General features: G+C 36.9%; 1 protein-coding gene across 1 annotated transcript; it reads left to right on the top strand.

Annotated features, from left to right (window-relative positions):
• Window positions 1-45,586: 45,586 nt before the first annotated feature.
• On the top strand, window positions 45,587-46,819 carry LOC149225092 (uncharacterized). Its single transcript, XM_089388353.1, has one exon. It carries the CDS (start codon window positions 45,587-45,589, stop codon window positions 46,817-46,819), a length of 1,233 nt encoding a protein of 410 aa, XP_089244479.1.
• Window positions 46,820-72,089: the final 25,270 nt, after the last annotated feature.

The raw sequence follows: 72,089 nt of genomic DNA, 5'->3' as shown, positions 1-72,089 counted from the left end.
GTGAAAAAATTGTGATTTCACTTTTTCTATTGAACTAAAATATTTCTCGGCCAAGATAATTAATATTTCTCAGCCAAACTATTTTTTTTTTTTTCAGCCGAACAATTCAATTTAAATTTCTCAGCCAAACTATTTTTTTTTTTTTCAGCCGAACAATTCAATTTAAATTTCGGCTAAAAGTTTGGTAGTTTAAATTAAGGGCAACCTAGTAATGGATTGTTTTCTAGTGGGGAAAAATCTGGCCACTACTTTTCTCGGCCAAACAATTTTTAACCCAAAATAAACTTTTGGCCGAAAAGTGGGTTGTGAGACTGTTGCAAATTTTTCATTTCATCTGTGTGTTTTGGTAGTGTTGTGTTCGGTCACGTGTTTTGGCACTGTTGTGTTTGTCCACGTCTTTTGGCACTTTTGTGTCAACCTGCATGCTTTTTCACTATGGTGCAGGTTTGAGATCAGGGGTTCTTTCTATTTTTCTCATTCTAGTATCCTGGTGCCTAAAATTGTGTAAATGGTGTTTTCCATACAGATACGTTGTCATAAATCCACGATGAAATATAATTTGACATGTGTTTAAAAATCGTTTGGGATATATTTTGTTAAAATTATTGAAAAGCATACAAGATCAAATTTTAACGCATTTCTTCAATTCTGTTGAGAATAAGGTAGCATATCAATAAATAGATACAGCATAAATCTCATTAGGGTATAACTCATAGGTTTCAAAATACTATGTTCCAATGCACAAGCATGAACATAAAGCATTGCAACAGCCTCTAGATTCTATTAATAAAATGTTTCATAACTTGTTACAGGGATCAAAATCATATTCTATATCTACCATAAAATATCATCCATGATTATAATGTTTCGAAAATCATCAATATAAACCAAATATAGATCAGAAATATATGTTTATATGAGAGACAAATTACAGAAATTTTGTGGTTTGAATTTATTTACTTGAGCTCTTATTTGGATACTTATTTCTTGATTTTATTCATAATATTCTTCTTCAATGAAATCTTCTTAAGCAAATAACTGCATATTTTCTTCAAAAGTATAGATTTTAAGATACAAGGATCCTAAATATTTTCATCTATTTCTCGTTTATATTTTCTTCAATCTGCTTGAATGTATCTTCATGGACATTTTCTTCTAGTATAAAAAAGAAAGTGGATTTGGAAATTAAGGTGCTCTTAGTTTATGTTCTTTGGGCCTTTCACTCTTGTCAACCCTTTCACTTAAGCTTGATTTTATTGATATTTCATTAATGGGTTGTTTTTGAGAAATATGATCATGATTTCTTTTGAGACAAGTAATTCCACTTTTCATTGATGTTTGGTATGGTTTAGTTGTGCGATGTTCATATTTTATCATAATTTGGAAGCATATTTTGCAATGTATCGTACATTCCACAATGTTTATCCCAATTGTTCCTATAATAGTATGTGAGAACTTATTTTTTTGACCCTCGTCCTCCTATCAATCAGACCCTCGCGACATTTGTTTTGATTGGAAAGTGGAAATACCTAGGTTTATTTTGCTTTTAATTGTAGTATCTTGCACTGCATTCAGCCATAAGGTTAGAAGGGCTTGCATTTTTTAAATTGTTAAATTTCTTTAAAGAGTTTTCAAATAGAACCTAAATTGTACTAGTAGTTAATTGGATCTATACCAATAACAATGTTCTTAAATTAATGGTATAGAACTCCCATGTATGGTGTATGGTAGGATTGGTGTACTAATATTAGTAATATCATCCAACCCCTCAAACATGTTTGATGTCGATCGATTGTTATTCATTCATGGGTACATAAGTAAAAATAAGAACTGGATATGCAAAGTGTTAAAATTCATGTGGGATCTAAATTAAATCCTGCTACTATTTTGATTTACTACTCTACCGCCACAATTAATGATTGATGTCTCATATTTATATTTTAACATTGTTTCTATTTCTTTTTATAAAGTCTTTTCCTAGCTATGTATATAGTAATTACATTTTTATTTGTCTTGTAACAAATATCAATATACCACTAGGTGACAACTTTTTGTGTTGATTTCTTCCTCAAAGATAAAATTGTTGCATTTCACTGTTTTAATTCATATTACAATTGACACTAGGTACATTCTTATCAGGTTTGACCTTGATTCTAGGTAATATCATTAATAAAGTAGTAAGAAAATAGAGAAGGTTTTTAGTAGCAATAGAACGTGGGGAGACTTAGTTTACATAGTCATCTCAAAATATAGTTGGCCAAAGACTCATTCCTAGAAGTATTATATGTAGTTGTAATGACATCCAATTGAGGAAAACCCAAATAACCACATATGTTTCATGCCATTAGTACTTGGACGAATTGAATTTATTTGATTGATAGTTATTGTTGGTTGCTCATATTTCTCAAGTTGTTTTGAACAAGTTCTAATGAAATAATACTTTCTTTATGTTTCAAGTAAGCAATTTGATTGATGCAACAATCAACTTCTTGTGTTGATTTCTCCCTCAGAGATAAAACTATTGCATTTCACAATCTTAATTGTTATTACAATTGACACTAGGTACATTCTTATTAGGTTTGACCTTGGTTCTAGGTAATATCATTAATAAAGCAGTAGGAAAACAAAGAAGGTTTTCAGTAGCAAGAAAACATGGGGAGAATTAGTTTACATAATCCTCTCACAAGGCAACTGGCCAAAGACTCATTCATGGCAGTATTATCTATAGTTGTAATGACATTCAATTGAGGAAATACTAGTTCCAAAGCTTTAGGTCATTCTAGCTAAAAAACACCACAGGTGTTTCATACCATTAGTACCTAGATGAATTGAATTTATTGGATTGAAAATTATTGTTGCTTTCTCATATTGCTCGAGTTGTTTTGAACAAGTTTTAATGAAATAACACTTTCTTTCAGTTTCAAGTAAGAAATTAGATTGATGCAACAATGTTCGAAGTTCAAGGGTGATGACAATGTACCAACTAATATGCAATTCGAAAATAAACATTCACTCATTAGGAAGGAGAAAAAGAAGTGTACAAATTGACATCTCTAATAAGGAATCACATTACATACAACACATAACAATTAAATAGGCAATTTAATCCCTGTCACTGGAATGAAGGTTTCCAAAGAATTAATTTATTGTAAATTGAAGCCGTATGAAGAACTTCCCTAGCTTATGTTCATTCAAAAAACATGTCTATTCTTGAACGATAAGAATCCACTTGTCAACCTCTGTGTTGTGCATAATAAATATTTCAATTTTAAATTAACAAACTAGAGTTATTTAGAGTCATTATCTCTAAAATTCTTCTTACTTACGACCACTACTACATGCTACTCTTCCTAATATGGTAGGATTGCAATACTCTTACATGCTAGTATAGGTTGTTCTCAACTAAATGTTGTATAAGCATTTTTCACCCTTTTCCTCCAAATTTTATATTCTACAAACATTTTCTTATTCTTTAGCTTCATATTTACTATGGTCTTCTTCTTCAATAATGTCCTTGTCTTCTTTATCTTATTTCTTTTCTACATCTGCTTGTACCCCAATTGTTGCTAATTGAACTTTTATATTGACTCATGTAAGATAAAAAAAAATATGTTCACGTGATTTCATCTTCTCTTCCATTGTTCCAAAAGATTCAACAATTTTGATGGTTGTCTTTATAATTTTTATTCCTCCTATTATTGATGATTGTATCTATATTTTTTATTCCTCCTATTATTGTAGTTGTAACGACTTTTTCATACTTGGGATTTGCAAGTTTCTCTTCATGAAATGCTAATTTAGTTTCATAATCAAATTTAACATTTACTGTTAGGTTCTTCTCACTTGATCAAATTTTTATGGTCAAGGCATTTGTAAAAAGGAAATATATTATTCATTTTATTGATTTTTTTTACAGGGATCAAAAAACCCATTAAACATGGTTGAAAAATGAACATTATACATTGAAGTTTCTTGTTATCCCAATCTAGGACAAGCAATGATACATATGTGCTATACAATATTCGATGAACAAAGTCCTCCAAAGGAAAACGGATGTACCTAGAATGACAACAAATAATGAAACATATTATATTTCACTTATAGAAGGATTAGGAACAACTAGGGACTCTGGATCTAATTGAATTGTAGTCTTCACCAATTCTAAACTTGTGTGCAACTAGATGAAAGGTGTGTAGCAAGTCAAAAAAGAGAACTTAAAATAATTGCATAGAAAAGTAAAAATTATTGCAATGTCAATTCAGGATTTATGAGTGAAAGATGAATTGGTATCAAGAACCCCTCCATCAAAATTTATTGATGGATATTGCAAGATATCTTTGATATGTGTGTGTTTATTAGTTATAAATGTGTTGTCTTTAATAACCATGTGATTCTTTCAATACTATAGTAAGTGTATCCCAGCTGTGTAGTCACTACTTGGTGAATTATCAAGGTGACAAGGTTAATGAAAATTTGTATTTAATTCTCAAGATCTGCACTTTAGCATTTGTCTTTTTAGTCTTGAGTATATTTGAATTGAACATTTAAATATTGAATATTTACTTGTAACTGGTTTATACTTAGTATCTTACCCTGAAAAGAACTATACACCAAATAATTTTGAAGAAATCCTTAAATAGTTACATTTATTTGTCTTATTAATTTTTTAATTCTTGACCTTTTTAAATTAATAATTTTAATGATTTTTATATACATTACGTAATTTAGGTGTTTTAAAATATAATTATGTACTTAAATTGAAACTAAGATATATATATATATATATATAAATTTGAATTTATAATTATTATTAAAATTAAATTAAATAATCTTTTTTATATTAAAATATACTAATTAATATAAATATTTAAGTAGTCATACTGTCATAGCATGAAAGAATACCTGTGATAGCAATCCACTCATGACAAGACGACATCAGTCCGATCAACTCCTATTCTAACATGCTTCATGAAATCATTTGTTGGGGCTGGAACTAGTGACTGGTCAAGCGATTGACTTAGGGATTGCGTAGTTCCATAGGTCAATGTCTGAGATTGAGGCTTGAGACTACACAATGTGTAATTCTGGCGGCCTGAACAGAGGTAATACATAGTTGAGGCACTCAAGAGCTCAAGCTGGAGGCTTGAGGCTTGAGATTTTGCACTGCACAATTATGAAGGCCTAGGCTGAGTGATTGTCAAGTTGATGGACTTAGGAGGTCAAGCTTGAGGATTGAGGCTTAAATTTTCCCAATGCATAGTTCAAGAGGGATAAAGGCCAAGTGATTTTGCAGTTGTGCAATTCAAGAGATCAAGGCTAAGGCTTGATGCTTGAGACTATGCAGTGCGAAGAGAAGGCTAGTTGGAGGCAAGGAATGCACAATTATGGAGCTCAAGGGTTGCGATTAAGCACTAGCATTGTGTAGTGCACAGTTCTGGAAGCATAAATTGTAGATTGCATAGTGCCAATAGACAAGGTTGCTACTTGAGGATTGAGACTGTGCAATATGTAGTTTAGGCTGGCTAAAGGAGGCTGAGTGGTCCGATTAGAGACTTTCCCCAATTTGACTAAGTGTCGGATCAGTGAAAGGAACATAAGAAAAATCATGACTTGAACATGATCACACACTTGGTTCACTTGACAACACAAGATGGAACACTCAGAACACATGAACAACATTATGTCCTCAATGTGACAACATTGCGACAACTCACTCCAAGTACGACACTAAAGATAAACAATGCAATGATAGTGACGACACTTGTGTGACAATGGTCAAAACTCTGGAAATGAGTGTGATGCATGTTTACATGATAAAAAAAACTCATTAACGCAAATATTACCCACTAAAACAAACCAAAACACCACTTTACACGATAAGCGACCCTTCCCATGCCAAAAGACGACATTTGATATATGAAAATAAAACTGTGAACAACACTTGTGATATGAAAACGACGATGAAAGAGACATATGTAAAAGTGAAGATAACATAAAAATGAAACTCATTAAAATGAAATCAAGAAAAAAAGACAATAAAAAAAATGAAAATGACTCTCGTGAAAATGACATTGCATAAAAGCAATAGTTTGAAAAACTCATCGAAATAGAAGTACAAATGCAACCAGAAGTGAGAGACTATCAATGAAAATGCATACTGACTGTCGAAATGAATTTAACATTGCACATTCACTATCTTTATGGATTGTGCCAGGAATTTTCAAGCTTGCGTGAAGAAATGCGCTCATGAATTCATTACGAACTGAGCATGTGTACTTGACTTCGACACTTACAATCCAAGAAGGGATCTCTGGGACATAACAAAGTATCTACCCACGAAGAAGTGACTACAGAATGACCAATCACAAGATCCACAGTAGGCTCCAAAATTCAAGTATAGGAAAAATTTTGGAGGGTGTTTGTCACAATGACAACACTTGGCGACACACTGGTAGAACTCGAGCTTCTTTGCCTTGGTAAATTATTGGTGCAAGCTCTAGTTCATTCGGGAGTATTGATTTATCATTTGGATTACTCAAGACTCCCCACTTAGTCTGTATGTACACATAGTCCCCTTCATTCCTTCTCAATTGTACACAAACATATGACGAGTAATATCAAAATGTTTTGAAACAAGAAAGGGTAATGTAGCTCTCGAGATTTAGATTTTCAGAGTATAGTCTTTCATCTCTGGTGTTGCTTTGCTGATAGCAGGCCGAGTCGGTACCTCAATGGAGTCACTTCAAGAATAGAAACACTGCTCTATTGTCAGCGATCCTGAACAATACCTCGACAAAGTTTCTTGCTTCACCTCCCTGTGCAGGAAGCCTTTCTCTTCTTTCACCCTTATTTATTTATTTATAGGACTATGCATCGACACATTCATTTCATGGGTGGAAGAAGGCTCTTGAATTATTGAGAGCAGAGCATATGTAAGAACTCTAATATTTTTGTTCTCATGTTGATTTTCCCCTTGTCCTCCTCTACTTGGATGGATAAGCATGGAAAAAACAAAAACATAAAGAACCAAGTGTAGGCATGAGGTTTCTGGACTAGACATAGATATCATGGTTTATCATAGAGATTTCCTCATGCAAGGATCGTAGCTTCTGTTAGAATATCATCGACCAAAGGATATCCAAGACGGGGAAGAAGGACTGATGGTTATACAAATGTTACAATGTCACAAATCCCTCTCTTATTTTTCCACATTGTCTTTCGAGCCCAAATAGGAAACCCTTCATGAAAAGAACATAAAAGAAAAACATGATGTAACCAGAAAGAAAAACCAAAGCACAAGAAAAAGGAGGCTAAACCAAACATGATGGAAGAAAAAAGTAGGAAAACACAAGAAATACTAAGCAGAACAAGTGCAAGAGAGGGGAAACTAGAATATAACTAATCCCACTCCTAACCTAAACAACTAGAAGGTCAGGGTCAAGTGTAATGGATTTCTAGTGAAGCCATCGTAGTTGATCCTGACTTGCATACACACATATGTAAGTAGCTAAAACAAATATAAAACAATGTGCAATGGAAAAGATAAGAGCTTGAATAACTTCCACAAAATTTTGAAGGTCTTTCCTGTCAGCAAAAAGATATGTCATAGCCACTACCCAACTTGCGATCTTACCTTTTCGATGAATATTAAAAAAATACAAACCTCGAAAGATTCTTCTGAGTGCTCCTTCATTTATAACATCCTTCTTAGTAAGCATGAGAAAAAATTGAAGCTTGTTATTAGCAAATGGGATTTCTAAGTAAGATGTTTCCAAACGATCATAGATTGGATCATAAGATTCGAAATAATCCTCTTGAGAATCTTGAAATATTTATGATTTTCTTCAACATATGAATCATCTTTGTAATACTCTCCTCCCACGTATACCCAAGCAACTAGCTAGCTGGGGTAAACATGTGACGAGAGGCTACTATGATATTATTTGACCTCCCAAGTCATGTTAAGGAAGTGGAATCAATGGAAAAACACCATACATACATTATTTATCAGCTACAGGACCCTTAGGTATCAACCGAATACTTTAGACAGCTTGCCTTGGGGTCCCACTAAGATTTTGGACAATTTGAGGCTCAGTCACTCCCATGTTATAGGCATGAGTTCGACCAACAACTCAAAGTCACTCTCACAGGCTTGCCTTCCAGCGACCAGAGATCAAAACAGTTAGTGTTATGTTAGTGATGTCAGGATTTGAGCCACTTTTTTAGGCCCAAAGCCCAGGTCACTGCCTAGAATTGAACCATCTCTTTAGATCAGTAAATTAACATGGAAATGAGAGTACTAAAGAAAATACTTGTTCAAGACCTTGACTGGACCCCTACTAGACATGACAGGCATTTTTTCAAACATATTGCAAATGTATAATCTACAGGTGTAATGAATAGTTTTGAGCATAGGGGTCTCATACTTATCTGAGAATCGCTAAGAGTGATTGATGCCTCAATAGATCAACCGTAATTCCATCCATTACATCATAGATACATTTATAATTCAATTACAAGTAAAATGATGAAGGAATCCATACATGGTTGTTGTCATAAAACATGTACATAACCCGCATAATCGGGACATAAATACTCATGAAAGTACAACCATATAGACCATGTACAATCCATCAAAATTCTCATCGTGTTGGCTTATTGGGGCTTGACCCAGGTTCAAAGGTGATTTAGCCAAACAAATCCCAGTGCTACTGGCCCTTTCGGCAACGGTCTGCGGGGCGTGGACTGAGGTCTCACACGAAGTAGTATGGGAGGGTGCTAGAACCAGGTTTCTGCACCCTAGAGATGTTTGATGGGTTCAAGTGGTCCACGGTTTTACCCTGTGTGCACATTGTTATGCACACTTTCCTATACCTTGCAGCCTGAGATGATGCCTTTGTGCAGCCCTACTCAGGGGCTGAATGCTTTTATTACCCAAGTCCTTACTAGTAATCCACTGTTAGTTGATTAACTTAGCTTATTTGTATGCTTTCAGTTATACTTAACAATATAAACCATTTATACAGGTGCGCGCAGTAAAGAAACAATATATTCACAAATTATATCAAACATGTACTAACCCAAGAAAAAACGCAAAATTAAGATAAAAATTATCTTTATTGATATCTTCCTTGGTTACAAACTCCACTCCGCCCTGCGCACTCATTTGCAAGGGTCCGTGCACTCAGCTGCGGACTTACTAGGCCTCTACACACTCAGCTACAGAGCCTTCTCCTACTCTATGACCCAAGACACACTTCGCACTTCGATTTAATCACTGAGACCTTTCATGCCCTTCTTCTATTCTCTGCTATCTCTTATCTACTTAAAGCTAGGCTGACATTACATTACAAGACTAGCGCGAACAACCCTGTGACTCTATCATCCATTTCTCACTTCGCACCCACAATTCGCGAAGTCTTTACAACAATATCAAATCAAAGCTTGGGCTTTGAGCCCCAAAACATGCCTTGGGGTGGATTCCATGCCCAACAAATAGAAATACAAGGAGAAATGACCTTTCATTGATGATGTAAAATCCAAACCTGGGATGGGACTTCCATGTTCCACCCAACCATAGAATGGCTGAGCCAAGTATCTCTTCAACCATTCTCCCCTGTGCCATATTCCAAGCGTGAATGTGGGATCTCATATAACACATCAATCAAAACTCATCCAGGGGTCCCAGAGGCCATCCACCTCAACCCATCAAATAATGTTTCCACCTTAGGGTCAGACATCACCAAAACCATCATCAAATCATTCTCTATCCTAGCCATCCAGGGCTCTAGAGTGTTCTTTCAACCCGACTACGGGACTAGTAACTCAACCCACAACTTTTAGCGGGCTCCAGAGAGTTTGTCCAACCAAGGCTACTGGACTAGTAACTCAACCCACCAAGGGCTCTAGGGTGTTTGTCCAACCTAGGCTACAGGATGAGTAACTCAACCCAAGTTGTTACACACTCTAGAGAATTTTTCCAACCAAGGCTATGAGACTAGTAACTCAACCCAAGATAAGGAAACATGAGAACCAAAAAAAAACACAACAAGGAAATAAACCACAGTCACCATGGCTATCTAGGAATTGGCAAGACTAGGCAATCCATTGTCAATCCTGGTTTTCCTCCATGCCAACCAGAGGGAGAGAATAATGAGAGATTTACAATACTGAAATGGCAAAAGGTTAACAATTGATCCTCAAAATCCTTTTTATGATTGAGGCATCTATTTTCTTCATTTTCCATTATTTTCCTTCATTTTCCTCCTCACGCAACCTGTGACCTTTTACCTCCCTTTTCTCCCAATTTCCATTAGTTCCATAAATAAATGTGCCAAAAATTCCATTTTTCCTTTCCAAAGCCTTAGCCATTTCCTTTTCCAATTTCCTTAGACATAAACAACCAAATGAACACCCCCTAGGATGTCTTTCCCAACATTCATCTTGGAATAAGTGTCCCATTCACTGTGGTTATTGTTTTTAACTTTTATTACATGGAATTTTCACCAGGGCTATTATAGAACCCTCCCCCTTGGGGGACACCGTCCTCGGTGTTCAATCACACATATGCCTTAGCAACCTGCTTAAAGAAGGCATACTACTCATGGAGCTTTATAAAACAACTCGATGCATTATTTCCAATGAAACATCTGCTCAAGGGAAAAACATCATGACAACATGACAACATATCACATAGTGGAGCTTTATATCACAACTCATTACAGTATTTACAATGATCATCCTGTTGAGTGCCAATCCACATGACATCATATCATCATGATAACATAACCACATGATAGCATAATAACATGACACTCATACTGCATAGTGGAGCTTTATAACATAGCTCATTACGATATTTACATCCATACATAGGTGTACATATAACAAACCACCATCAAGCAAATCCCAAACCACCATAAAGAAAATACCAAACCACCATATCATGTTGATTTGCCTCAACTGGAAAACAAGGAAGGATACATGGCCCACATCTGATCCGCCATCTCCCATGTAGCTTCATCAGGCCCAAAATGCTTCCATTGCACTTTAACTTGCTTAATTGCCTGGTTCTAGAACATGAGCACCTTTTTCTACAATATACATTGAGGCTTTAGCTGGAATTGTCTATCTAGTTCCACCTACAACACGAATGAGTCAATTACATGATCAACATCTTTAACATACTTCTTAAGAAATGATACATGGAAAACATCATGGATTATCATTGTCGGAGGCAGTGCAAGTCGATAGGCTACTCGTCCAATCATCCCAATGATATTGAAGGGTCCAAAAAACTCGGGTGCCATCTTGGCACATGATCCAATCCGCAAGGATCTCTTCTTAGGTTTGATGTGCTATTACACCTATTCCCCAACCTAAAAATCCTTGAAGAACATGTTCCTATCAGCATAGCTATTCTGCCTATCCTATGATGCCTTAAGATTTTTCTTGATCACCTGCATTTCTTGTTCCATGTCCGCTAACATATCTAGTCCAATCAATATCCCACTAGATGGATCACTCCAACTGATGCGAGTTTTTCGACTCCACCCATACAATGCCTCAAAAGGACTCATCCTCAGTGACTCCTGATAACCGTTGTTGTATGTGAACTATATCGAAGGGAGATACTCTTCTCACTTCTACTGTTGATGTATCGCATACATCCTCAACATGTACTCTAATATCTTGGTGTTCCTCTCTACCTATCCATCTGTCTGTGGATGATAAGCTATGTTGAAGACCAACTCCATGCCCAAACCTGCAAATAAATCATTCCGAAACTTGGAAGTGAACTTCGCATCCCTGTCTGACACAATATTCTTCAGAACATCATGTAGTATAGCCCCATCCCTGATGAATACCTGTGCCACATCACTAGCTGAGAACGTAGACTTCACCGAAATGTAGTGTGAAACCATTGTTAACCTGTTCACAATGACCATGATGGAATCATGCTACTTTAATCTCTTCGACAACTCTATGATGAAGTCCATGGAAATGACCTCCCATTTCCATTTTGGAATCACAATTGGTTGTAGTAGTCCACATGGATGTTTACATTCTTCTTTCACTCATTGACAATGAAAGCATCTAGCCACAAACTATGTTATATCCCTCTTCAAATTCGGCCATTGATAATATCTCTTCACTGTTGTTAGTGTCTTCTAATAACCCAAGTGACCTGAATATAGTTTCACATGAAACTCCCTCAATATCACCTTCTTGAGCTCACTACTATCTGATACATATATCTTGTCTCAGAATATAACAAATCCATCTGTTGTAAGATGATAGTCGATTCCCTGTGCACCTACACCTGTACCTATACTTGTACTTGTACCTGTACTTACACCTATACCTATACCACTACATGTACATGTACCTACACCTGTACCTATACCTGTACCATGACCTGTATGTGTACTTGTACTATCACCCTACTACAACCTGTGCACAATCTCCATATACCTCACATACTATTGTCTTGCTTGCAATATCCTATACTATAAATCTGTCCCTTAGGAGCTCATAGCTGCTAAGTGATGTAACTGTATTTGTCTATTGAGAACATTTTCCACCCTGTTCTCTTTACCTTTGATGTACCTGATCTCTAAATCAAACTAGCTGAGGGTAGTCGACCATCTAGCCTGTTTGGTATTCAGATTCGGCTGGTCAAACAAATATCTCAATGCAATGTGATCACTCATAAGCACAAACCACCTGGCTAGAAGATAGTTCCTCCACATAGTCAATGCATTTATAATTGATGCTAACTCATGATCATGTGTCAGGTTGTTCTACTCATGCTCATTTAGTTTTTGGGACTCATAACATACCACCTGTCCATCTTGCGTAAGGACTCCACCAAGCCCTCTCTCAGAAGCATCTATGCATACCACAAACTCTTTGTTCAGATCTGCAATCTATAGTATTGGTGCATGCGTCAACAAATGCTTAAGCTGCTCAAATCTAGCCTCACACTCCTCAGTCCATTTGAAGTTCTTACCTTTCCTATGCAAATGATGTAATTGGATAAGAAATATGCGAGAAGTTCTTGATGAACCTCTTATAGTAGCCTGCCAAACCCATGAAAGATCTTACCTCATCCACACTCTTAGGAGCTACCTACTCCATGATGGCCCTTATCTTCTTTGGATCTACTGTAATGCCTTTCTTGGAGACAACATGTCCCAAGTAGTGCACCTAAGTCTGAAAGAAACTACACTTGTTGAGCTTAGCATACAACTAATTCTCCCTCAACAACCTCAACACTATTGTTAAATGCTCAGCATGTTATTCCTCATTTTTAGAATATACCAATATATCATCAAAGAACACAATAAAAAACTTATCCAAATATGGACGCAACACACTATTCATCAAACACATGAATGTAGCTAGAGCACTAGTTAAGCCAAATGGAACAAAAACAAACTCATAATTCCCATACCTGGTCCTGAATGCAGTCTTGTAATGTCTCCTTCTTTGATACATACCTGATGGTATCAGGATCTCAAATCAATATTCAAGAACATCGTTTCTCCCTTCATCTGATTGAACAAGTCATAAATCCTCAGCAAAGGGTACTCGTTCTTGATAGTCACTTTGTTCAACTGCATGTAATCAATGCATAATCTGAGAGTACCATCTTTCTTATTCACAAAGAAGACCAGTACGCCCCAAGGTGATACACTTGGCCTAATGTATCCCTTGTCCAACATTTCTTTCAGCTGCAATTTTAACTCAACCAACTTAGGTGTGCTCATCTTGTAAGGTTCTTTTGATGCTAGAGTTACCCCTATCACTAACTCAATAGAACATTCTACCTCCCTATGATGTGGCGACTTTGTAATGTCCTCAGTAAATACATCCTAAAACTGCTCCAAAAATGGATACCTGTTCAATGCATATGCATCCTCAGCCTCCTTACCCTTATCCTTAGAAATGTGTACTGCAAATAGCTTGCACCCCTTCCTGTAGCTACGCTTTTCTTGCATAGCTGTCACCATCCTAATTGACGTAGATTTCTTCTTACCTTGTAATACTCTTAGTTATCCATTGTCATCAACACACTAAATAGATTTATCATAGCACTCTACCTTAATTCTATGTGGATACAACCAATCCATGCCCAATAACATACTGTATGAACCCAATGGTAATACATTCAAATGTGTTGCGGTAGGAATACAATTCAAATCAAATGCACAAGCTCTTACCCAATGATGAACTCACTTCTTTGTACCTGTAACCAACTGCACTAACCAAGACTCTTCATGTAATTCACTACCCAAACCACACTTATCCACCAAGTCAAGACTAACATAGCTATAATTAGATTTAGGGTCAATCAAAATAGAAATAAATTGATCACAAACCTTATCGTCCATCTCGATGATGTATGCCCGATGCTCAGCCTATTTTTTATCCAAGGTTGCATAGATACGTGGAATACTCTGACCAACGTCTCCAACAGTCTGTGCATCCTGTGCACTGTATATCTTAGGCCTACCACTCTTGTACTGTGGGCAATCCCTCGTGCAATGATCTCCTCCACAAGTCCAACATTGCACAGGCTCCTTATTCTGCTCCTCAGGTCTGTATCCTTGTCCTCTATCTGATGCATTGAACCTCTTAAGTGGTGCAACATTCTCCTGATTACCCAAATCTTGTGGTCTTACTCGCTTCTTGTCCCATTTACCTTTTTTCTTTGTGCTACCTCTATAATTTGGCTTCGTCTCAGTTTGACACTTCAATTGTTCATAGCAATGCTTTAGTTTTCGGATAGCCTCCTCCAACGATCTAGGCTCATCGAACTCAATCCTATATTTGAATGCAACCGATAACCCACTAACAGATCTTTGAATCTTAACTTTCTCCTCCTTGAGGTAAGGCACATACCTCAATAGCTCCAAGAACTTACTGGTGTACCCATCATCTATCATGGATCCCATATTTAGTTCATAGAATTCTTTTACCCTATCATCAAAGTATCTCTCCGAGAAATATTTTTGCTTGAATAGCCGCTCAAATTCACTCCAAGTCATATCTTCCTCATTTATGTCCCTGACATTCTTCACATCTTCCCACCATATGTTTTCTTTACCTTTAAGACTGAAAGTAACCACTCTAACTTCCATGTTCTCTGAGCTGTCATGAAACCTGAAGAACTTCTTCATACTGAGTAACCAAGCCTCTTCATCCTATGATCTCTTTACCTCCCCATAAAAAGTAGGTGGCTTTTATTTCTTAAACTCATCCGACAAGTATACCCTATCACTCCTCTTGTAAGGATGATAATGGTGACGATCATAGTGCTTATCTAAATCAAAACTAGAGTCATAACTATGTCTATTCCTTCTCCTCTCTGGAGTGTCCAACAATCTGCCATCTCAGATTGTGTCATCTCTATCTGATTAGTGACCACCATGCGATCTACTTCCATATTCCCCATTTTTTTTGTACTTCTTCTCATGACTGATCCAAAGCGGTCCCTGTCACTCTAAATCCTGACAAGCTCCGAATTATGACTACATTTATCTCTACTAAATTTTCCTATGATTGTATGATTTTGTCATTATCTCCCTTACAACTCATTATCTCTTCCTTTAAGCTTCTCAGTGTCATTGCCAAGTCAGAAGAGTTCTAAACACCATACTGCTCATTGGATTCATAAGGAGTGTCTTTGTAGTCAACCATCTTGCTAGCCATTTGATATTTATTCTTGCAAGGTATATCATCTCAGCTAAACCAAATCACAATAAACAAACGTACCTTAGCATAGCTCGAGGAGCATACCTTGTCTGCAAGATCAACAAATCAACGCGATAGATGTATAACATAATCATGACAGCATATAGAAACATAAAACATAAGCATACGAGCATGCAACCATCATTCTAGCTAGGGTCCAGTCATTAATGCATGACCTCAACAAAACCACACACCACAACCTCATGCATATCAACAACCATCATTACGTCACTATACACTTGACCACATACAAGCATGAACATTCATCAATGATGCATAACCATCCATACATATTCATAAACACGTATGATCAAGCCTGAATGAAAAATTTGAAATCAAGCCTACAAGAATGATACATGCAACTAAGCATACAAGAATGTAACCAAGCATACTACAACAACACCTGTAAGTGACATAAATCGACATGTAACCAGTCATACACTAACAACGATGCATTCCACAATAACACCTCAAATATCACATGACAACATCACTGCAATCATGAACAACATCATGCAAATAGCACAAGAATATAGAACACGAGGGTGAGAGACACACATGCAATTGACATGCATGCATGACCAACACATAGCCCATCCAGTCCAAGGGGTGAACCATGCTCTGAAACCACTCTGTAACACCCTCCTCCCATGTCTACCCAAGCAACCGGCCAGCCAGGGTAAACATGCGATGAGAGGCCACTATGATATGATTTGACCTCCCAAGTCACATTAAGGAAGTGGAATCAACTGAAACACACCATACAAACATTAATTAGTAGCTACAAGACCCTCAGGAACCAATCTAATACTTTAGACAACTTGCCTTGTGGTCTCACTGAGCTTTTGGACAATTTGAGGCTCAGTCGCTCCCTTGCTATAGGCATGAGTGCAACCAACAACTCGAAGTTACTCTCATAGGCTTGTCTGCCAGTGAACAAAGACCAAAACAGTCAGTGCTATGCCAACAACTCTGGGATTTGAGACACTTTTTCAGCCCTAAAGCCCTGGTCAATGCCCATAATTGAATCATCTCTTTAGATCAGTAAATTAACATGGAAATGACAATACTAAAGAAAATACTTGTTCAATACCTTGACTGGACCCATACTAGCCATGACAGGCATTTTGTCAAACATATTGCAAATGTGTAATCTATAGGTGTAATTAATAGTTCTGAGCATAGGGGTCTCATACTAAGATGAGAATTGCTAAGAAAGATTGATGCCTCAACACATCAACTACCATTCCATCCATTAGGTCGCAGATACATTGATCGTTCAATTACAAGTAAAAACATGAGGAAAGCCATACATGGTTGCTGTCATAAAACACATACATAACCTGCATAATACGGACATAAATACTCATGAAAGTACAACTATATAGACCACGTACAATCCATCAAAATGATCATAGAAATACAAGGAGAAATAAGCTTTCATTGATGATAAAAAATCCAAACCCGAGATGGGACTTCCACATTCCACTCAACTATAGAATGGCTGAACCAAATATCTCTTCAATCATTCACCCCCGTGCCATATTCCAAGCATGAATGTGGTATGTCATAGAACACATCAATCAAAACTCATCCACGGACTCTAGAGGTCATCCAACTCAACCCATCAAACAATGATTCCATCTCACAGTCGAACATCACCAAAACCATTATCAAATCAGTCTTTATCCCAACCATCCAGCACTCCAGATCATTTTTTGACCCAGATACAGAACTAGTAAATCAACCCACATATTTTACTAGGTTCCAAAGCATTTGTCCGACCAAGGCTACGAGACTAGTAACTCAACCCACCAAGGGATCCAGAGTGTTTGTCCAACCGAGGCTACGAGACTAGTAACTCAACCCAAGTTGTTCCAGGGCTCAAGAGTGTTTTTCCAACCAAGGCTATGGGATTAGTAACACAACCAAGCTAAGGAAACATGAGAACCAATAAAAAACACAACAAAGAAATAAACCCACAATCACCATGGCTATCCAGGAATTGGAAAGGCTAGGAAATCCACTATCAATCCTGACCATCCTCCATGCCAATTATAGATCACAACCAACAAACCACATGGATATGCCATGCATGCCAAAACTATTGAAGGAAACATACATGCAACTCGGTACCTGCAAACAAATCTGATGTAGTTGTTGATCCTGATGCCTTCTTGTGCTTTCCTACCCTTCCTTTTCTTTCTTTCTCTAAGAATCCAAGTATGCCATACCCTCCAAGAGTGCTCCAAGAAAATTTGAAGTCTCCAAGGATATGAGAGCGAGAGATAAATATGAGAGAGTTCCAACACTGAACTGACAAATAGTTACCAGCCAATCCTCAGAAGCCTTTTTATGAATGAGGCCTCTATTTTCTTGATTTTCCATTATTTTCCTTCATTTTTCTCCTCACATGCAACCTGTGACCTTTCACCTCCATTTTATCCTAATTTCCATTATTTTCATAAATAAATGTGCCAAAAATGTCATTTTGTCTTTCCAAAGCCTTAGCCATTGCCTTTGCCAATTTCCTTAGCCATAAACAACCAAATGAACACCCTCTAGGATGTCTTGCCCAAAATTCATATTGGAATAAGTCTCCCATCGACAATGGTTATTGTTTTTAACTTTTATTGCATGGAATTTTCACCACGGTCATTACATTATTCCTCACATGTTAAATGTAACAAAAAATTCCCTTGTGATTGGTCACATGCTGTACTAGCATGGTAATCATTGAAAGGAGTGAAAATGAATGCTAGTACAACAAACACATGAGACCAGTCAAGATACAGTGAATGAAGAAGAGTTTTATTCACACAATAAGTCAAGCATTCATTAACACTCAAGAGGATTTTAGGCATCATGAAGAATAAGATTTGTGGTGTAACATTTAAAAGAAAACCGGGAGCTGACTATTCTGAAATGAATTTGATAGACATGATTTCTTCGGCCAAAGACGATTTTTGAAATGATTAATTTCATAGTTCCATTATTATATGAGAGATACCCATTCCAAAACCAAGTTTGATACAAGAGATTTTAATGAAGATGAATCAACTGAAGAAGATTCATGAATCGAATAAGAAATAAAATCTTGAAAGCTCAAAAGACTACATCCGCATTACCAAACATCTTTCAAGAAGAAATTTACATCCAGTGAAACCATTCTAACAGAAATATTTCACGAGAGAAACCATATCTGACATAGTTTTATGACCTTACCAGAGTCACAAGATCCTGGCATAACCATCAACGGAAGTGGTAGTTCCTTGACTCCCTGAAAAGTCCCAAAACTTTTAAGGATTGTAAAATCACATTTTGAAGATTGAACCAAATTGTGCACGATGTGAGGATAGCGAATACCATTAATTTCAATAAGACCACTACTAACCGGATGGGAGCCATCTCTATCACTGATTTTATTATATTTTACGACTTCAACAACCAGATTACTCAAGTCAAAAGATTCTTCTTATCACAAATCTGAAGATGAATGAATTGGGGAAATTCCCTAAGAACGTTGATTTGAAGAATTGTCTTTAGGAAAAAAAAGAAATAATGAGGGATGGAAAGGATACTCGATGATTTTATTTCTTTCTCTTTAATCATGGATATCCCCACCACCTTATACCAAATGATAAGTTAACTCATCGGATGAAGAACTTGAAGAGCATCGAGTGTCTCCATCGCAAGTAGATGCATCACAAATAGTAGGGCACAAAGGATAGTGAGATGAAGAGGTGGTTTTGGTAAGAACATCTCCTTTGACCAAATCAAATTATAAAACAAAATCTTCCAAATTAAAATATTCTTGAGCAACCAGAAGATCAGTTGGTGCACTTGGGCATCCATCATCATATATATCGACGAAGTCATCCTCAGAAGAGTGATTGTTTCCCAAGACTTGAGATTAATTATGCAAACTGATCGCATTTGATTGACTACTAAGATTACCAGATTCAATATCAACCAAGAATGATGAAACACCACCTTCACATGGATTATTTTGAAAACAGAAGAAAGATTGAAAGAATCTTCACCTTCCTACTCCTCTACTTATGTAATGTGATTACCTTGAACCTGATTGCAATTTGGACCAACAACTTGAAAATCAAGAGAGTCTGAAAAACTAGTTGGTGTAGTCGATTGATCAAGTAGATCATGGTACAAAGATTCAAGGCACGTAGATGATCGAGGATAAGAGAAATCCAAATCAAATTCAAGACTAGAGTTATAAGTGTTAATACCCTCTTAAGGAATAGGAAAATTTGTTTTCACCATAGGCTTCATGAGCCATTTCGAGATTTCCTCTATTGAATTTGAATCATGAAAAGCAGAAGAAGGATGAGAAGATGGATTAGGAATTTGATATGAAAATTTCCAAAATTTATTATCATTGCATGGAAGCACCCTCATCTGAATTGGAAAAGGAGGAGAACAAATAAAAAATGGAGTAGTAAATTCCTCCTCTGAAATTGGAGGTGTTTCATGATTTACAAGAGTAGAAACATCAGGGGGTTTAGGTTCATTATGCAAAGAGTTATGAACCAAACACCGAAACTTTGTTTCAGGAATCCCAATCCTTACCTTCTTTAGGAAATTCACAACAAAGGTGAAGGAATTGATCACAAAAATCCTCAATTGATTCATTAGGCTTAATTCTTAACTGATTAATTCTTTTAAGAACATCTCGATAATCATATCTATCGAAGGTTTGATAAAGCTCCTAGAGGAAATGATGAAAAGAATTGATGGAAGCATATGGTAAGGTATGACACCATCAATTAAAATTACCTTCAAGGGCCAGGAAGAAAGTCACACATGAAAAATATTCATCATCAATTTTGTAATAATCTCAAAATCTAAGAAAATCATAAATGTTATCGGTTATGGATGATCCATCTTCACCATCAAACTTCAATTGGGACAAGCGATAAAGAGGCTCACCAAGGATTGAAATTTTACCATTGGATATGCTAAAAAAATACCCCAAGAGTATAATTTTAGGATGAACCATTTAAGATAAGAGATTCAAAACAGACTCAATGGGCATGGCTTGTCATTTAGCCTTCCTTCTAGCGACATTTGTTGATGGTACTAGAGATATGTAAACCAAGGGGGTCTCCCCATTGTGAAGACCCAATTAGACCTCACACCATTTGGAATAGGAGTCCCATCTGGAGTATCAACCCCGTTGCCATATATTCTTAAAGTTTTGCCTTAGATTTAGCTGTCAGCAAGAGAGAGAAGTGTGTATGTGCCTTTGTGAAAAATAAGTAAGTGTGTCTGGTGAATGTATGGTTGTAGGTGTATCAAGGTTTTTCTACTGCAGAGGGAGGAAAAGTAAGTCTCTAAGAGATACGTAATAGTACCACCCTAGTGGAGGTACACACAAGCGAAAGAGAATCACCCAACATCAAGCAGAATAGTCCACATAGATGCGACACTCGTTACAACCATTACAACACATTTTCAATTAGATAAGCACTAAAATAATTGAAATAGTTCAACTACTTTAGTATAGGTGAAAGCAAACATGAATCATAAACATTCACAAAACAATATTAAAAATATTCACAATCTATGCATGAAAACGTATTGGCCATCAAGCAAGTCCCAAGATATATGAATACAATGAACATAACTAGCTCCAATAGTGGAGCGTTGGAGCCATGACTTTCTCCCCAAAGGTACTGATTCTATCTCTATGATGCCTTATGGGAGAAACCAAGGTGAAAATTCCTTTTCTTGTACAATTAGGGTGTAGATATAACAAGTGGAGTGATCCTTCACCTCCCTTGTGACTCTTGGACTACCCTCATGATTTTTCGACTTCTCCATGACCTTTTGACTTCCTGTATGACATTTCACATTACATAAATGACCCTTGGACTTCCAGTTTACATTATATTTCTCGATTAAATAATTTACATAATCCAAAAAATGATGTGCCACATGATGACTCATGACATGAAATTGGTGTCATGGACTACATGATGATATGATAGTGTCATGTCACTCTTTGCTGCTAGTTTCTTTGTCTCTCCTCGACAAATAGAACATGGTCTTTTCTTCTCCTCGTGACTTGAATATAAGGAGTCTTCAATGTGGTCTTGATATTTTGTCTTCTGTTGTAATATTGTGTTCCATCGTCTTCACACCTAATGATAATCCAATTTCTTTATCTCCATATGAGTCTCTTAGTATGGTCTCCTTCTCCATCTCCTTCATTATCATATTGTCATACCATGAAAGAATAGCTACAACTGCAATCCACTCATGAAAAGACAACATAAAACTAAGAAACCCCTAATATAACATGCTTCATGAAATCCCTTGTTGGGACTGGAATTGGTTATTGATCGAGTGACTAACTCGAGCATTGCGCAGTTGTAGAGGTCAAGGTTTGGGACTAAGACCTGAGACTATGCAATGCATAGTTTAAGAGGCCCGGGTAGAGGGATTGTGGATATGAGGGACTCAAGAGATAAATATGGAGGATTGAGGCTTGAGACTATGTAGTGTGAATATCTTAAGGCCTAGGTTGACTGACAGTGTAGTTGAGGGACTCAGGGGGTCAATTTTGAGGCTTGAATTTTCCCAATGCACAGTTCAGATAGGAGAACATACTGGGAGGTTGCGTAGTTGAGGGGTTCAAGGGCTCAATATTGAGGCTTAAAGTTTCCCAATGCACAGTTCAAGAGAGACAGAGGCCAAGTGATTATGTAGTTGCACAGTTAAAGAGCTCAAGGTTGAGGCTTGATGCTTGAGACTCTGCAGTGCAAAGAGAAGGATGGATGGAGGCAAGGATTGCACAGTTCTGGATCTCAAGGGTTGGGATTGAGCACTGAAATTGTGTAGTGTGAAATTCTAGAAGGAAGAAATTGTGCATTTCATAGTGCCAAGAGACAAGGCTACTCCTTAAGGGTTGAGACTGTGTAATGCGCAAATCAAACTGGATAAATGAGGATGAGTGGTTTGGTCAGAGAGTTTTCCCAGTTTGACTAAGTGTGGGATCAGTGAGAGGAAGATAAGAAAAAGAAAGACTTGAAAATGATAACACACTTAGTTCACTTGAAAACACAAAATATAACACTCAGAACACATGAAAAACATTATTTCCTCAATGCAAAAACATTACGACAACTCACTCCAAGTGCGACACTAAATATACACAATGCAACAACAATGCAGACACTTGTGCAAAAATGCTCAAAATTTTGGAAATGAGTGCAATGCATGTTTACCTGATAAGAACAACTCATTAAAGTAAAGATTACCCCCTGAAACAAAGCAAAACTCCACTTTACATGATAAGCGACACTTCTCATGCCAAAAGATGACATTTGTTATATGAAAAAAAAAGTGTGAATGAAACTTGCGATATGTGAAAAATGCCAGAGCAAAGATAACATGAAAATTACCCTAATTAAATTGAAAGTGAGAAAAAGAGACGACAAAAAACATGAAAATTACACTCATGAAAATGACGGTGCACAAAAATGACAATTTGAAAAACTCACCGAAACAGAAGTACAAGCACAACCATAAATGAGAGATTGTCAATGACAATGTGCATTGACTCTCAACATGAATTGAACATTGTACATGCATTCTCTTGATGGACTGTGCTAGGCCTGTTGAAGGTTGCGTGAATAAATGTGCTCATGAATTCATTATGGATTGAGCCTGAGTGAGTAGGTGACTTCCACACTTACAATCCCAGAAGGGAGCTCAGGGACTTAACAGAGTATCAACTAATCAAAAAGAGAATACAGAACAATCGATCGCAAGATCCACAGTGGGCTCCAAAATTCAAGTATAAGAAAAATTTTGGAGGGTGTTTTTTGTAGGAACAACACATTACTAGGGAATATAGTGGTCAATTCAATGGGTTTTTTTTCTTTAGAGAGGATTGATGTTTGGGTATATATCATATAGTTGTTAGAACTTGATAACGGACATGTCATAGTCATGGGTATGAGTTGCAAGTTTGACATTTCATGATACCATGATTAAATTGACTCTAGTGGGGTTGGAGTTTTTCCTAACAACATCAAGTGGTAGGTGGTTCATAGTGATTTGAGGGAACAATTATGAATTAAAATAGGTTGTTGAGGTGGTGTTAGCGTAGGTTGCGCTTGATGGGGACCTCAAATTCATTTTAGTTGGGGCATAAGTCGGCACTCATTAGTAGGACGATTGGCAATACAAAATACACAAGCATGGTTGTTGTGTCATCAATAATTTTTTAGATGATTCCCTTGGTTTTGATTTTGATTACCGTTTTTGTTTTTGATTTGATGGCTTATGCCATTTATTTTGTCAATGATGGGGTTGGAATTCACAGCAGCACAACCCGAGCTACTATGAATCCTTGACTAACAATATATGAACCAAACGCTTGTAGCAATTATGCAATGCGATAGTTACCATTTAATATCAAAATCAAAATCACTTTGATGTCTAAGATCAATTCGACAAGGATGGTAAGAAATAATGGATTGGATTAATGTACACTATCACAACCACATTTAATAAATGTGGTTGATATATGTTGATAGGTGCATATCAATCACATGCACAACCACATTATTAAATGCAGTTGGTATATGCTGATAAGAGTCACTGGATATGAATTTAATATTAATATTAATATGGATCTTGATAAATATATACATATAATAATAATACAATAGTAGAAATTATATTATAAAATATTAATATCATTATAAACCCAATGGAATAAATATATAAATATAATAAAACAATAAATATACAAATACAATAAATAATAATAATAATAATAATAATTATTATTATTATTATTATTATTATTATTATTATTGTTATTATATTATTATTAAATATTTTTATCATTATAACTCCAAGGGAATAAATATATAAATATAATAATAACACAATAATAATTATTATATTATTATAAAATATTATTATCATTATAAACCCAGGAAAAAATATTATACACCTAGGGGAAAAAATATTTAACCTAAGGGAATAACATTAAAACCTAGGAATATGAACCCATGAATTAATAAATGCAAGGGATTGATACTATAGAGTCAAGTGAATGATAAATATAAGGGAATAATATTAAACCATAGGGATATCAACCCTTAGATTAATAAGCCCAAGGGATTGATATTATAAGCCAAGGGAATAATAAACCCAAGGGATGATGAACCCAAGGGAACAATATTAAACCTAAGGGATTAATGTTATAAGTCGAAGGTATACAAACCCTAATAAACATGGTTTTGCATGTTTGACCATTCTTTATTTTCATATTGAGGATACATTTGTCACAATGCGACATAAGACCATGGTTGACCATGCTTAATCATGATTGATTTTCATATCGAGACAATCTTTGTCACAATGCGACATTGGACCATGGTTGACCATGATTGTTTTTCATATTGAGACAATATTTGTCAGAATGCGACATTGGATAATGGTTGAACATGATCAACCATGGTTAACCATGATTGATATTATAAGCCCAAGGGAATAATAAACCAAAGGGATCAATGCTAAAAACCCAAGGGAATAATGAATAATATAAACCCAAGGTATATTAACCCCAATAAAAATATTATAAACCCTTAAATAAACGTAGTTAACCATGGCTAGTTTTCATATTGAGACAAGCTTTGTTAGAATGAGATGTTAGACCATGATTGACCATAGTTGAACCTTTAGATTAATAAACTAAATGGATTGATCTTATAACCCAATGGATAAATACTAAAAACCCAAGGGATTATGGAACCAAGGGAAAAATAGTAAATCCAAGGGATTAATATTATAAACTGAAGGTATACAAAACCTAAGATAAAAATTATAAACCCTAAAATAAACATGGTTTTCCGTGCTTGATTTTCATATTGAGACAATGTTTGTCACAATGCGACATGCGAACATGGTTGAGCATGATCGACTTTCATATCGAGACAACCTTTGTCATAATGAGACGTAGCACCATGGTCAACCATGGTTGATTTTCATATTTAGACAATATTTGTCACAATGTGATGTTTCACCATGGTCAAACATGATCGACCATGGTTGACCATGATTGTTGAGGTGGTGTCACAACATAGATTGAAACTGATAGGGACCTTACATTCATCTTAGTTGGAGCATAAGTGGGCACCCATGAGTAAGATGGTTGGAAATACACAATACACAAGAGAGTTTTTGTGTCATTAATAATTTTTTAGATGATTCCCTTGGTTTTGGTTTTGATTTCCATTTTGGTTTTTGATTTGATGGCTTCCACCATTTTTTTTTTGTTGGGGTTGGACTTCACAGTAGCACAACCCAAGCTACTATGAACCCCTTACTCACAATGCATGAACCAAATACCTGTAGCAATTATGCAATGCAATAATTACCATGTAATATCAAAATCAAAATCACTTTGATGTCTAAGATCGATTCGACAAGCATGGTAAGAAAGAATGGATTGGATTAATGAAAATAACATTCCGTGAATTATCCAATCGTTGGAATCGAAGAGGCAAGGTGTTTCTCCGGGGAGGATCCACCAGATTATTTCTTTTAAGGGATGTGTTCACTTTCGATAATTCCATTTCAAATTGTGTCTGTCTTTGAACAAAATTCAAATTTCAAGCCACCTTTTTATCAAGTTCAAATATCATGTCGTATGTATTAATGGATTTCATGGGGGCATGACATGGCACATGGATGTTAACTATGACATTTCCATGACATGGAAAATGGATGGTTAACTACCGTCACATTGGGTGTGGGGAAGTGTTGATGTGGTATTTATAGAAACATACAATTTGGGTAACTTAGAGGGTATTGTAATTTTCGTAAGACAGATGGTCTGTTACACACTCCAATGGTGATTGTTCAATTCATATGAAATAAAAATTTTAATGTAAAGTGACGATGTCATAAAAATTTATTGATGATGAAATAAAAAATTTCAATGTAAAGTGACAATAGAATATAGTAAATTAAAAATAGTCTTTCATTTTGAATAATCTCAAACTACTTTCTTCTACTATTCTTATTGTCACCCTTGTTACTTTTTTCTTCTTTTCATATTGATTATACGAAAAGGACAAGTTAAATTGTAAACCGTTTAAATCTTTAGCTCGAGATATTGTAGTAAACATCATACCTTGTCTCTCTTTCTCTCCAATATTAATAGGTTGAATTACTATAACAAAACACTCAATCTAGATTGTCAATATTATTTTATGCTTACACTGAAATCAATGCACAATATTAATCCAATCACTTTAAAATTAATGTACCATCATACATCCAATTACATCAAATGAGAAATCAACATCTACATTGATATCAATGCATCTAATGCAAGAAATCGAATAAGATTAGAAAACAAAATTTACACTGAAATCAATGCATCTAATGCAAGCAATCAAATATGATTAGAAATGAACATTTACACACAGATCAATACATCTCCTGTAAGTAAGAAAATTGGTTTATAAACCAACATCTACACTGAAATAAATGCATATAAAATGAAATCAATTCATCTAGTGTAATAATAAAAAAAATATTTCATTGTCAATAAAAATTCTTGGTGCACTTGGTATGGTGTCTATAAATTGTCATTGTGAACGTAAAGTCCTCAAATCGACATGAGCCATGAAATATATTATTAAATGACTTAAAATATAGTCCTTTTGTCCAACGTGTTTTGTCGACAGAGAGAGAGGAGAATCGAATCATAATTAGTACAGTAAAAAAATGATAGCTACCGAGTGATGTGCAATGTGCAAAAACCATATATGATCATAATCATATTAAGAAAGGTGTTCGACATAAATCCAGCAAATGTAAAACTATATTAGTAGACATGTTAATTAATCATATTAATAAATATATTAGTATACATGTTAATTAATCACATTAATAACTAGCAATTGTACTAGGTGTTGCGAAGGAAAAGTCGTAAGGCATAAATTCGATAAGAATCGTGCTAAATAGAAGATCACTAAATATAAAAAAACAATAAACAAAATGCCATTCAAAGCTAGAAGGTAAAGAGAAATCACTTACATTATGCCAAATTTAGAGATTCTATAACCATTCCAACATAGATTGCCTTAATCTTCAAATATTCTCTTTCAAGTTCCAGTAGAAAATATCTAATAAAAAAAGATGTTCTTTTCCAGCATTGAACTGTCTCACTTGATCAAAAGCTTACAATATTTTACTACTTTCTCTTAAGGTGATTGGATTTTCCTTTGCTTAACTTATTTTGCGCATTTGGACTGATTTGTGACATGGGAGGTTTATTCAAAGTTTTTGTCCAAAATGACAAATTCAAAATTTACCATTGGATGAACTAGTTTAAAGCAAAGCTACAAAATAGATATATCAATAAAGCTAGTTACTGACATAGAAACTTTACCTTGTTTTATAGGAGAGAAGTGCATCTTTTGTTGAGCATTCATTAAATAATTATTTTAGTAGACATAGAAACTTTAATTCACTATTCAGAGATACCATGGTGAACTCTTATGGTAGCAGCCACGCGCTTTCCTTTATTCAGCATGATATTATGTGAGACTTGGCTATGTACTTGACTAGGTAGGGGCCTATAAATAAATGCAAAGGGATTTTTATGCCTCAGAAAGCAAACTCTATTCCTAAAAAGTGGAAAATGGTTGCGAAGTGTACATTTGATGCTAGGATTGTTTCCTTCCACACAGGTTTGGTGCATATTTGTTTCTCCTCTCCTAGTAATTGATGACCATTTCTCAATATTGAATTGTCTCACTTGATCAAAATTTTGCAGTCTTATGAAAAATATTATTTGAAATTTTATTATATGTAGGTTCTAATGCTTGGCAATGCCGACACCAGAGTGGGTATATCTACCATGAACAAAAAATGGTCAAACAAAGAAATATAGATTGACTTGCGCAAATCCATATGAAAGTCCATTTTGATATTTAAGGACACCAAACTTGGATTACCAATATGAATAACACAGCCAACTTCAATTGCAATACAATAGAAATCTAGAAGTTTGATTGAAAAATCATAAAAAGTCTCCTAACATGAATTTCAATAAAATAAAGATATAAATCTTTTGAATGTTACTCATGAAAATTCGATTAACAGTTTCAAACTTAGCTAATTGTTTGATTGGTTGTTAATCAATTTTAGGATATATTTACTATTATGGAAAAAATCTCATAGGTATCCATGTGATGATTCACCAAGGATTAGTTTGTCACACCTTGCCTCTCTGTTTTTTGCATGCAATTTACAATCAATTTTAGTTCAATATGTTTTATTTTACATGTTTCTTTATGAAACTCTTACACATATTCATAGGATAGGAATGTAGATCTAGTTACAACATGCCTACTAGTCAGCAAAGAGTCTTGACTTTGTAGTATATCATGATATTGAGTAGGTTGAATGCCTAGGTCCAATCTATTCACATCAGAGTGGTAGCAATACAATCTTAGGAATGGATGAATCATGAGAAATATTAATCTTACATAAAGGAAACTATGGCTCTACCATACCCCCTTAATGTTTTTACAATAAGTTGGGTTCAATTTTGTTGCTTAAAAAACTTGATGTAATTTCATAATACATGGTTGATTTGAGCCTATCAAACTATTAGAATACAATATTGATAATAAGTGGAGTGTGCACTTAATATATTTGTTAGAACAATTTAATAAGAGAAAAAGAGTATTTGATCTACAATAAAAATGTTATCAACTAGTCACATTTATTTTAATCTACAAAACCTAGATTACCAATATTAATAACACATTCAAACCAATGAAAAGTAGATTAAATTTGGGAATAATTAACATATTATAACATATAAACAATGGTATCATTGTTTCAGTGACATCTATCAAAATCATACACATTCTAGCTTTCACATTCCAACTTCCAATTGAGAAACAATAAAGGAAAATCGTAATTAGTTCCAAGAAATCTAATGGCAATGACATTCTATTAGTGGGTGGTGGACATGTAGTTCAATCACAACATTTTTGGTGGTAGAATAGTCATAAACTATACCTTATCTAATCTCTAAATTAAGTGGATTCAAAGAAAGGGAAAGCTACGAGCGATGGTGATTTTATGATATACATATTTTACATTAGCTAGTGTATACTTGGAGCTATACAATATTATCCACTATCAAGGGTGTCAATTTCCCATCATGTTTCCAAGTTCTAATAAATGAACATTCCTAATTCAAACTAATCAAGAAACCACGACATCTAACATATGATGTATTTAAAAGCTCAACCAAAGTGCAAACTCTAAAGTAGAGAACACGAAAAAGAAAATTGAAACATCTCCACTTTTAATTCTATCTTTCATTACAAAGGTAAAGGACATTAAAGTAAACCATTATGTTGTAGCAGCTACAAACACCCTCCAAAAATTTTCCTTAGCTTCATTTTAGAGCATCCCGACCAACCATGCTCAATAGCATGTCTTGCACCGTTAAGCATATAGGCTTCAACTGTTTCTCAGTGTCTTGTCAGCATGTGCATGTCAGTTTGATTCACTCCCCACACAGCATGTCTTTCTGGACTTAGACCATGTGCTGGCCAAGAAAATCCCTAGAAAATTACGCAATTCTAGAGGGGAACCAACCTTCCCTCCAGAAATTGTGCAAATCAGTTGGTCAGCCAACTGAGCTCCAGAATTGCTCAATGCTGCTTGTCAAGCTTCCTTTGAAAAATTACGCAATTCATCCCAGGATAGCTGCTTAGCCCAAGAATTGCGCAAATTAGTCTGTCATGCTTCCCTTAGAAAATTGTGCAATTCTGGAGGGGAACCAACCTTCCCTCCAGAAATTACACAAATCAGCTTGCTGGGCTCCAGAATTGCGCAGTGAAGTCAGACTAGCTTCCCTCCCAAAACTGCACAATCTATCCCAGCACAACAGCTCAGCACAAAAATTTCAAAATTATAGGAGACAGTCACCTGCTCATCCCAAAAATTGTGTAATCCCTCTGGGATAGCTAACTCAGCTCAGCCCAGAAACTGCGCAAATCCAGATACCACACCCCCACACTCAATATGTTGCATGTCCTCATGCAACGAAAACTGAATATATTGCATGTCCTCATGCAACCCAAAGACAAAAACCATGTGTTAACCAAGCAATAAAAAATATGTTCCTCTCAGCTCATGAAATGGATAGAACAAATGAATTCTCCCTTCACTTTTAGTAATCTTGATGAAGGCATAACAATTTTTACATTGACATCCAACTATATGTATATATGAAATTGCAAAAATATGATATATGTAACAGCAAACTTCATGAACCATTTTCTCAAAACTACAAACCAGATTTTGTTGAAATGTTGCTAGTAAATTTACAATACATGAATGTCTCTATGATCCAAAAATCAGATTGTTTTGATGCACGGATCATGAGATATAAACAAAATGGCTGTAGGTGAGAGTACATGATTTCCGAAATTTTATGAACCAATATTTCTTGAAATTATCTAGGTATGTGTATTTTAATAGTATGTTTGTGTTTCCTAGAGATCACAAGAATTGAGTTCATAGTTTTTGAAAATATGGGAAATCAATTTCTACACTGAAATTGTATGACTGAAATTGCATGCCTTAAATGAGAAAGGAAATAGGAAACATCCATCATGCGTAGCGATTCCTCCCCCTCTCTGAAAAATTAGCATGTCCTCATGCGATGCGAGAAAACAAATAGAGGTGGTTGCTACCAGCTGTTGAATTCTATGCTTGGTGTAAAACAACATGAAATAAGGGAGGTGTTGAGAGTGGATAAGAATAGCAATGGATGATAAAGAATATGAATGACGTGGGTATAAGAAAGAAATGAATGAAAAGAACACTCCCCCACACTCGAAAATGACATGCTACTGAAAAAGGGGAAGTGGTAAAGATGTGCAATGAAGGATGACAAATAATGCTCAAAATGGATTTGCATTAGATTCTCCTAAATTTATAATAAATTAGAAAACTATGCAATTTTACCTCAAGTTTTACCTCCAAAAAATGTGGAATGACATATAAATACTGGCAGTTGTTGAAGCTGATGTAGGCAGAGTTGGTGCTGAAAGTGATGCAAAAGGTGGAATCCAGGGAAGCACATAATGTTTGAAGAGTTGTTCATGTTCGCAAGTTGCTCGAGCCACGTCTGTTAGTTGCAATAGTGCGGTCATGCTGTGAATAGAATTTTGCCCATACTTGTTGTTCTCCTGTAAATAAAGCACTATTTTGCATACAATGTGCTTGAATCCATAGTGGTAGCTTTGAATATCAACAGATAAGATGCATGCAAAATTGCAATTAGAAAAACTCAAATCAACAAGGTATGGCAAAGTGCAGTAATCATACCGCATGCAATCCCATAATGCATACATTCCCCCCTCCAAGTGGAAAATGGGTTCCATAACCATAAAGCATATGAAAGGGGTGGTGCTGACGGCAAGGCAATGGAATGAATAGTATATCAGTAAGGGAAGCAGAGTACACGTATTAATGATAGGATGGTGAAATTATGGTTATATTGAGAGCAAAGTGTGTAAAGAGAGTTATGAATAAGAGATAGGACGCTTTGGATTGATGATAGTTTATACAAAACGAAAAAGGACAACAATATGCTAAAAAGATGCTTTGCTGATAGTATTCTAGCTGAAAATGATGCGGTTGATCATAAAACAATTGCTCATGCATAAAGGTTCAAAACAGGGAAAAAGTTAAGGAAATAACTTCTCTGATAAAAAGAAAATAAGAAAAGGGTATTATAATAATAATTGATGAAAAGATATAACTTCAATACCATAAGCAGAGCCTCTGCTGCCAGCAGGCATCCATAGCCTCGGCAGGGTTGCTTTTTAACCCATATGAGCCAGGATCCTCAATTTATAAATGGAGAGTTTTAGTGTTGTTCTACAGAAGAGATTAGTGTGCTGGCATGGTAACCAGACAACCACACTGCCATTCACTAGGAGGTAGCAAAAGTGATCAGGTCGGCTCGTGATGAGACCTCCTGTTCCAAGGATAATTTGGCTATCCAATGGATCATAACCCTGGTGTGGTGGCCATAATGGGAATGTCACTTTGTTACAGCCTTATGAACATGGTAGGCTGGCTCGTAATGAGACCCCCTATCCTCCATCTGTGAACAAAATTTTGTTGTTATTACACATTTTTATGATAAAAAAGAGGGAGGCTCAGTACTCCTTAAGAGCAGGGATGGCGGAAGAAGTGGAACATGTCAATATAAAAAAATATACCCATAATCTCATTTATTATAGATAGAGAAGATTATAACCAGGAAGGGTGGAACCAGCATGGTATTAAGATGATCAATCAGTATCATGTACAGCAGAAAACAATGCAGTAAAGGAATATATAAATAATTGTGTCCCTTTTAAAAAGAATCTATCATCAAAGAGCTGTCCTTTTAAATATCATAACGTGAATAATATTAACTTTGCTTCAAAAGAATCCATAATTCCTGTCCTCATAAAAGTAGTGTACTTCATGCCGTGAAAGAGAATCAGGAGAATGTGGTTGAGCTGAACTATGAATAATCCCACAAGAGAAAGGAAAGGGTTGCCCTCAAAAATATTCTCAAAGTGTTGCTTTTTTGAATGAACAGCAAAAACACTCAAAAAGTGGTGTTCCGTGTAGGGAACATCAAAGAAAATGCACACCAAAAAACAAAAATACACACAGAAAACGCGAAAATGCAAATGTCGTTCCTTTTGAAAGAGAAGAATCCATGCAAGCAAAAACACGAACTGCTGTTCCTTTTGAAAAAGGAACAACAAAAACTCAAACTGCTGTTCCTTTTGAAAAAGGAACAGCAAAAACTCAAACTGCTGTTTCTTTTGAAAAAGGAACAGCAAAAAACTCAAACTGCTGTTCCTTTTGAAAAAGGAACAGCAAAAAACTCAAACTGCTGTTCCTTTTGAAAAAGGAACAGCAAAAAACTCAAACTGTTGTTCCTTTTGAAAAAGGAACAGCAAAAAACTCAAACTGTTGTTCCTTTTGAAAAAGGAACAGCAAAAAACTCAAACTGCTGTTCCTTTTGAAAAAGGAATAGCAAAAACACGCACTGCTGTTCCTTTTGAAAAAGGAACAGCAAAAACTCAAACTGTTGTTCCTTTTGAAAAAGGAACAGCAGAAACACACCAAACGCTGTTCCTTTTGAAAAAGGAACAACAGCTGTTCCATTTCGAAAAGGAACAGCAAAATGTGAAAGTGCAAAAAGTGTTGTTCCATTTCGAAAAGGAACAGCAAAATGTGAAAGTGCAAAAAGTGCTGTTCCATTTCGAAAAGGAACAGCAAAATGTAAAAGTGCAAAAAGCGCTGTTCCATTTCAAAAAGGAACAGCAAAATGAACTGTGAAAAAGGAACAGCAAAATGAATGGCTGAACCAAAAAGTGCTATTCCTTTAGAAAATAAATAGCAAAACGAAAATGATGTCCCTTTGAAAGAGGAACAGCAGGAACGACAAAAATGCACACAAATGCTGTTCCTTCAGAAAAGGAACAGCAAAATATACAACCATAAAATGCAAGCATGCAAAGAATGAATTAGTTGTTCGCTGTATTGAAGTTGAGGATGGGTCACAGTTTGAATGAAGCAACACCTGAAACACAAAATATAAAAGAAATTAGAAAAGAAACAACATGTTATTTAAAAAACAATATGTAAATTAAGTTACAACAGCTATGATATTATGTAAAAAAATGATCTTTTTGAAAAATGTTTTGGCAGTAGTAACAAGACATGAATCTTGAAATTGAAATCAATTCTTCATTTGTTCTATTATGAATCCGTTGGGTAATGATTTGGATAAAATTCCTTTGTTCTATAAAAATTTCTTTGAAAAATCACTCGTCCATAAGTTGACCTTCTTTATTTTCCCAGGACCTGCAAAAAAACGAGTGTCTACCTGCAATAAAACATTCAATCATGGAGAAAGAGAGGTGCGCGGGCTCCCCTAATCCAAGAATTATGCAAAAAATAACAAGTAGTTACTCTGTATAACAAATCCATTGAGAAAATAACAAAGTAAAATTTATATGTCACTTGCGGGAGAGCAGTGGCCAATCATGCTAGCCCGCAGTGTTTTAATCACAACTTCTTTGTTTTTCATCCAAATTGAGTGATTCCAAAGCCAAATGAGAGATAATTCAAAGGTGTATCTCCAATAGAAACAGGTTTTAAAAACTCAATGATATGATATGTCAAATTTGTTTAGAACAACCTGCATAATAGAGTCATTTTCGATTACCCGGTTTAGACCAACAGTTGATATTTCAAGCATAACTTTTTCGTTTGATGTCGGATTCAAATGATTCAAATTGGAAATGAAAATAGATTCATTTATTGATCTCCAATAGAAACAGGTTTTAAAGACAAGAAGAATTGATAGGTCAAATATTGTAAGGAACAGCCGGAAAGACAGAGTTTTAAGAGTGCTGATTTACGATAGACAGTCAGTATTTCGATCATAACTTCCCCATACGATATCGAAAATGAGTGATTCCAATTGCATTGTAAACTAGATTCATAGGGGAATCTACCATAGAAACAGGTTTTAAAAACTCATTCATTTAGGCCTCCAAAAACTGACTGTCCCAACTCTGTTCCTGAGTTGCCCGCTAGACATCCGGTCAATGTTTTGGCTCTAACTTTTTCGTTTCAAATCCAAATTGAGTGATTCAAATTGGATTGGAAAGTAGACATCAAGGGCTACTTAGGATAGAAACAGGTTTTAAAAATATGGTCATTTAGGCCTCCAAAAATTGACTGTCCCAGCTCTGTTCCTGAGCTGCCCGCTAGACACCCTGTCAATGTTTTAGTTCTAACTTTTTCATTTCAAATCCAAATTGAGTGATTCAAATTGGGTTAGAAAGTAGACATCAAGGGCTACCTAGGGTAGAAACAGGTTTTAAAAATATTCATTTTCGGTCCCTCAAAACATGACTGTCCCGACTGTTTTTCCAGAAAGTTCATCAAGCCCGCAAGCCAAAAAAATGAAATTCAAGCATTTTTTTTTAAATTGGTGATAAAAATGAAAATGAGTGTTTGTAGAACTTATTATTTCCATTATGATTCATCTACAAACACAAATTATAAAAAAAATATCACCGATGTTGATTTGCATAGCATGTTGCAACAAAAACCCTAGTTTTACAAAAGAGCAAAATGCACTTATTTATGTCTTTATTTTATTTTATTTTCTACACTAACCTATTTTGATTTGAAAAATGAATATAACTACGTATATGAGTACTTCCAGTGAAGCCATTTTCGACATAAGGCTTCATGTATACGCATACCCAAATTTGAAAAATGGATGTTAATGAAAATTAGGGTATGAGAAGGTGGCTTCCCTTGAAAAAATGATATCAAAAATTGTTGAAGCATGGAGTGATGTTGCAAATAAATGATGGAGTGAAACCAATCTTCAATGTATGCGTTACTTTTTTGATCTTGCATAGCCATCATATCATGAAGTTCTTGAGCTTTTAAAATAGCTTGTTGATGCATAGTAAAAGAAACCTCATTTTCTTCCATAGCTTCTACAATTTTTGCATTTGAAACATTCTGAATCTCATTGTAGGTTTTTTCTAATAACACATGTGAGATAGAATGGGTGGGAAGGGTGGGTAAATTTTCCAGCTCAACATTGTAAGCATGTTGTACTGGTTTATTATGGTGAGGGTGTGAAATTAGTTGAGCAGGAGCATTTTGATGATGTGGCTGATTGGGTTGTGTGAATGGGCAAGCAAGGTGTTGTGAAAGAGCTGGTGGAGAATATGGAGAATGTGCTTGTGCTACAAGATGAGGGAGAGTAGTCATGCCATCATAAGATGAACCATGCCCAACTTGTAAACAAGATAGGTGGTTATATTGACATGGCTGCCCTAACACATTAGCATTCCATAATGGATTATGCAAGTATGACGATGGAGAAAAAGTGTTTTGAACCATACTTGTAGGCCATGATTTCTGTGGTTTTGACCTTGTTGCCGCTTCCTTACCTCTTTGATATGCCACTTCCATCATAGATAAGGAAGAGTGAGTATCTATGAGATGCTCCTTTCGGTCATGAGAACAAAACACTTCATCAAATTCTTCATTTTTATGAACCTGCAAAACATCCAATTTTTCTTTTAAAGAGCTAATAAAATCCAATTTAAAATTTTCAAATAAAGCATTGATTTCAGCTCTTATGTCTCCTATTCTTGTAGCATATTTGGAAAAGGAAAAACAAACATCTCTAAAATTCTTAACAGCCTTGGAGATTCCTCTTGAATACCTTATGCACAACTCACAAACATCACCATATGATAACTGAAAAACATCACCTTTTCCTATCAGATTTAGGGTTTCTAAACATTTATCTTTGATTCCTTTAAGAAGGCGTGTTTTTAAGATCTCTTTTTCCAAATGCTTATATTTTGATTTTTGAAGGTTATAATGAAATCGATCTACATAGTCCTCCAAAATTTCATCTTCCCCTTGTATCATATAGAAAATATCTTCATTGGCTTTGCAATAGTCCTGGTACTTCTTCAAGAATATGTTCTTCATGTCCTCCCATGTTTGGATGCAATTCCCACCTAGGCTCATGAACCATCGGAGAGCTGCTCCTTTTAGAGTAAGAGGAAACACTTTCAATCTTTGATCATTAGTACAATAATCATATCCTCTACAAAGTATTTCAAACTCAAACAAAAATGTATCTGGATCTTCATTTGCTAAACCATGAAAATTTGGTAAAGATGGGGGAATTATGTGCATTTGTGTCACTCCTCCTAGATCTTTGATAGGAAATTCAAAAGTAGAAATGTGAGCCATTTCTTACCATAATAGAAGATGTTCTTCATGTGTTTCTTCAAGGCTCCTTCTTCAAATGTTCCTGTCAATTAGTTAGTGAAATGGGTGGTGCTTACATCACCACTTAAGTGAAATCATGTATTTCATTTTTTTTTTTTAAATTTCTATTTTTCCTAATAATTCACACAAAAATTCAAACATCTATTTCTACTCTAGGTTCTTTAACAGTCCTGCTGGAAAGCGGACGGGGGAGCAGGGCTTTTACATGCTCCGTACGCAGGTTCTTACCTTCCGTTTTTAAGATCCAACTCTTCCCTAGCAGGCAGTCATCAAATTCACACTACTCTTTAGAAATGGCTACACTCTCCCCGGCAACGGCGCCAAAATGTGGAGCGATAAAAAGGTGTCTTGTGAACTCCTAATTACCTCACATTAATTATCAACCCAGGGACGACTTTTTATTTCAAGAGTGTACTCTGTCTGAGGCGGCTATTTTCTTAAGAGCAATGTTGTGCAATATAGTGCTTAAAACCCAAAAATAGATGAACGCTTGAAAAATAAATCTAATTGGAACAGCAAGAAACTAAATCATTCATTCAAACAACCATCAATCGAGGATAATAAGTCAGTCCTCTAGAAATTGATGAAGGAAAAAGGAATTAGAGTATGGATCATGGTTCTGGGAGCATAATAGCGTCTGCTGTGTCTCACGACAGCCTTGATCCTCCTCTCACACCAAAGCAATAAAGGCAAGTAAATAAATCAGCAGAAAGTAGAACGGAACGACGAAATGGAAACGGGACAGCAATAAATGATACATCAGTAAAATAGAACTAAATCTCGCGAGTCAAAAGTAAACTTGAACCAAACTCACATTTTGCAATGAAATAACAATCTTCAAAAGCAATTTACTTTATGAGGCGATATTCAACACACTAAGATAGTAATCTGAGATGAGAACTACGTTTCCAAATACAACATTACTTCCGGATTCCGATAATCATAACTTCAAATAAATCTTGTGATGGTAACGTTTAATACAAAAGCTCTGTAATAGAAATACCCGATTCAGATTGATACCATGCAATCAATTCTGGAAAAGACTTAATAATATAATGCAGAATCGCCACAAGGAATTCGGAAAGAACATTAATGAATTAATGATCACATAGCATTCGTGCATCAGATTACTGAACAATAAAGATAGCAAACCACGCATAAAACAAAAGAAGATACTATACAGTAGTAGCAGCGTATTCCGCCATAGGCTGGGCCCTTAGCCGCCAGCGGATGCTGCGGGATCACTTCAGAATAAGAAGAATGAACAGCAATTCCCAATTCATTTATTAATCAGCCAATTGGAATCATTACAACAGCAAAAGCTACAGCATGAATAATCCACCACCGTTGTCCATCATTTCTCTATCATTCTTCCATCATCACGTCTCTCTCCCCTCTCCCCCGTCTCTGATCTTGGGTTTCATTAAATAGAGAAAGATCAGAGTATAGATAATTACAATCATGATTTCTCTTACAAATTTAGGTTGATTCCAACCCATTGATCAACAAGAACAAGGCGGATTTGGGTTTGCAGCTAAGATTTGGAGGGCGGCCGCAACAGCAAATCCCAGAAAATCGTGTTCAAAGAACCCTGCGTTTCTCCCTATACAAGCCGAATTTGGGCAAACTGTTCTCTAAGAAGATAATTGGGCCCGTTCTGGACAAAACCCATGTTCCGGATTTTTCAAATTCGTCTTCATTTGCTCAGAATCTTAACCGCAAAACTATCACTCCTTAAACCAGCGAATTTCTGAGTTGGCTGATTTAAAAATCAAATCTTCAATCTGGAAGTTACTTTGGAGGCTAAGAATGGCGAATGATGTTACAACCAACTTATTAGAACTATCATTGATAAAATAATGCATAATAATCAATTTAGTAAAAATAAAAGAGAATAAATAACATTCATCCATGAGAGCATAAATTAGTTATAAAATGGATTTAAATGATAAATTATAATAAATGTCATGATGAAGAATGGTGGAAATGGGTGGAATAAACCTTCACAAGTGAGAATAATCATGGCATATTAACGACCCCACAGTCAGCCAACTGAGCTCCAGAATTGCTCAATGCTGCTTGTCAAGCTTCCTTTGAAAAATTACGCAATTCATCCCAGGATAGCTGCTTAGCCCAAGAATTGCGCAAATTAGTCTGTCATGCTTCCCTTAGAAAATTGTGCAATTCTGGAGGGGAACCAACCTTCCCTCCAAAAATTACACAAATCAGCTTGCTGGGCTCCAGAATTGCGCAGTGAAGTCAGACTAGCTTCCCTCCCAAAACTGCACAATCTATCCCAGCACAACAGCTCAGCACAAAAATTTCAAAATTATAGGAGACAGTCACCTGCTCATCCCAAAAATTGTGTAATCCCTCTGGGATAGCTAACTCAGCTCAGCCCAGAAACTGCGCAAATCCTTCTCCCAGGCTTGCAGACTATTGCATGTTCCTTCAGGTCAACCAATCCCCTCCAGGACCGAGCGAAACTGATTTTCATGCATGGAATATTGTTCCCAAAATAGCACAAGGCATCATGCAAAGGCATCCCTAGATACTAGGGATCCATTTTTAGTAGCTGGAGGTCACATTCCAAGATTGTTTTAGAAACCTCCCACCAAGTGTCACCTTTTCCTATATTTGTGGCATATGCATCATAACGTCGATCTTATCAAAACTCATCAACCAGATGTTGCAGAGCTCATTCCTCACATCGACCTTGTAGCTCTAACATCCCATATCGCATCTAGGATTTGTCAGCACATTTAACTCAAGTGTTTCGGGGTAATATCGCTTTTCATGTCTTGCACCCCGTTTCTATCGCTTTTTGTGTTTCACTTTGTGTGAATGTTGTCTGCTTGATTCCAGTGAGTGCTTACTGTCATTTCAATGTATGTTATCTTGTAGAATCATAGTTTCAATTTCCGTTCGCATCTCACTGATGTCACATGCATGAGACTGTTTTTGCACCAATGGTCGTTGTTGCGGAGACTCGCTTCACGCACATGCATGCTTTCTAGTTTTATGAATCTTGCACTTACTATTTGCATGCATGATCATTCACTCTTGTTTACACTCAGTATCACCTTGCATTCATACTTCTCATGTTTTTAGTCTCTCATCATCCGGTCTAGGCTGCCTTAGCCCAAACCTTGCCTTACCCGACTGGCATTGTGCATTTTTGGAAGTGAAGGCTCTACCTTGCCTCCAGAAATTGCGCAAATCTGGCCAAGCGCTAACCTCCAGGCTTGCATTGCACAATTCTGGGAGGCAATGCCTTGCTGGCCCCAGAAACTGCTCAATGCAGTTTGCTAGTTCCACGTCACTGTTGACTGAAATTGTGCATTGTGCAGTTTCAGTCCTCAGCAAGCTAGGCTAGACTATGCATTGCATAGTTCTAGTAGTTAGTTAGCCTCCTGACATCTCGGATTGTGCTTTGTGCAGTTTTGGCAGTGAGTCTCCCAACCTCCCGGTGAAAATTGCTCAATCTTCACAGACATTGACACAGGTATGTTGCATGTCAGTCCTCTAGTTTTTTTTGTTTTCGACTAACATATTTCTTTTCATGATCGTTTCTATGTCTCTAGGTATCACAGGTAATCATCTTCCTCTCAGCAGCACATGTACAATGGCTTCCAGGAGAGCAGAGTACCTAGATGCAACGAAGGCAAGAGTTGGATTTCAGCAAGATGTCACCATTAAGTGCACGGACACCATCACAGATGACCAAGATTGGCATCAGTTCGCCATCATCAACCATCACGAGGATTTCTAAGAGTTGGTCTCACCACAACGGTCTAAGTGTTAGTGATGTCTTGCATGGCTCACTCAAGCCATTTTGTCTCACATGGGTACATATGCAGATTGTATGTAACTTCTTGTCAAGTGGAAGTTCAAGTGTCAGTAGTTGAATGTAACAGTCACAGAGTAGTTGAAGAGTCATGAGGGTAGATGAATAGTCACAAAGGGGAATGTCAAGGGCCACCCCACCCTTTGCTATAAATAGTCCCTCATAACTCATTGTAGAGGCTTTTGGTAAACCAAGCTTCCAATAGGAGTATCTTAGAGAAAGATTGGAGAGTATTGTAACGATCCTTGGCTTCTCCACTGTGCAGAGCTAGTCTATCTCTTTAGAGGAGTAGGTGGCAGTGAAGGTAACGTTCCTCTGTCAGAAATATTGGTTGATCATGGTTGTATTTTATGACTGGAACTTTCACTTCTTAATATAACGAGCTAGCACGTTTCATGCATATGTCGTATTGTATTTCATCTATCTTATTTACTCTAAATGATATATGTATGTGTTTTCTTACGCATGCATGTATGGATTTCCTATGTATGTATGTATGGATCTTACTGGAATGTGTTGTTGTTTTAACCATCACTTTAGACTGCTAGCTTACTTGCCTTCCAATTTGTGATGCATCTTTGCTCGTGTGTTCCCTTCTTAACTTCGTGCTTTCACAGGTTTCCAAGGGGCGCACTCACCTCACCCTCCATGTGTTAGAACCACTCATGCGCCTTCCTTGACTTGCTGCATATGTCACACACTTGCTACCAATAGGTACATCTCACTTGCCTGTGTGCAACTGCGGTCAAGGCTATACCGTACAACCCACTGCTAGGACTCCTACACCAAACAGTCTGAGGTCTAGTTGGGACTTCTTACCGAGGAGATCCCCTGACATGTTGGCGAGTCCAGCACCGTCAACACATTCAAATATTGTAATTAATGTATCATTTAATATTTCCATGTTTAACATGTCACATCTTCAGTAGAATTATCTCAAGAAAATTATGTTTTCATTCCATTCAAAGTCATTAGAATGCATTGTATGAATTGAAAAAAATTGATACTGCATATAGCTTTTCTTTTCCTTAGCGAATTATATGAGATGACGACCATATTCTATGTGTTGAATATGAAGATGAACACATATATTTTTTTTACTATTTTAGAGAATAGGTTGATAGTGAAAGGAAATGGAGGACAAGTAAACCACACAAGGGCTTAGGACCATTTCTTAAACCTAAATTTTCCTGATAACATGCGTCTAATATAATAAGTAATTGAGATCATATAAAAGAAAATTAATTATATATAAATTTTATCTTATATCTCATTAAAGAATCATAAACCGAGCTATTAACAATTTGAATAGCATGTTATACAATCTCCGGGTGTAAACATGTTCTTTACCCTTTCTAACAACAAAATTTCTTTTTTGGATATCCATAAACAATAGAGAACTCTTCTAATATTTGAAAGGAAACATCCCACTTCCTTAACCTTTTTCAACAATGATATTTTTCATATGGATATCATAAAACATAGAGAACTCTTGTAATCATGAAAAGAGTGAGGTTCAAGTGTTTTTGATAAAGGCACAACATCTTCATTTGATGCTTCCATTAACTTTGGGTAATCTCATCCCGCTGATTGATAGTGTCAAAATATTTCCCTCATTTGTAGCCATTAGGAGATAGAGATATTAGATTTTAAGCATTTGTGGCTGTCTTTTAGAGATTTTTGATTCGGATCATCCATAGTATTGTGTGCCTCTTGTCAACGTTTCGAATCCCAACAGGGATCCATCTTCAGGACAAAAGTGATAGATTTAAGGAGGAGCTTACCAATGAGAACAAATAAATACCTAATGCATAAAAACAAAAAAGCATCTAATTTTTAAAATTTTAACATAAGCCTATGTGAGACTAATTAATAGATACAAATATTTAATTTATTACAATAAATGTATTTGTTTTATTATTAAGTAATATTTAATAATCATTTCTTTTAATTTTTATTATCAGATATCTAATATTTTTAAGTTTATTTCCTAGAGATTTTTAATTTAAGTGAAATTTACATCCTCAACCTAATTAATTTTAAAAGACTTATTATTAAATTATTTTATAAATTAATATGTTTTAAAATAAGAAACACTAAATTAATAAAAAATTATTTAATTATATTCCGTGAAATTAATCATGTGCACATCATCAAGAGTAAAATTGCATCCAAACAGAACAAATCTGGGACTAGTGTAGAAGGCGAGGAGGCGGAGCACAAAATGAGGGTTTCAGAGGAAGAGAAGGTCTGAACAGACTACCATGTATGCAACTTTGGAGCAAAGAAGGAACGCAGGGAGCTTGTGTTTACCCGCGGAAGATCAAGTCGGAGATTTGCAGACAGTAGCAAAGGAGAGGACGCAGGAAGAAGCGGGCGCTGAAGGTTTAATGGCAGCAAGTGCGGGGAGGGGAGAGATCCCCTCCTACAAGAGCATGGCAATGGGGAGGCAAGCAAGGAACGAGCGTGGAATGGGACGAAGTCAAACAACGGAGAGAACCCAACAAACAGAACAAACTGGCAGACGGGTTTGAGGGGAAAATGCCTCCCTAGGGCATCGAAGAAACCCAGGTTCGTAATACCGAGCAACAAACTTGAAGAGTATAGGAGTTACATGAAAGATTATGCCTTAATATGTAAATTTGTAGGGTTCTGGCCGTCAGAGAAAGATCTGTCCAAATGGATACAACAGAGATGGAAACCTAAGGGTCATGTTGAATTAAAACTGGGTGCTAAGGGTTTTTTTACAGTAATATTCTCCAACATAGAAGACAAAGAAAGGATTTTCGAGGGAGGCCCCTACTTTATGAACAATGCTGGCCTATTTATTCGGCACTGGGAAGACTGCTACAATCCAGACAAGGAGAAAATGCTAGCAGCCCCGGTCTGGATAAGACTCTTTGGGCTTCCAATGGAGTTTTGGGATCCGGAGATTTTAGAAGGGATAGGGAATGCTATAGGATCATTCGTGAAAGTAGCTGAATCTACCAAAAGAGGGAGATATACGTCCTACGCCAGAATATGTGCGTATATGAATATAACTGAACCCCTCCCAGATTTCATTGAATTAGAATATCATGATGAGATCTGGCAACAACCAGTGGATTACGAGCATATACCGTTCCGGTGTAGACGATGTCATGAATACGGTCATCTTTTCAGGCAATGCCCATTAAACAGAACAGAGGAAGCAGCGGATAAGAGAGAAGAAGAGAGGGCAACAGCAGAGGAACCAGGACGGGAGGAAGAGGGATTTAAAGAAGTACAGAACAAAAGGAAATCAGGGAGCAGTAAACCCCAACGACAAATACCCAAGGAAAATATACCTCTGGAAACGCAAAACAAATTCAAAGTCCTCCAGGAAGAAGAAGTCGAGATGGAAAAGGAAGACAGCGATGAAGAGACAATGGAAAATTCAAAAGAATCAGAAAAACAGGTATCAGGACAAAAGGATACAGAACACGGGGAGGCAGAAGAGAAAGGGGAACAGACAAATGAACAAACGCAAATGGAGATAGACCCACAAAAAGACAAAGGAGGAGAAGAGGAGCGAATAATGAGGAAATTGCTACAGGAATGGAGGTTGTTAGATGAAAGATTCATCCCGGAGGAGCAGAAGCAAATATATAAAGAAGCATTTCAAAAATATAAGGAAAAGGCAGGGGTAACAGCAGCAAACAAATTGGAACAGATAGAAATGCAAGGGAATCAGAACATGGGAATGGGCAGCTCTGGCAAAGGAGGAAGAAAAAGGGGTAGGCGCTCGATGAGCGAGACAATCCAGGAGGTAGGAGAGATGCTGGTGAACTCAGGAAGAGTCATACCTCTATCAGAGGTATTTCAACTACCCCCAAAACTATTAAAATGATTATTACAAGTTGGAACATCAGAGGTCTTAACAGCAGAGGTAAACAGAGATATTTGAGAGACAGATTAAAAAGAGACAAACCAAGTATAATGATAGTCCAAGAAACAAAGATTAGTATGCAAAAAATGGAAGAAATAATGAGCAGAGGTAATACTCGGTATGAGATAATGGGGCAGGATGCGACAGGCAGTGCAGGAGGATTGGCAATCCTATGGAACCCGGAGGAAATACAATTTGAAAATTGGATAAGCTTCCCTCGGATCCTCTCAGGCACTTTTAAAGTGATAGGGTCATCTGAGTGGGTAGTCCTATCAGGAGTTTATGGACCACACTCTCCAATGGAACGTAAAGGATTCCTACAAAATTTGAAAGCAATACGAAGACTCTCTCTAGAGATGTCGTGGATTATAGGTGGTGACTTTAATATGATTACGACCTTAGCAGAAAAGAGAGGAGGATTGAGAAGGATAGATCCAGATATGGAAGCGTTCAGAGATATGATATCGGAACAAAGAATGGTGGATATTCAAACAATAAATGGTACCCATACATGGAATAATCGTAGAGGAGGAACAAATCAAATAGCCTCAAGATTGGACAGATTCCTAGTCTCGGAACAAATCATGATGAAAGATGTGTACATAGAGGCTATGATTCTTCCAGTAGTAGGCTCAGATCATTGGCCAATAAAGTTAGAAATCGACCTCAAGCAGAGCCCCAAAAGAAGACCGTTCAGGTTTGAATCATTTTGGCTCAGGAACCAGCAGTTTTTACCAAAAGTAGAAGAATGGTGGACTACGAGCAGACAAAGTGGGAGAAGTAAAATGCAAACATTCCAATTAAAATTGAAAGAACTTAGGGGGGAAATAAAAAAATGGAACAAAGAAGAATTCGGGGATATTTTCAAAGAGCAGCAACGCTTAGAGCAGAAAATGAGTGAGTTGCAACAGGAGAATATATCAGAAGGCAGAAATGAAGAGAGAAGCAGAGAAGAAGGAATAGTAATAGGCCAACTTGAGGAGCGAAGAAAGCAGGAAGAGATCTTATGGAAACAAAAGTCCCGAGTTCAGTGGCTCAGAGAAGGAGAAAGGAACACGAAGTTCTTTCATCAGGCCATGATCCAGCACCGACAGAGAAATAGGATCTTCTCAATTAAAAATACGGAAGGCCAACGCATAACTCAGCATGAGGAAATGGAACAGGAGCTTGTAGGTCACTTTAAAGGTATTCTCACTGAACCCCAAAGGAACAGAACAGAGGCTATAGGCAGGATAAGCAATGAAATCCCAAAGCTAGTAACCAGGGACCAAAATTTAGCCTTGATGAGGGCAACAACCCTGGAGGAAGTGGAGGAAATAGTGAAGGGCCTGAAAAGAAACAAAGCCCTAGGACCATACTGAACTGTACCTCGAACATAACGAAGTATTCTTTTAGCTGCTTTCCAATGACTTTCACGGGGGTTTTGCATGAACCGAGCAACAAGGTCAACAGCAAAGGAAAGGTCAGGATGAGTATGGGTTAAATACAAGAGTTTTCCTACAAGTTGACGGTATAATGTAGCATCAACTTCAGGAGAAGTACAAGTGACTGAAAGTTTGACTCCAAACTGAAAGGGAGAAGGGGTTGGCTTACAGTCTTCCATGTGAAAATGACGTAGAATGTCACAAGCATACTTGGACTGGGAAAGGGAAATACCCTCCTTGGATTGCAAGACTTGAAGACTGAGAAAATAGTGTAAGTGTCCTAAGTCTGTCATTTCAAATTTCCTTTTGAGGCTAGACTTCACATGGTTTATAAGGTTGGGATCACTACCAGTAAGGATAAGATCATCAACATAAAGAACAAGGATGATAAGAGAGTTGCCCACTTTCTTGGTGTAGACAGTATTGTCAGAATGACACCTAGAAAAGCCAGATTCTAAAAGAAAGCTATCCATTTTGGCATACCAAGCCCGAGGAGCTTGCTTGAGACCATAAAGGGATTTCTTAAGTCGACAAACAAGGCTGGAGTCTGTTTGTATGAAGCCAATGGGTTGTTCCATATAGATTTCTTCATGCAAGTCCCCATGCAAGAAGGCATATTTAACATCCATCTGATGGACTTCCCATTTGAAAGAGGCAGCAAGGGAAAGAACAAGGCGGATAGAGTTCATTTTGGAAACAGGGGAGAAGGTTTCAGTGTAGTCAATGCCTTCAACTTGTGAAAAGCCCTTAGCAACAAGACAAGCTTTATGTTTATCAACTTTCCCATCTGGTCCATACTTGGTTCTGTAAACCCATTTGCATCTAACAAGTTTTCGTCCCTTTGGTAAAGGAACAAGATCCCATGCATCATTTGCCAATAATGAATGATATTCTTCATTCATAGCTGCTTCCCAATCTGGATGGCTTGAAGCTTCTGCAAAGGTGTCAGGATCATAATTTACTGGAGCTTGAGCCAGTAAAGAAGAGGCTCTCTCGAACTGAGAACGTGTGCGTCGCTGATCTGTAGGATCACCGGCAAGATCACCTGCTGCATCTCGAGTAACACGAACCCATTTTGGAAGCTCAGGAGCTGAAGGAGGATCCTGAGATGGTGGGGGAGGATTGTCATCCTCACTTTCATCATCTGAAGAAGAAATTTTTTCAAAGGTAGAAGAGATAGGGAGAGGTGGAACATCCGCCGAACTAGGCTCGCAGGCCGATATATTTTCATCAAATTTTACATCTCTTCTAATGATAACATTTTTGTACTTAAATGGAATAATTCTATAGCCTTTGAGATCTTCAGAATATCCAACAAAAGTACATTTTTCACTCTTAGTTCTAAAGCTTTATGCTTTTCATCTGGAATATGGGCCCACGCTTCACTTCCAAAAACACGAAAGTGACTTACATCTGGTTTGATTGAGCTCCATGCTTCTTCTGGAGTGATATTCTTTAAAGCCTTAGTAGGAGTGCGATTTATTATGTAATTTGCACAGTTAATTGCTTCTGCCCAAAAACTAAGACCAAGTCCTTTAGATTGTAGCATACAATTAGCCATTTCCTATAAGGTGCAATTCTTCCTTTCAGCTACACCATTTTGTTGTGGAGTATATGGAACAGTATGTTGCATTTGAATTCCATTCTCAGTGCAATAGTTGATGAATGTGTTTTTAACATATTCTCCGCCATTATCAGATCTTAACTTAAGAATTTGATGTCCAGATTATTTTTCAACAAAGGCCTTGAAGGCCAAAAAAGTGTTAAATACTTCACTCTTGAGTTTTAAGAAGTATACCCAAGTGCGTCTAGAGAAATCATCAATGAAAGTTAAGAAATACTTGTAACCAGAGAATGACACAACTGGAAGTGGACCACATAAATCACTATGCACAAGCTGTAAAGGGGCTGAGGCGTGCCAAGAGGCACGTTTTTCAAAACTGTCCTGATGATGTTTTCCGAGTACACATCTGGAACAAACACCATCTCTGCAAGATACCATAGGAAGACCTGTCACCATATTTTCTTTACATAGATGCTGAAGGGAGCAATAGTTTAAGTGACCAAATCGCTCATGCCAAAGTTTGCTCACTTCATCGTTATGAGAAACAAATACTGAGGGAAGATTTGATGACCCAAAGTTGTGAAACTTATACAACCTTGTGGAATCATCAGCAATGCCAGTAGCCAAAATCTGTTTAGGATCTCTTAAGTCCTTGATTACAACATCATGAGGTGAAAATTCAATGATTTTACCTTCACCTGAATGAGTTATCTGATATACAGATAGAAGGTTGCAGGATAAGGTTGGAACACATAATACATCATTAAACTGACCATTGTCTAGATGAACAGTTCCAGTCCCTACAACATTAAGAGATCTATCATCACCAACATATATAGTTTTGGTGTTACAATCATTTAAAGAAGAAAACATGGCTTTGTTTTTGGCCATGTGATAAGAAGCTCCAGAATCAATGAGCCACTCATGAGAATGAGAAGAAGAAGATACATTTAATCCATAGCCAGACCGAGATGCTTGACAACCAAAAGCAGAAAGTGCCATTCCTGAAGATGAAGTTGAAGTTGAAGATTGCCCCAAATGGATGTTATGCTTCTTCATTGCTGCTTCCAAGGCTTCCATCTTCTTAAAGCATTTTGATTCTAAGTGCCCATCTCGATTACAAAAATTGCAATGTCTATCAGTCTTCTTCCCTTTGTTTTTATTTGTCTTATCATTTTGTTGAAATGATTTTTCATTTTGGGGCTGAAATTGCTTAGGACCCTTGTTTGGTTTAGGACCATTCTTTTTAGGATATGACTTCTTAGGATTCTTTGAATTTGGTTGCTGCTGGGCGGCTAACGCTTTCTTGGAAGAGTTTCCAAGATTAAGAAGACCAAGGTGTAAGGGTTTTTCTTGTTCTCTTATTAAAGAATCACAAAAAGAGTCAAAGGAAGGGGGCTTGTAGTCTTTTCCTTGAGAAATGAAGGCTTCTCTTGTAGAATGGAAGGTGGAAACAAATACAGAGTAGGCTGGTCCCAACTTAGTAAGGATGGAATAAATAAGGTTACTATCTTCTTTCTTAACCTTAACACCTTCCAAAAGATATCTAAGGGTCTTGAACTTAGACAAGAAATCTTCAATGCAAGAAAAATTATTAGGGTCCAATGTAAGCAATTCATTTTCAAGTTGATGGGCTCTAATTTCATTTTTAATCCCAAAAACTTTATTGATTTGTTCCATTGCTTCATGAGGAGTTTCAAGTTCTGCAATATGGAATCTAAGATCTGGAGAAATAGACATCCCTATCAAACCACGTGCTTGATCTTGTCTATTTTCCCATTTAGCAGCCTTGTCTTTATCTTTCGGTTTCTTTTCTTGGCCTGTGGCTATTCGGTAGAGACCTTTACTTCTAAGTAAATCCTCCATGTAGGACAACCATTGGAAGTAGTTGGTGCTGTCAAGGGTAACTTGGTATTGACTTTCCATTTCAACAGGCACTAAAGCTAAAGATGCTGAAAGTAAGTGTTCCAATGGATAGATCTCGAAAAATTAGGCTGGTTTAAAAAAAACGGCTCTGAAAAAGGCTTCCGGATGAAGAAGTTATGGCTTTTTGAAAAAAAGTTGTTGAAGTTGCCGACGAAGTGCGGGAATGAAAAAGTCCGCCCCCACAAAATGGAGGCTTGAACCCAAGACCTCTACTCTCTTAAAATAGCTTTGAACCAATTGATCTATACAAAAAATTTGAGAGAGAGAGAGAGAGAGAGAGAGGGGGGGGGGGCCTTGGGTTGTGTGCTTGCTTTGAGAAAGCTCTTTTTCCCTACAAAACAAAAAACACAAAACCCAACACGGACATGCAAAGAAAACGAACCTTGCGGCTCGAAGTTAGCTTTACCCAAAAAACTAAATATTTTCAAAAATTGAACCTTGCGGCTCAAAGTTAGCTTTAGCCGAAAAACTAAATATTTTTCTCAATGTTTCTGATTTTCCGAGATCACACTAAGGTGCAGGGAAAAGAGCATACGCATGAGAAAAATCCTTCCTTTCTGTTTCTGATTTGCCCAGATCGCACAGAGTCGTAGGGCAAAGAGCATACGCAGAAATGAAAGGTATAGATCCGGTTAAAAAAAAGCTAAATAAACCGAAACCGAAATAAGCAGAGAGAGAATAACAGTAAACTGCAAATAAACACTGTATACCTCCAGATCTTAAAAATGACGCAGCTAGGGCTACCGGAAACCTTTTCGCGTGAAACGAAAGGGGTTCCTCACTGGAACAGATGCTCCGAACACAAAAGAGTAGTCCTCTCGGCCCGAAAGCAGTCGGAAACAGCAGATCTAGGAAACGGCAGTCGGATGCAGTTCTACCGGCTTTAGATTTGGATCACCAACGGGCGCGGCCCTCAAATAGCTCTGATACCATGTAGGAATTTACAGGGTAAGTTCCTCAGAAAGAACACCAAAAGGACACCGCTCACAACCAGATCATAGATCAATACACCAGTATTTTTGACGTGGTTAAAACCCTCAAAGAGGGAAACAGTCCACGGCCTGAGCCAACGCGGCCACTTCAGGCAATTTATCAATCAAAGAATGAAAATTTACATAAGCTTCTCTCATGCACGGATTACCCTACAAATGACCCTCCATGCGCTTTAAATAGAATTCATGGACCAATCGGGTGTCAAGCCATGGATCAAGTGTCGGTAATACCGAGGAGAGAATGAACCGTCGGATCACTACATATCGTGACCGTCAGATTGTAAGTTACAAAATGTACAACGGTAAAGAAACACACTTTACCTAACTCTATACCTAACTCTATACTAGACCAAGTTGTACTTAACTATTTCCTATGTGTCGGAATATCCTCACAATAATATCTCCAGAAAAAACAGGGTTTGTGGAAGGGAGGCAAATCTTAGATGGTCTGGTAGTTTCTCAAGAAGTAATACATACATTGAAGCAAAAAAAGGAACCAGGCATGATGATTAAATTGGATCTTTCAAAAGCCTACGATCGCCTAAATTGGAACTATTTAGTGTCAATTCTATAGGCTTACGGGTTCTGTAACAGGTGGGTGAAATGGATACACAACATGATCTCCACGCCTAATTTTTCCATACTCCTGAATGGTACACCAATCGTGACCTTTAACGCTTCAAGAGGACTGCGCCAAGGAGACCCCTTGTCTCCTTTCTTGTTTATAATAGCGGCTGAAGGATTGGGAAGGTACATCAAAAAAGAGCTGAGAGAGAGGAAAATAAAAGGGCTGCGTCCATGGGGAAATAACATCCCTGTCACACACCAACAGTTCGTAGACGATATCATGATATTTTGTAAGGTCTCACTGAGAGAGGTCAAAAAGGTAAAGGAGGCCCTAGAATTATTTATGGAAGCTTCAGGTACTGAAATCAACAAGGACAAATTGAGCACCTTTATTTTCAATTCACCTGAAATGGTCAATTCCCATTTGACAAGAACGGTGGGGTTCAGAAAGGGAGAATTACCCACAAAATACCTGGGCACCATGCTTAATGTAAGTCTGTTAAGGATAGCTAACTAGCAGCCTACCCTAGAGAAACTTAAGAACATATTAGCTAACTGGTCCTTTAGGTCTCTTAATATAGCAGCAAGATTGGTGCTTCTTAAATTGACTCTCCAATCAATTCCAATCTATCCCCTATCGGTAATGGCAGTACCGAAAGGGGTATGTACCAAAATGATTGAAATTTTCCAGAAATTCTTATGGGGAGGGCCAAAACAGCAGAAGAAATGGGCCTTAATTTCATGGAATAGCCTAACAAAAGCAAAGGAGGCAGGGGGACTAGGGCTAAGAGATCCGCTCATATTGAACCAAGTCCTAGCGGCGAAACTATGGTGGCACTGGATGAATGGGGGCAAAGACTTATGGAAAGAAATATGGACTCTAAAATATAACATGCCCACTACAGCTGAAGAAATCATGAGAAAGGAAGTGATGCCAAAAGGATCTACGATATGGGATCTGGCGTGCTAGAATAGAGACATCATAAACATGCATGCTTTTTGGGAAATAAGAAATGGAAGGACAACAAAATTTTGGGAGGAAGCCTGGCAGCAGAGGGGAAGAATGGTGGAAATTCAGGAGATGCAAAATATTTACAGGGAAGCCAAGGCCAAAGGCTTAAATTATGTCAATGACTACTGGAAGGAAGGAAGAGAAAATGAGATGTGGAGGGAGTGGAAAGAACCCGAAGAATGGGATAATAACATCAATGATGATCTAAAAGCAAGGATAGTAAAAGAGATGGATTCAAGAAGGATTAAAAACAGAACTGGGCCAGATATCCTCAGATGGGGCGGATCTACAAAAGGTACCTTTACGGTCAAAGAAGCATACACCATAAAGTCTAAGCAAGCGCAGGAAGAACAATTACAAGAATGGAAACAATTATGGAAGAACAGGTGGTGGCCAAAGGTCACCATGTTCGCCTGGTTAGTGGGAAGAAGACGCATATTGACATGGGATCAAATTCAGAAAAGAGGGTTCCAAGGACCACCAAGATGTAGTTTATGTAAACAAAATGTAGAAACTCAGGAGCATATCTTAAATTCTTGTCCGATAGCTCAGCAACAGTGGGAAGAGACCAGAAGCCTCTTTGGAAAGACGAACCGTAACCCCCAGGACATAGTACTAACTATATTCCAATGGGGGAAGGGACAATTTCAAAGCCCGGTAGTGAGAAGAGCATGGAACCTAGTAGTGGGATTCAACATATGGACCATCTGGAAAGAGAGAAACAGAAGGATTTTCCAAGGTAAGATCACCTCCCCGGAGGAGTTATGGAAAAAAACTCAAAACCTAATAAGAGAAACAATCCTAGCGGAAGCTTGGGACCAGGAAGATTGGAAAACTACGGTAGAAGAGAACTGTATTTTAAGGAGGCTAAATCTGGAACAAGGGATGGTCCATCCTTAGCAACAAAAAACACAGAGTATACAGAACCAAAGCCCAGCAATGTTCATTCGTCCACAGGACAGCTTCATCAAACTTAATTTTGACGGAGCGTCAAAAGGAAACCCGGGGCCTGCTGGATATGGCGGGATCTTCAGAGATAGCCAAGGTCAAACCAGGTGGATTTATGCAGACAGAGGAGGAATAATGAGTAACAATGAAGCAGAATTCATGGCTGCCTATCAAGGAATCAGGATTGCAATAAGAAACGGATATAGGAAACTAGAAATAGAAGGCGATTCAAACTTGGTAATAGAGACAATCAGAAAACTAAATAATGGGAAGGCATGGGAATAGGTGGCTAAGAGCTGGAGGACGGCGGGTCTCATCCAAGACCTGGAAGAATCAATGAAGCGTATAGAGTATAAGGTTATTCATCATGTTAGGAGAGAAGGCAACAGACCTGCAGACTACCTTGCCAATTGGGGATGCAACGAACCGGACGGAAAAGTGGATAGCATATGGACAACTCAGCTGGCAGGGACAAGATGGGAGAACTTAAATCGAATCACCAAACAGGATAATAATGACACAACACAGTTATGATCAAGTTTACATACAGACCCCGATCGGGGTGGAGAAAAGGGAACTGTACAGAGAAATGATGGGATGCAGTGCTCGGCAACACAAGCCACATCTCAGGGTGATCATATTAAGAGATGCAACGACGGCATGTAGGGAAGGCTGAAAACCGAGACAAGGAACCGAGATAATAATGGAAAAGGCAGGGGAGAAGAACGACGGCGCTCAGTCGGTGGATCGAAGGATAGGTGGCGATATATCTACAGGAGCAAGAGAAGATAATGCAACTGACAAATCGAGGATTAGAAAGGTGGCGAAGTTTGCTGCAATCTGGCAGAGAAACCCTGGTAATCATCTCAGAAGAGGGTAGGAAGCTATGGCGGAGGAAGGCAGGAAGGCAAGTTTGTCCAAGGAAGGAGAGGTGAGGAACAAAAGGAGGGAGAAGGAGCTGACGGAGGAGGAAGAAGGAAATTGCAGGGAAGGAGAAATGGAGACCGGGAAGGAAGAATGCATGGCGAAGGGGACTTTCAAGGTTGGTCAAGGAAGTAGGGTTAACACCAGAGGAAGACCATCTAGAAGAGGTAAGGGCAAGAGGCGCAGGGGTTGCAGGAGAACGTGGCAAGTGGAACGCTTTGAAACTGAGACACCGCTGCAAATCAACAGAAAAGAGGGCGTCGGTCCACGGAGCAGATAGCTCAGGAAGCAGAACGAGCATACATCAAAGGGACCAACGAGGAGATAAGAAGGATTATAGATGTCTTGGAAAATAAAGTCTTGGAGGAGGCCTCTGATCTAGAAATGGAGGAATGGAGCATTCTTATTCCAGACCCTGGGAACACAAGGGGGCGCTTATCGTTGTATAAGCAAGCACTGCATATTTATTGGGTGGTGAAGCATCTATTAGCAAAAGCCATGGAACAGGTCGCCGAGGAGATGACGGAGATAGCTCAAGGATTCCCGAATTTGAAAAAGGAAATGAATAACCTACAGCTCACGCTCCTGAAGCAGGACAGCAGACTAGAGGAAATCCGAAGCATGCTGAAAGAGATAACCACCGCGCAGCGCGAGGAGGAGATCAAACAGGAACTCATGGTAGATTGATAGGTTTTGCTCTGTTTTCAATTGATTTCTCAGCTAGGCTTAAGAGAATCAGTTTTTGCGGGCAAGTTTTTGAACTGTAATCGCTGATAGGAATATAGAAATAGTATGTTGATAGGGTGATGCTTTTGTTTTAAACTTGTTGCTGCACTTGCATAGTTGATAAGTTAACATTCTCAGACTCTTGGTGACCAACAGACCCGGTTTCCCTTCGGGGTGGGTTGAGGTCACCAGCGACTGTATATATTTTATTTTGAATGTATATAATAGAAAAGATCCTGCCGTAGCTTACAAATATATATATATATATATATATATATATATAATATATATATATATATATATATATATATATATATATATATATATATATATATATTAATTATTAGTACATTAATACTGTGCATCATCTGAATCAAAAATATCTGATAGAGATATTGTTAAGAGCCACAAACCCATTTAGAAGAATAATTGTGCTTGAGCCATTCAAGGTTGTACCATATACTAATATGGAAAGGCCCATGCTGAGAATGTAATCCATTAACAGAAGTAGATAACTGGAACATGCCTCCATTCCATAATGTGTGAAGTTGAGGGCTAAGAGAAATAGTTAAGGGTGAAGTGAATTGAGATGGAACAATAGGGTGATTTGAGCTTTAAACTAGAATTTCACTTAAAATGACTCCCTTCTCTACTGGTCCATACCCTACGTTGAATTGGATGATTGTACAACTAAATGCATTTTTTCCAATTCTTTAATTTTTCATGGGTTGACAATGATATTAAAAGTAAGATAAAAGATTCCACACCTCGATATTTTTAAATATTCAGGACTCTGCGCCCTAAACATTTTATTATAGATACAAAACTCCTTGTCTTTATCTTTCATGGATTTAGGACTCTGCGCCCTAATTTCCATGGCTTCTCATCTACCCTACTTTGAAACTCCACGCTTCACCTTAAGGTACTGATTATGAGCTCATACCCACTGATGCTTCATTGGTAAGGCCTTGTTTCAAGACCTGCACACATCGAAATATCATAGATCAAAGGAATCAATGAATTTCATAATTAACTTATTCACATTTTACTAAAGATTGTGCATGAATTCCACAACCATTTTGTTTCTAGAGAAATGACTTCTGCAACCATTTAAAATCTGAACATCCTTGTCTGAAAATAACCATGTTCCATATCACATCCTGATCAATACAATATTAAGCATATAAAATCATAAAAATCATGTATCATGACTTCCACGATCATTTATAATTTGAGCATCCTTTTTTGCAAATAACTATGTCCCCTGCCACATCTTGCTCATTACAAGATTAAACATATATAATCATATAAATCATGTATCATCCATAAATCATAACTAACCATATGTTCCACATAGCTATGATCATCCGTGGATCTATGTATCTCAATCATGAATCAACATCCATGTCATACACCTATTGCCAAACTAAGATATTAAAAGAGAAAACTTTGATAATATTCTCCTAACCAAAATCAATTCTTATACATGCAACCATAGATATTATCTGAAGCACACAACAACTAGGTAACCCAAACCAAGTCTATAGCATATAAGAATGTACATAAGTTTCTCATGCATAATATTATATCATTATATCAAAATCACCCTCTCTAAGTGTCATCAAAGCTATCTCACCAAGAAGGGACACTACATACTCCCCCTCTTGGGCTAAACTTGGCTCGAAGTTTTTCCTACAGTCATAAGATACTTAGTTATTTTCGATATTCCTATCACTAAGGTCTTAACCTTATGGATATGTATTTGATATATTTTTCTTCAAGCCAAACCATAGTTTATTTTTTCTAAATTGAAAGCAACTCCATGAAAACTGAAACATACCATTCTTAATCAAGTAGAAAATATATCCATGCCATATTAGGCATGTTTCTATATAAAATGCCAAATATTTTTATATCAAAACCAGGCATACAATTTATAGTACCATATCAAAATACTATTTTATGTAATTGATATGACATCTAATTAAGATATCTATAATAATTTGATATTCTACATGTTATTTTTTTTCATAGTCTACATGAATCCTACATGTTTCATCTTCTTGGTTCTATAGTACGTTGAGCTTGCCAAGCTATAAATATCTCACACATTGGCTGTAAAAAAAACAATAATGGTCTATCCCATCTCACAATCAAATTTGCATACAATAAGCATAAAATCATCCACATACAATTCCCAATGAAACTATGCAACAAAAAATGATGTCATATATAAAACCCACTCTTACATCTCACTTAATTTATGTCTTCTCAATCCAAGTTTCCCCTTTTCATTCCATAAGACATTATTGCAATCAAAATCTTTAGGATCTACCTATACTTTTTACTAAAAGCTTAATATTTAGGAAAAATCACAATTTTAGGTTTAAGGCACCATTTTTCTTTTTCAATTAACAAGCTAAGGCTCCATACAGTCCTCATTGACCCACTTTTGTATTATAAACCATTCCTTTAATTCCAATAATCTTCATTATTATTCACTTATCTTACTTGGGAATCAATTATGAATGATTCAGTTAGAAGATATTCATTCCAAAAACAATTAAATATATCTTTTCGAAAGTGGCTTGTAATCAAGGACAACTTTCGTAATCATACAAATACAATATCTATATTATTGAATCTATCTTGATAACTATAAGTCAACTTGTTTTCCCATTATAATATAACTCGTGATTTCTATTCAATAATTAATCAATCCATTTGGTTTCACGTCTTATTCCTTACTATTGATACATACACACAAAAAAAAATATGAAAACCATACATTTCTCAAATTATGAAGAATCTTGTTGATTTTAAATAAGATTTAGAATATCATAAAGACATTTCTAGCCTAAGGATAAGTTTTTTTTTTTTTTTTACTACCTTTCAAAAGATTATAACCTTTTGCAGGATTATTAACTACTCATACAACTATACATCCAAGAGCAAAAGTCCTAAATCCTTCAATCTCTTCCATTCCACATATAATACAATCATCTTAGGCAATCATGCAAGAATTCCAATTCATCAAAATGTGATCTCACTCTTCTTCAATTTCTCCCTCAAAAAAAATATCACTTCTTGTAAAACAAGAACTCAACTAAGCTTTTCATTAATCACATACCTTTTTCTTTAAGTTAAAATAAAACAAAGTTCTCACCACATAAAATGTTTATCTTCTAAACATGTTATTCTCTTAACAATTTACAAGTTAATCACATTCCAGGAAAGCGGTTCATCAAGTTCATAAACAATATGAATTTTGACTCGATCACCTAACTAGCAATAGTTTAGAGCAGTTCATGAGTTCAATCCTCATAATTTCTCTAATTAATTTGGTTAAATAGAATTCAACCAATATTCAACTAACAAAATAATTTAAAAGACTATTATGGCTTTCCTATACCTAATTTGTCTTTAGCCTATAGAAAGGATATGTCATCAACTTATCACAATAATATTTTTCTACATTTCAATCATTTAAATCACTTTAATTCTACCTAAATTCAACACATACAAAAAAATTAAAATATTAGTAGACAGATACCTAGTTCACACTTGACTCCATATATCAAAATTAGTTATTCCAAACATTCTAAACCACCTAATGGTGTTCATTATACCAATATTAGTATCAATTTGTAATAAAAATAAAATAATGGATTTAAATCTCAAGCAAATTCATGTTACGAATCTCTATCCATTTAACTTTAATTACACATAATCAATCCTCCTTAATCATGTCTATGCTAATTCATCAAAAAAAATTTGTTCATTCTAACGAGAAGAATGACTTAGCTCATAGATATATATTAGTATGGATTCCACACCCATACCTTACTTTATTACTTAGCTCATAGATATATGTTAGTACAAATTCCACACCCATACATTTGCTCATAGATATATGCTAGTATGGATTCCACACCCATACATGAGCTCACATATATATGCTAGTATGGATTCCACACCCATACATAACTTGGGGAAAACATAACCTTCAAGTGTTCCTTCAAATGGCTTCCACAACCCTTCATGCACCAGCCATTTAAGCCTCTTGTTTATTAGGAAAGTCATACCTTAACCTAGTATTTGAGTAATTTCAAGTTATTTGATGCATAAAGTCAACCCAAAATACACAAATTCATGTCAACGAAATAATAATAATTCCATTCTTACTCATTAAGAATGTATTCCCAAATAGTATTTTAACACATTAAATTAATGCACATACATTACTCTTGAATCTACATTCACAATTAAAAGTGACATCCTTCAAGGTAGCTTCTATTAAGCTTCCATTAGTGTAGGTAAGAAAAGAGTCAAAATTAACATGATGAACTCAATCAACATGTTAATTGAATATTGGCCTTACACTTGTTACACATTCCCAAAGAATACATACGAAGGCCATCATACTATAGTTTAGATTAAGCTAATATTTTTCTTGGTGGATACAATTTCAACTAGTAGAGATGGATAGTAGGCCCATATCACATTGATAATGATGCATTAAGCATATAGGCAACCATGCATCCACACCACATATCTCACTCACCCATTCAAAATCAAACCATTCACATGCTTGGTTTTAACCCCAACTTCTCAAGCACATCCTTTCCATACACGTCTTTAAGCCCTTTATCATATTTCTTATAATTTGTTTCAACAAAAACATAAAGGAATATAAGAAGCCATTCTTTTTCTTTCACGAGTTTCTAAATGAAATAATAATAATAATAATATCCTTTATGCAACCAATATGCTTCCATGTCAACATACACAATAATTCAACATGCATGCAAAATAACCATTCATGCATCAAGCTACAAGAAAGCATGTCAGCCCATTAGGCCCTAGAGTTTTAACTTGGCTATGATACCATACGTAACAGCCTACCTTACCAACAATCAATAGTAAAGAGAAGTAAAGGTCACATTCAATACTATTACTCAATTTTTATTTTTATTTTATTTTTGTTTTACTCATAATATGACTAACCTAGCTATCATGTAATCATGTTCCTTCAACTATTTCAATGTAAGAATATAGCATAAGAAATCAGGGATAATTTTCCCTTAATATCACAAAATATATTGACCCAACAACATTTCCAAATTCATCAATTAAAATTCCCAATCCCAATTATTAAGCTACATTGTGAGAATTGTATAATGAATGTTGCGGCAAGAGAAATTAATGTTACCAATTCAGAAGCATATTATTCTTCAAAATGTGTTATGTAAAACAATGGAACTGCATAAACTAGGCACAAATAGTTGTTTTATATAGTCATTGAAGCACAAGAATGCACCCATGAATACATGCAACTCATACGAAACTTATTATGCTCATTTGCACAAATTCCTACAGAATTAGTCACTGTAAAATTGTTTCCAACAACAACCATTTTTTTAAATGAAAGATTTAGATAATAAAAGTAACACCTACCTTATTCTCTATTCACACTTCAAAAAATTATTAAGTTCAGTTTCAAATTCATACAAAAACTTGTAGACATAGGAAGCTACATCCATTAATCTATCCATAAATTTTCTAGTGCATAAAAGCTACGGTAAATAGGACATTTACTCTAACAATTTGTATGCACAAGAATTACATCCATTGAAGTTTTGGAAAAAACTTTGCAGGAATGAAATCTACAAACTACATCCATTGAGGCCTTTTAACAAATGCTTTGCAAGAATGCAATCTATAGCCATTGAATCGTTTTAACAAACACTTTGCAAACATGCAATCTATAGCCATTGAGGAATTTTGTCAAACATTTGGAAGCCACAATCTCTTAAGGAAATTTGACATGAATATAAGATTCTCCCTCAACCTATTTAGCTCATAAAATTTAGATATCAATTCTTCAAATAACAAAATATTAAAACAATGACTAAATCATCTTATTCTTTCACCCAAAACTTGACAACAGGTGCACAAAGTTGGCAACAACAATCTGCAAAATCGCCTAGATTTACGATTTGGGTTTTAGAAAGTGTTGTTTTGTAATCAAATCAGGGGTTATAGGTCCTTTTGGCATAGATACCTACTGATGTTGTCCTAAATCAGTACGAAACCACGCATAGATGCATTTTTAAAAACTAGCAAATATGTTGACTCTAAGAATTTCATTTACAATTTTTGTCAAATAGATGGAATGCAAGCTTGAATCTATAGCTATGAAAAAAATTAACGATGTATAATTAAATTATAATTACTTATGTATTGTCTAAATTCCTTTCAAAATAATTTCATCCACTATAAGTGAATTGAAGTGCTTTGAGATTCATCAAAAATTATTTTCATTCAATCATTCCTACAAACCCATGGCAAGCATATTGAACTATTGCAATACATAATGATTGAAAATTACCTCAATGATTCTCTTTAAAACTCTTGTCTTCCATCTTGTTTTTTTTTTTTTTTACATTTTTATTTCAATGACTAGTCTAGTGAATCCTCCTGGTATATTTTAGGTATGCATCCATTTCCTGCTCTGGTAGGTTGCAAGTTAACACTTATTCATGCATAATGATAAAAATAATAATATCATTTCTCATTCATGGATTTTGTCAAACACTTTGCAAAATATCCTGAAACCCTTTCTAAAACATGTCTCTAATTACATGAAACAAAATGATAACTCATGAACTCTTACCCAGGTCCTTTGGAATTTCTTTATTGCCATTACTTTCAGCAATATTTATCTTTCCTTTCTCAAATGCTACAATACCAATGTTAGTACAATAGACTACACCAATAATAATTCCATAACATCTTGAGATCTAAACATCCATTCATATGGACCACTCTTAGTCTTCATTTTCAACTATCCAATAAGATTCCAAATAACATAAGCTTAAACACAAATTAGATTCTTACAATAATTTAAATTTCTACTTTTTATTTTATGCTAAAGATATACTCTAATTTTAGGACAATAAAAATTATACCTGAAGAGATATTCAACTTCAATTGTTGAGAATATGATCCATCTTTGATCCCTTAACCAACTCATTTGAACCATCCAGTTCTCCACCCAACCATATCCAGTGAGAACTTCTCCCCTGGAACCCTTGAGCTATAAGAGATCACAAACAATACAAAAATATAGCAGTAGAGAGATATCCAAGGCAAGCTGAGGAAGATATTTTTCACTTCCTCCCAACATCACTCATGGTCAGCTCCACTAGGTAGAGCTACATAGTAATCTAGTTTAGGAATTTCAAAATCATTTCGAAAGCAATTGACTACTCTCAAAGTCTCTCACTCTCAAAATATTTTTCAAATCTCTTCAACTCTTGGTACCACAATGCACCTCCCTCTCCCCCTAAGTGAGAATACACGAGACACATATATAGGAGCAACAACAAATTCTTGTCATAAAGGAGAAGTAATATTCATGCCTTGTATTCCATTAAGAGGAGTGTAACTAATGCCATTAAGAAGAGGTATGCATGCCTTACTTAAGGAGAGTGTAACTTATGCATTAAAGAGAGCATAAGAGGAATCTTTTATGACATGTCTTTAATGAGTGTAAGAGGAATATGCCATTATTTGATGAGTGCATAAAATAGAGTGTAATTCATTATTAAAAGAGAGGTTTACATATAGCCTGGGAGTCATCAATGAGAGAGGTGTGAAGTTGTTACACAAAATATTGTCACCATGACTATTTGCAGTCAGTATGGGTCTATCATCACTTATAATTTCCTCCTAAGCAAGTCTCAAACCTCAGCTCTTCATGTCAAGCTTTTAAAATGAGAGAAAGACTTTGAAAATCATTAAAGTTCTGGTTCTGCACTTTCTCTCACTGTTGCCTATGGTCCTGTACCCCCTGTTCACATTACCTGCGGACCTGCCTGCTCTGTCTCTAAAGGAGTGGGTGCGGACCCTTGTGAAAGTCAAAAAGGCACAAGTTTATTCTAAAAAACTCACTTTGGGTTAATTCTAGATGATTCTAGAAGGAATTTTGACATGGATGGTTCGGTCTTAGGTGGTTCATGCATCCCAAAAGAGAAGGAGCTAATCCCTTGATGAGAGGAGCTATCCCTTTGAAGGAGGGCTTTATCTCTTTGAAGGAGGACCTAGTAACTTCCCTCCATTGCACTATAAATTAAGGCATTGGGCTGGTTGCTAGGGAGGTTAGAAGCTGAACATTTTTTAGGGTAAATGCTGGTGGAATTGAGACTTCCTAGTTAAGCTTGAGAGGAGAGATCACATACCTTTTGACTTCATTGGGAAGAGAGTGAAACTTGTCAAAGTAGAGGAGACTTCTTGTTGGACCCTGGGAGGAGCTTGTATAGCATCAAGGCACAGGTTGTAAAGTTCTTCTTTGATTTGAATTAATATAATCAGATTCATTTTTCTCAACAAATTGTCTTATGTCATTTGTTTCATGAATTCCTTGATCATCATGATAAGTATGCTTTATGATATTGGCTTTTCAGGTGCTATTTAATTTGTGTGCTTGTTTTGTTTGCAGATTTGCTACAAGGGAGCTCATTTGGATCAAAGGAGCGAGGCTTCCACAAACTTGCATTGGACCCAAGGTAGGCCTAAAACACTTGTTTGACTTTGTTTATGAATTGCATATTTAGAGAAAGATAGTTTTTGATTGGCTTGCTTGTCACTAGATATCATTAGATACTAGGGAGGTCGGTCTTGTCCGCAAGAACGACTCATTCCGTGTGACAAAATGGCGACTCTGCTGGGGACTTGATTTCTTGATTTGCTTTACTTTGACTTGAGAAACTGTGTTTTTGTTTCTGTTTTTGGCTTGTTGTGTGTGGAATTGGGTATATTTAGTCGATCTTCGATTATTTTTTGTTTTTCATAACTTTGGGAGAGGATCGCACCCTCGGCTTGCAACACAGTGCGGACCTATCCGCACTTTTGCTTTTCACACAAAGCGGTACTGCACCTGTGTGAACTGCAGGCCTGCGGACCCTGTCAAAATTTTGGAAAACTTGAGATTTTCTCTTTTAGTCAGCTTAGTTTTTGTTTAGGTATTGTTATCCCCTGCCGAGACCTGCATGTGACTTGTTAGGAACTTTTCTTAGGTTAATTCCATTGGTGTTAGGGTTTTAGGTGAAATTCCTAGAAGTTTTGGTTACCGAGCTTGATTTTCATTTTGGTCTTGTAGTAGCTCAGAGCTTAGAAGCTGTAGAAGCCTCAGATCACCTTGGTTTTTACTGGCCTTCTTATGAGTCTGACCATTTGCAAAATCTACCTTTGTTGAGGAATCCATCTTGTGTTTCTCATTGCGAAACTTTGAAAAGACTTGTGTTAAGGGTTTTGGATTTCATTTTTAGAAAAGAAAACAAAAATTGGTTGTTTTTTGACTGATTTTTGATTCTGGACAAATTAGTCCTTAGTTTTCTTATAGCTAAGTAAAACATCCTTGAAAAGAAATCTTGTAAGCTTTTACTTCAAATAGTTTTTTATAATTTATAGATCTCAAGATTAGTTATTTCCATAGTTTTGAGTGTTTTATAAAAATAAAAAAAAAATCTCTTTTGGAAAAAGTTTGTTTTTGTAGTATTTGAGTATTTGAAAGAAAAGGGAAATTTTTGTGAATATAACTAGTTGTCTCGTTTTTGAGTGCATTGGAAAAGACAAAAAGCTCTTCTTTTGATTTGTTTGTTAAGGAAAAGATTTGTGTTTACAAGCATTTGCATTCTCAAACTCTTTCATAGCTAGAAATTCATTGAAGGGAAAAGATTGCTTATCATCTTAAGTGCATTTTTTAGTGATTTTGAGTCGAGTCTTCACACCATAATTTTCATCTCCACACCTCTTGACTTAAAGAAAAAACCAATAAAAATAACGCTTAAAGTAAAATCTATCTAGTAATATTTTTATTTCTAGGGCTCTATTACACCAATATAGCTTAGGCTAGTGTCTTGGAGTAGGGAGTAATTAACTCTCCAAGACAGTAAAACAAACAAGTAGCTGTATCTTGCGGTAGGAGAAAAATCCAATTGTTACATCTATGCTCTGGGAAAGCTCCTCTTAAAGGAGAAGCACGAGATCGTGTCTGAACCAGTGTGGGAATCAATCCTTCCTCATTGGGAACGACGCCAGATATTCACGTATTAAAAATGGTAAACCTCGGATTAACCATTTTCGAGGAGCCTGGGGTCACTTGTTGGTAAACCTTGGATTATGTCAAGGAGCCTTCAAGGGGATTGAGCTTGTTACTCTGCCCTTGCATGTGTATCGGATCGTAGACTGTTCCCCCAGGTATATTTGTTTCCGTTGGTAACCATAGTGACCATATTCTATAGGATTCTTCCTAAGGTGACGGTGGAGGGAAGATCCCACTGTACCTGGAGCAGATGTTGGCTAGACTCACTTGGATTTTCTGGGGGGTTCTCTTCACTCGAGACGGTTTAGTGGAGAAACTTGTGCCAGTCTATTCATTAAGCAGGTTGCCGGGGTAACTGTTCCAACCGCCATTTCTGTATTGAACTCTGCGACGTTGGATTTCATCACCAACTAGTGTTTTCAGTACGGAAAGTTACTGTTTGTGTGTGGTTTGATCTCCTAGATTCTTTAGGCGTGTGATTCAAATTTTTTTGGTTCTTTAGAGGCTTTAGGTGGTTTTCATTGAGATTTTACTTTGTTTGCATGTGAAGTAGTTAAAATATTTAATCGTGGCTGAATTACCGAGGAAGTCCCGTAGACTTCGGGGCCAACCTCCTGAGTTTTCACCAAGCCAGCCTGAAGGGTTAAGAGCCCTTGTAACTCCTAGAGACAGTAGATTTGGGTCACCTGAAGAAGGAGAGTCTTCTTTAGTGGTACATCCTGATTATCAAGCCTTAGTAACATATTATAATCCACAATCTGTGTCTGTTTCCGAAGTTACTGGTAGTTTTTCATCTACTAGTGATTTAGGTGAAGAACCTGAAATATCTGAACCTGAAACTGAATTTGCTGCTACTCCAACATCGGGATTTACCTCTCCAACTTCTAGTGGTCCTGGTTCACCCAGGGTAGAAAGAATAATTACCCAAAATCTTCCTTCTGGACTTATAGCTATTGAAGAACTTGCTACTCCGGAAGAAGAAGGTATCCCTATCCCTGAAAATCAACCTGTTATAGAGCTTAGGGAGCGTGAATCAATCTTTTACAGTCCACCTAGGAGCAGTGCTTGGTATCTTTCATTGACCAATTTTTTGGAAAACCCAGGACTAAGTTTTTCACCACCTCGTATTCCTTTTCACCCAACACCTAGGGGTTACTATCCTCTGTTAAATATGTCAAGACAGTCGTCCATGTTTTCTCAATCTCCAGAAACCTTTTTGTACGGTGGTCCTTCTGTTCCCTCTGGGTATCAGTCACTCACTGGTACTTTTTCGGGAGCATCTCCTCAACCTATTGAACAAGGGTTATTAAGTGGAAATAATGGAACTAAGTCGTTGAGTGTAGAAGATATTCTCATGATGTCAGGTACTATTCCTAATCCTCAACCTCAAGGTGGCCAGTTACCGCCTGGGGGGCAACCTCAAAGTCCTCAATTATCGCCTGGGGGCAACCTCAAGGTACTCAATTTCCGCCTGGGGGGCAACCTCAAGGATAGTACATACCTATGGGACAATACGTTCCTCAAGGTCAACCCAGACTCAATTTGTACCTCCAGGTCAACCCCAGTATCAATATGTACCTCAAGGTCAACCCCAGTATCAGTACGTGCCTCAAGGTTATCAACCTCAAGGTCAGTACCCAACCCAAGGTTACGAACCACCTTCTGGTCAATAATATGTTCAAGGAACTGGAAATGTACCTTTGAATTATCAACCCTACCCTCAACCGGTTATGGTCCTCAATATTCTCAACCTGTTATGGGTTCGTACGTCAGAATGAACTTAGTGTGGGATCCATCTCAAACTCAACAGGTCTTGCAACCGAATGTATAGTTGTCATCTCAAACTGGACAACCCTTGGTTTCTGGTTCACTCCAGCAACCTGTCCAGTCTACTATTCAAACTTCTGCACCTTCTGTAGTTTCTCAGCCTAGGCCTAGTACGCCTCGTACTTCGCCTCAAATGGCTGCTGCAACTGCTACAACATCTATTCAATCTACCCCACCTACTTCTAGAGTATCGACAGCTCCGATTTCTACTGTTCCTGTATCTACTCCTCAGACATCTTTACCTCAATCTGGATCCACAATTCAAACTTCGATTCAAATGCCTATAAGACAACCTGGTTCAAGTACGGTTGTCAGAAGTCAACCTCAATTTACTTATCAACCGTACCAGGGGCAGTACCAATTCGGTCCTGCTATGCAGCAGCCAGTCTGTTAGTATCAACCATACCCTGGGTATACATATCAACTGTTAGAGCCTAGATTTGTCTCAGGCTGAAAATACAAGGTTCTAGGTCCACATCAAACCACGCTTAGCCTCGTAGCTAGCCCTACGAGGACAGGAGAGGGCTCTCTCCGGGTCAATCTCGGCAAAAGGTAATCGATGAGGCTCGAGATGACTAAATTTGCAATTGATCTTAGGCTAGGTATGAAGTACAAGGAGTTTGAGGTTGATTTTTTGAGGTTTTTGTTGAATCAAAGGGAAAGGCAATTTTGGGTGCGGGGATGAGACACAGTTTTTGCAGAGGTCTATTTGGGGCAAGGTAGGCGATCGTCTTGATGCTTTTAAAGAGAATGAATGGGTAGATCTGACTAGTGAGAAGCTAAGGAGAGCAAGAAGCTTTCAAGGATTCTCCTTAAACAGATGAAAACATGGAAAATCAAACAAATTCAAAGGCAGAGCATAACAATCTATGGATTCTACCTTAACACTTCATTTGTTCAATTGCAAAAGATGAGAGAAGGAAAATGATACACATAACAACTTACAATTACTGAAAGAAGCACACCATCAACACATAAAACCACATGGATCCCAAACAGTGCTGCAAAACCCTGGTCTTTCCTTTGCCAAAAATGTAGAAGTGAATGTACAATAGAGTGTCAAACTTTTCCCAAGAGTCCAACCATGAAAATGACTTAGAAATTACATAATATAGGCAAGCCAACCTCTTCCCTTGCTTCTAGGGGTCGAGCTCATCATTCTAGGAGCTGTTTGAACTAATTCTAAACAAGGAACTGAAATCTAGGTAGTCAAACAACTTACCCCTATATGCTAGGAAACTGATTCATTCATTTGATTTTAACCTTTTAGTGAATGAATCTTCTAGAACAAGTAAAAATGTGCCAATATTACATCATGTTCACTCAATTACATAAAGATAAGTAAAAAATTACATCACAAAGCAAAACTAATCAAACTGGCCGAATTTCTGAACTGGAAGATGAAAAATTGGGCAAAAAACCTCTGTGCGCCGCGCCAATTTCTATATGCGTTGCGCTACTTTGATGCTGATTTTGAGGCACTTTCTGAAGTCCAAATTGAGCTCAAGTTCACTTGTTCGAAAGCCCTGCCTGTCTACTTTCCAACCCAAGTGGAATTTTTTTTTGGTGTCCATTTACCCCTCCAAAAGTGCATTCTCCCAAGACTGCTTCCTGTGTGTCAAAATAGGGGCAGTGAGGTCATTTTTTGCATGTTTTTTGACCTTTTGGGGACCCAAAACTTGCCCAAATTTCTTGTCCAAGTACCAAAATTCATGATTTTTCATGACAAATCCAAAACTGCAAGCCATTTGTGATTTGGAGCTCCCAATCCTAAGCGCCGCGCAAGTGGCGCGGCGCATATAGAGAAAAAGCCTGTTTTTTGTGCCAAAAATTTCAAAATTGACAAAATTTTCTCCAAATTTCTTGAAATTTGGGCTGGGGGTCCCCAATCAAGTACCATGCTCAGCCAAAGAGGCTTCGGCCAAGATTTGGAGTCGATCGTGCACTTTTTGCCTCTTTTTCTTTTTGATTGCCTTCTTCAATTTCGCCTTTAGATTCCTTATCCGTGCCTCGCAGACCTTGTTCCATGCCATGTAGTGGAAAGCCATGTGTCTCAGCAATGCTTTGTCCCTATCGGCCCTGTTCAGCAGTCTCTTTGACCTCATATCACTCATCTCACTTTGTAGAGTGCCTAGCAAACTTTTCTGCCCCCTTCGATTCAAGGAGCTTGACTGAGATATCACTTTGATTTGAAGGCTGATAATTAATCTGCTTTGGAATACCTTGATCATAAATTTGCTGGCCCAAGTAATTAATATTCTGAGAATGGCAACCCGATATCTGAGGCAAAATTTGACTAGAGGCAGAAGACTGTACCTGGCCTAAAGGCTGTCCTTGAAAGATGAGTGTGCCTGATTGTGTTTGCATCAAGCTTTGATTTCGTGCCTCAAACTAATTTCTTAGCTGTACATGCAACTGATTCGTGGCTAAAGGTGCCTTTGTCAACAATGGATCATTTCCTTGAAGAACAGAGGATGGTGTTTGATTAAAATTGATTTCCTTGCTTCATTGGCAAAGACAACCTTGATGTCATTTTTGGATATGGGGAATAAGGGGTTTAAGGAATAGTATTTAGATTTTGGGATAACGATTAGGGTTTAGGAATGTGTAGCTAGGGTTTGGGAATTTGCATGTGGAATTTTGAGAAATGAGATTTGGGATATGGGATTAGTGAACTTTTTAGGGATATGTGAGTTTAGGGATAGGGAAATCAAGAGAAAAATGGAATAAGGGAGTGGTGAGGGAATAAAGGATGGACTTGGTAACAAAACAACAGTTTGAAACCCTAGGCAGAAATTTGCTTTGAGAAATTTCAAAGGTAGGGTTTGGTTTCTTTTGAACGCTCACCATACACAAACACCATCAAACCACCATCAAATTTGGATGAAAAGAAATAATCAGAGGGTTAACCTACTTGAACAAGTGATGATCCACAGGTTTCGAGCGATTTGGAGCAAATTTGTGAAGCTTTTGATGGCTCGGCGAATTGGGAAACTGGCGCGGCACACAGGGAAGGCGCGGCGCATATATCTTCATTTCTCAGTGCAAAAATACACTGGCGCGGCGCACAGGGAAGGCGCGGCGCATATAGCCTGTGCGTAGCGCCTTTTTGCAGGAGACTTTTTAAGGCCTTCCCGGTGTCAAAATCGAGCACAGGATAGCTCGTTGGAAAGGTATTTGAGTCGAATTTCTAACCCAACTAAAATTTTTCAATTTGCAGTTCATTTTCCCTGTCAAAAATCAAATCTCCCAAGACTGGTCAAAATGTACCAAATAAGGTTGCCTCAAGGCAGAGTGCTGTTGCAGTCAAGTTTTGAATGCCTTCCTTAACTCCAAATTGAGCTCATGATAGCTCATTGGAAATATATTTGTGTCTAGTTATCATTTAACGCATCACAAAAGTCATTTGGCCAACCAAGCTAGGAGAAAACTTGATTTTCTCAAGGTCACTTCAGAGGTGCATCAATTTTCCCAAGGCGATTGTATTTTTGACATTTCTCTAAAACCATGACACTTGTGTAAAAAGTGAAGGAATGTTTTCTTCCTTGGCCTATTTTGGACAAAACCCTCTCTCAGTTTTCCCAAATTCATCTTTCCTTGCTCAGAAACATCATTTGACTAAAACCTACCCCGATGTGTGGAACAAGAGATTTGTCGAAATGAAGCGAAATGAAGGGAATAAGGGGCTTCTAAAGTCTTGAGAAAATTTTGGAAGTAGGGAGGGATGTTAGGAAGTAGGGGAAAGTGGAATATTATAAATTGAGTGAGGGGAAGGGGTGCAAAAGGGCGAAACACAGGCCTAACCTAGAAAATTGCCAAGTTGTAGCAAGAAACTAGGGTTTGTGCAAAAATGAGGAATTCGGGGGATCTCAGTGATGGGAAGTGTTTAATAAGGTACATTAAGGATAGGGGAAGGTGTATGAACATCCGGATACAAATTTTGCTAATGATTTGACCATCCAAGAGAAATTGCCTTCAAAACCCTAGGAGAGGGAAATGACCTTACCTAGACGCAACTGAAGCATGAACAAGGTGTAAAATGACCCAATGGAACCTGACATGATAAAGACAACCTTTGAATGATGGTACACTCAGCTGAATGATGTCATGGACCGACATTTAGACAACTTTGGAAGGAGTGAAAGCAAACCCTAGACCTAATGCCTAGTGACCAAATTTTGCTTGAAGACTCACTGAAATGACAAAATTTGACCTTGACACTCTGAGACCACTTTGTAAGAGCATATTTGATCACTAGAGGAAGGCTGGAAAGACGGACACTAACATCAACAACCTCAACAACCCCAGTATGGTCCGGTTAATCCTGGTTTTCCGGGAGGATATAATATCCCAAATGCAATTCCAATTCCTAGTTATCCTGGATATCCTCCTCTTGGGGCTGGTCTCATGACCCAGAGTTTTCGGGACCCTACTCGTCAGTTACCATTTATCGCAACTTTGGACTTGCCTGACTTGTCGCGCCTTATGAACGATCCAATTAACTATCTTCCGTTTTGGCCGCTAATGCCGAATACGTTGCCTAGTGATATTCCTAAGTTTGAAGGCAAATCAGGAGAGGACTCGTCAAACCATGTGATGAATTATCACCTCTG

This window comes from Pinus tabuliformis, chromosome Q (assembly GCF_031772625.1).
Source record: "Pinus tabuliformis cultivar Carrire ecotype Pingquan chromosome Q, CPIR1, whole genome shotgun sequence".
NCBI lineage: Eukaryota > Viridiplantae > Streptophyta > Pinopsida > Pinales > Pinaceae > Pinus > Pinus tabuliformis.
The sequence above is the reverse complement of the archived record's forward strand: the minus strand, read 5'-3'. Positions and strand labels throughout refer to the sequence as shown.

What these genes read in the sequence shown, in the direction of transcription:
- LOC149225092 (XM_089388353.1), top strand. Translation starts at nt 45,587, where the DNA reads ATGGGGCAGGATGCGACAGGCAGTGCAGGAGGATTGGCAATCCTATGG.